This window comes from Gadus chalcogrammus, chromosome 7 (assembly GCF_026213295.1).
Source record: "Gadus chalcogrammus isolate NIFS_2021 chromosome 7, NIFS_Gcha_1.0, whole genome shotgun sequence".
Lineage (NCBI taxonomy): Eukaryota > Metazoa > Chordata > Actinopteri > Gadiformes > Gadidae > Gadus > Gadus chalcogrammus.
Window position 1 is genome coordinate 32953442 of NC_079418.1, and position 69782 is coordinate 33023223.

A 69782-nucleotide genomic window follows, 5' to 3' on the forward strand; every position below is an offset into this window, starting at 1 on the left:
CAAATGTCAGCCGTTAACCAAACGAATCCTCTGGTTTTCTTCTAGTCGTGACAATAATGACGATAACCTAGCCGTTTACAGATACATTAGCGTCGGGGTTGCCCGCTTAGCCAGTCGTAACTCCAGAAGTGTGAAGCTGCTGGCTAACCCGTAGCTAGATGAGAGGCTGTTAGCCGAGGTGTGGGCAGGTCGCTGTAGCCTCTCTAGAGCCGCTCTCCCCCAGCTGAAGAGCCGCCCTCCGCCCGCTGCAGAGCCGCTCTCCTCCCGCTGAAGAGCCGCCCTCCGCCCGCTGCAGAGCCGCTCTCCTCCCGCTGAAGAGCCGCTCTCCGCCCGTTGCAGAGCTGCTCTCCTTCCGGAGGAGTGGGCAGGTCGCGGTAGAGCCTCCTCCCGGAGGTGTGGGCAGGTCGCTGCAGAGCCTCTCTAGAGCCTCTCTCCTCCCGGAACCGGGTTCATGTCGGCCCGTCAGACACAGCCACACCTTGCGGGAGAGCAGACACCCTGCGTTTAATGTTTCGCCAGGACGTCAGTGTGCCGTCTTTTATTCCGTCTTGTTTGTATCTTTTCCAACACGAGAAGAGGAACATGTCCAGGTACAACGTGTACAGCCTTCTGGACTGGGTCTACGGCGGCGTGGACCCCAAGTTCGAGGGCAACGGGGGCCCCGAGTGCGCCGCGTTCCTGGCGCCCCAGCAGCGGCTGAGCGAGAGCCTGGTGGTCGTCCTCATCTCCCTCGTTGAGATTGCCCTGTCGCTGAGGAAGATCCGCCGCTCGAAGGAGCTTCAGGTCCCGGGAAGAGACTGGACCCGGACGCAGAATCAGGACAGTCTGGGGAAGAACCTGTTGCTGGTCTCCCTGTGCATGACTTTTGGGATTGAGGTCGGGTTCAAATTTGCCACCAAGACTGTGATCTACCTGTTGAACCCCTGCCACGTGATGACCATGGTGCAGGTGAGCATGCAGGGCAGTTCAGGGGCTCGAGGGTTGTTCTGAAGCTCTGGTCCTTACTATGTTATGCGCCAATGCTGGTATTTTTCAGACACTTGTAGGAAGCACTGGATCAGATAATAAGTATTATAGGACTATATCAGCGAAGGGATATTCATCCATCTATATTTACATCTATATCATGTATTTAGTTGTTAGTTATTGGCCTAGAAACCTGTTGTAACCTGATGTGTTTGACACGGAACTCCCATTACATTCAGAACACATGTCCGAGATCTCAGCCCAGGGTGTGTCGCGTTTCACTCTATTCAGGGCATCATCTGCAGAAAGTCTTCTATTGCTTTACTGACTACTAACTATATTCTTACTAGGAAGAGTTGCATTCTAATAGGAATGAGAATTTTAGATATATATGCTGTAATTTAAACTTGACAGAATTACGGTTAAATTCTGAATTCTTACGAGTAATATTGTAATTATAGTTTTCAAATTCGTATTCTTACAAGTAAGTATGACGTTTTTGCTCGTAAGAATAAAATTCTTAGAGTACCAATTTCAACATGGGTATCTCCATAGAATTGAGCTTTTACATTAACAGCTGAAAGCTCTTGACTTCCTCTGTAAACATCGGTGCCTGCATCACATCCGGCCTCTAAAGGTCACAGTGTAGCCTCCTCACATGCATCCCCGGGATTTGGACTCCAGGCAGTGTGTGTGAAATGAACTTTGACTCCTGCAGCGCGGTTTCGACCTCCCAGGAGAACGCCCAGAGAGCCTCCGAGAGGGGCAACCAAACAAACACTGATGGCTTCTGGAGCCGGTACTCCAACTCTCATGCTCCCACAAGGTCCCTCGAGTATCTGAGACATGATGAAGTAATGGAACGCGTTTAACCCCGTCCATTATCTCAGGATGCACCAGCGCGTTTTAACCCCGTCCATTATCTCAGGATGCACCAGCGCGTTCTAACCCCGTCCATTATCTCAGGATGGGCACCAGGGCGTTTTAACCCCGTCCATTATCTCAGGATGCACCAGCGCGTTCTAACCCCGTCCATTATCTCAGGATGGGCACCAGGGCGTTCTAACCCCGTCCATTATCTCAGGATGCACCAGCGCGTTCTAACCCCGTCCATTATCTCAGGATGGCTACAGGGGCGTTTTAACCCCGTCCATTATCTCAGGATGCACCAGCGCGTTCTAACCCCGTCCATTATCTCAGGATGCACCAGCGCGTTCTAACCCCGTCCATTATCTCAGGACGGACACCAGGGCGTTTTAACCCCGTCCATTATCTCAGGATGGGCACCAGGGCGTTTTAACCCCGTCCATTATCTCAGGATGGGCACCAGGGCGTTTTAACCCCGTCCATTATCTCAGGATGGGCACCAGGGCGTTCTAACCCCGTCCATTATCTCAGGACGGACACCAGGGCGTTTTAACCCCGTCCATTATCTCAGGATGCACCAGCGCGTTTTAACCCCGTCCATTATCTCAGGATGGGCACCAGGGCGTTTTAACCCCGTCCATTATCTCAGGACGGACACCAGGGCGTTTTAACCCCGTCCATTATCTCAGGATGGGCACCAGGGCGTTTTAACCCAGACCATTATCTCAGGATGGCTACCAGCGCGTTTTAACCCAGACCACTATCTCAGGATGGCTACCAGGGCGTTTTAACCCCGTCCATTATCTCAGGATGGGCACCAGGGCGTTTTAACCCAGTCCATTATCTCAGGATGGGCACCAGGGCGTTTTAACCCAGTCCATTATTGGGGTAGGGTAGAAATTAAATCATCTGTTTCTGTCTTCAACTTATCATTTTTTTTTTAAAACATTAACGGGAAAGGAAAACTAGTTTCAGTCTACGTTGTGGTTTCAACGTGCGTGTGCTTCCATTAGGCCAGTCAGAACTAGCCTGGCTATCCCCAGACCTAGCTCAATCGAGCTTGGTCTGGGGAAGCTGCCGTCATTTTCTTCAGCAAGAGGCGGGATCAACGGGCCCAGTTCAACTGACTCTGTACGCAATTGGCTGCCTGCCGCCGCTTCCCTGTCGTCATTGTGTTAAACCAGCCAATAGCGCGCCAAGGGGAAAAGCCAGCTTGGTGATTGGCTCCCGCAAAAACGAAAACTAGAAAGAAATGTATTGCTCTTCTGCAGCCCCTTCTGCAGGGCGAACTCAAACCGCCGGCAGAATGGCTCCTCAGCCCATGGGTGGGCTTGGGCAGGGGGGGGCATTGTATGTGTTTGAGGGAGTTTAACTCCCGGTCAGAAGGTTGTGGTGTCTGCAGTCTGTCTGTCTTCTTGAAGTCGTTCCTCTTGTAGTGAGGGCATCAGATCCTTAATGCATCGGAAACAAAGATCTAATGAGCGTATAGTAACTCTCCACGTGACGATGCGTCAGAGAGCAGTACGGAGCACAAGCCCTGCTGCCATGCCAAGGTCATCACTGGTTCAACCACATCTCCCCACGGTCATCACTGGTTCAACCACAGCTCCCCACGGTCATCACTGGTTCAACCACAACTCCCCACGGTCATCACTGGTTCAACCACATCTCCCCACGGTCATCACTGGTTCAACCACATCTCCCCACGGTCATCCCTGGTTCAACCACATCTCCCCACCGTCTTCTCTTTTGTTGTCGTTTTGAGGTGTACCAAAGAGGCCCTCAGGGTGGGGTTGACAATGCTAGCGTGATGGTGGGAAAATGGGCAAACTAGGGTTGGGAACACGAGACCTTTGTACTTCATTGGTTTACAGGAACCGTTGACCTAGTTGTAATCTAACCTGGTTTGTGACACTCATTGAAAGACGCTTAATGGTTTATAAAAGGCCCCCGATCCTAGCATCAAGCACTGCATGTATTGGAGCCAACCAAAGAGGAGGATATTATTATTATTATACTTCTGTAACTTCATTTATTTCAGCGAAATAACTCGGGCTGTCTATTTCTGGTCGATTCGTTGGTCGACCAAATTGTCACTGGTTGGACAATCGCTGGTGTTACTTTTGAGGGAAGAAGCCTTTATCGCTTGGTCGATTGTCAGTCAAACAGGAAGCTCTTGGCTTGACTACAATCCTACCAGTCCCCTAATTTCCCTAATCTAGCTCAACAGGTCTTCTACCGAGGATGCAAATTGAAGGTTCAAAGTTCATTCTAAATTAGTGAAGTAATATCTTCTTCCTGGGTTGAGTTTTGTTAATCAATCACCACATTTGTGTGTGTGTGTGTGTGTGTGTGTGTGTGTGTGTGTGTGTGTGTGTGTGTGTGTGTGTGTGTGTGTGTGTGTGTGTGTGTGTGTGTGTGTGTGTGTGTGTGTGTGTGTGTGTGTGTGTGTGTGTGTGTGTGACAGGATCTGGTAAAGTGAATCATTTGTGCTCCACAGATCTTCCTCCTGGCCTGTCCACCATGCAAAGCCTCCATGATCATCTTCAGGTGAGGGGGAGGTCCTTATCCTCGCGTAGGGCCCAACTCTGTTGTGTGACTTAAGGGCTGCTTATGGTCCCGCGCAACGCAAGGGGGCTACAGACCCCTTGCGTCCTTGTGGACCCTCCTTGCGTCCAGCGCTAGGGCCGGACGTGCACCTCCCATAAATGGTAACCTTCCGTCGAGGCGACGCATTAGCGAGGGCTGTGATTGGTCCGCTCACTAAAACCTGACGCAGAACCAAAACATGTTCACGACTGCGTCTAAGCCTCTGCCTGTTCCTAGCGCTGTGTGAACGTGGGACCATAACCAGCCCTTTACTGAGCTTCACCTGGAATAAGGGCCCGGATTACTCAATGACTCTGTTAACAAAATAATGTAAATCTTCTGTGTGAGAGGGAGGGCTCCCCAGGCCACTCATACACATGTTGTCTACGGACAGTGTTGTTTAGTGGCTTCACCCTCACTGCTGACGTCGTAGGCCTTGGAGCAGCGGTCACCGCGTATGGAATAGTGGAATACCCGCGACAGAATCCTGTTGCTGGGATACGAGATAACTCAAGAACACAACACGAGTGTGGCATGATAACAGAGCCAGGCCTGTCTGAGAACACTGCCAGCCACAGCAGCCACAACCGCTTCCTCAACCCGGTGATCGCTGGAACTCCAACCCTCCAATCAACGGGCTAATGCTGCAAGACTCCACTATCAGTGGCATGTTGGTGCCCTGTCTAGCTCTGCTGCTAGAGCAAGGCATTAACGCTGCCAGGGTGAGGGTTGGATTACCTGTCTACCTCTACTGGTAGAGCAAGGCTTCAACACTGCCAGGGTGAGGGGTGGATTCCCTCTCCGTCTACACAGCATTTCATAATGTTAGCAAACAATAGGCGGCAAGATACTCCCGGGTTGCAGATTATCTTGACCTCTGCCCTGGTCAAATGACATGGAAGGGTTTGTTTACCAGTGGTGCCTTCGGAGAACGCTTCGGCTTTCTCCACCCGGAAGAACGTGTATTATTGTTGTGACGTAAAGGTGAATCTTCCTGTGGAGGGATAGGATAGGATAAGAGCCCACAACAGACGTGTTGCTGTGTTCAGGTTGAGGAAGTGGCTGGTGGCGGTTGTCCCTCTGTAGTTTCCACAGAGCTTCCTGTTTGGAAAGCGTGTGGCCAGCCGGCCCGGTAGGTTGGTGGTTTCAACATCAACTGTGAGCCAAGAGGCCCTGGGTTTGATTCCCCAACCGGATGGCGTCTAGGAGTACAACAACACCAAAGCACTAGTGAAGCTTTACCGTGACCTTTCACTGGACACAGCGCCTTCTGTTCTTTAATGATGACAAGAACTCATTTCAAGGTTAATAACCAAAGAGATCATAAATCAGGAAATGACTTTTACACTAATATTACACAATACAAATAAAAGGAAATTAGTAATGAAATGCATCCTTATTCATAATGAATGCTGACTTTCGATTGTGTCGATTAGTGATCTGGAGGTTTTGTGTCGTTTAAAACTGTTCTGTTTTAACTGAGTGTTTGTTTTAATCTGTTCTGTGTGTTGTTTTAACTGTTTGTTTTAATCTGTCCTGTGTGTTGTTTTAACTGTGTGTTTGTTTTAATCTGTTCTGTGTGTTTTAACTGTGTGTGTTTGTTTTAATCTGTTCGCTGTGTTGTTTTAACTGTGTGTGTTTGTTTTAATCTCTCCGGTGTGTTGTTTTAACTGTTTGTTTTAATCTGTTCTGTGTGTTGTTTTAACTGTGTGTGTGCTTGTTTTAATCTAGTGTTTGTGTGTGTGTGTGTGTGTGTGTGTGTGTGTGTGTGTGTGTGTGTGTTTTAATCTGCTGTGTGTTAACTGTGTGTTGCAGGCTGCAGGTCCACATGCTGAACGGCGCTCTCCTGGCTCTGATCTTCCCCATCCTCAACACCAGATTGGTGAGTCTTCATCAAACCCCATCACAACCGGCCACACAAACCAAACTACCATCGGGCTGGGCGATATGGCCTAAAGAAAAAATCAGATTTCTATCGATTTACATAAAAAGGCATTACGGCAGGCCCTGCCATTGTAAGCAGTGTAACCTGTAATATAACACAAAATGTAAAATATATAAAATATAAAATAAAATATTTCTGTAAACATATATTACTAATGATAAGAGGTAGTTCTGATAAAGTGCCAACATAACATTCAAACTTTCAACCTGTGTTCATAAATATACAGTGTTTTGCAAACGGTACTTACCTTTAAAAAAGGGAATGGTAACGGGAGAAGAATGAGAAAATCACACACGCAGCTCTTTCCTTCACTCGTCTGTATTGAATGAGGAAGAGGAGCGCGATCCCCCTACTGGAGCCCCGAGGCATTACCAACAGATCGACGAATTATTAAACCACACAGATATATTTCAAATGAATTATGTTTACCTCAAAATACATTATACATATATGAATAGATTGTTGTATACAACTTGTAACACTCGCTGCCATGTTTGTGTATCACTTTGGTAAATGCGCGCTCTGTGCGGGGGGAGGGCTGAGCCCATTCCAAACTACGGGAGCTGAGAGGGAAGCGTTGGCGGATGTTGAAGAGAAAACCGATTTTCATTTAAACAAGTCGACGTGAGCTACACACTCGAGTTAATCCATAAAATCGGTTCATCGCCCAGCCCTACCAGCAATCATTACGATTAGTATTCATACTGTTATGAAGAGAAGGCCTACGAAGGCTCTATGGGGTGTATGACCCCCAACATATCAGACCCCCGTACTGAACCAGCCGTACTGTATACTACAGAGTGGAGGACTGATGGCCTTACTGTATACTAGAGAGTGGAGGACTGATAGCCTTACTGTATACTACAGAGGAGTGGAGAACTGATAGCCTTACTGTATACTACAGAGTGGAGGACTGATAGCCTTACTGTATACTACAGTGAAGGACTGATGGCCTTACTGTATACTACAGAGTGGAGGACTGATGGCCTTACTGTATACTACAGTGAAGGACTGGTGGCCTTACTGTATACTACAGAGTGGAGGACTGATGGCCTTACTGTATACTACAGAGTGGAGGACTGATAGCCTTACTGTATACTAGAGAGTGGAGGACTGATAGCCTTACTGTATACTACAGAGTGGAGGACTGATGGCCTTACTGTATACTACAGAGTGGAGGAGTGATAGCCTTACTGTATACTAGAGAGTGGAGGACTGATAGCCTTACTGTATACTACAGAGTGGAGGACTGATGGCCTTACTGTATACTACAGAGTGGAGGAGTGATAGCCTTACTGTATACTACAGAGTGGAGGACTGATGGCCTTACTGTATACTACAGAGTGGAGGAATGATAGCCTTACTGTATACTACAGAGTGGAGGACTGATGGCCTTACTGTATACTACAGAGTGGAGGACTGATGGCCTTACTGTATACTACAGAGTGGAGGACTGATGGCCTTACTGTATACTACAGAGTGGAGGACTGATGGCCTTACTGTATGCTACAGAGTGGAGGAGTGATAGCCTTACTGTATACTACAGAGTGGAGGACTGATGGCCTTACTGTATACTACAGAGTGGAGGGCTGATGGCCTTACTGTATACTACAGAGTGGAGGACTGATGGCCTTACTGTATACTACAGTGGAGGACTGATGGCCTTACTGTATGCTACAGAGTGGAGGAGTGATAGCCTTACTGTATACTAGAGAGTGGAGGACTGATGGCCTTACTGTATACTACAGAGTGGAGGACTGATAGCCTTACTGTATACTACAGAGTGGAGGACTGATGGCCTTACTGTATACTACAGAGTGGAGGACTGATGGCCTTACTGTATACTACAGAGTGGAGGAGTGATAGCCTTACTGTATACTACAGTGGAGGACTGATGGCCTTACTGTATACTACAGAGTGGAGGACTGATGGCCTTACTGTATACTACAGAGTGGAGGAGTGATAGCCTTACTGTATACTACAGACCATGCTTCAGTGAGACCCTCTGGGTTTCCCTCGGGTGGGAGGCGTCCTGTGACCTCACAGTTGTCGTGGCAACGTTAAAGTGCCTCTCACTCCCACGCTGTGGTGGAACTGGTCCCAGCCCTGGAGACGGTGTCAGCCTGGAGACCCCCCTGAAGACCCCTCACGGCCCCGGGGAGAGGGTCCTGGGGGGGACCCAAGTGTACTGGGGGGGCAGAGCCTGAGTGGAGCTGATGTGTACAACAGTCTGGTTCTGGTCCACTGGGATCACAACCAGCCCTGGTTCAACCACTCTCCCCTCCTCTCCCCGCCTCTCCCCTCCTCTCCCCTCCTCTCCCCGCCTCTCCCCTCCTCTCCTCTCTCCTTCTCTCTCCTCCTCTCCCCCCTTCCTCTCCTCCTCTCCCCCTCCCCTCCCCTCTCCACAGTGCAACTTCTGGAAGCTCTGAATTCTAAAGTGTCGTGAACAAACTGAAACTGGTTGCTGTCTTGATGCCGCTGACCTGACCTTTGACCTCTGACCTCGTTCCCTCCCCAGCTGCCATTTGAGAAGGAGATCTACTACATCCAGCACGTGATGCTCTACCTGGTGCCCGTCTACCTGCTGCGGAAAGGAGGTGAGCCCCGCCCCCTGGCCACCACTCTGACGCTAGGCTAACACCAGTATGGAGGGCTGCTCTGACGCTAGGCTAACACCAGTATGGAGGGCTGCTCTGACGCTAGGCTAACGCCAGCACGGAGGGCTGCTCTGACGTAGGGCTGCAGGATATATCGGCTATGTACGATATATCGATATAATTTCCAAGGGGATACAAGATTTGACAATATCGTTTATATCGATATGCGTTAAAATGGTCCGTTTCCCGCTCAAGCGTCTACAGCGCTTGCCTTGGAGACTGTGAGCGCGACCCCTCCCCCTCTCACTCTGTCTTTCCGAACGTGCCGTGTGCAAAGACGCCTCATTCCCGCCCCCGCCGCCCCCTCACAACACAACAAGCATGGATGATACCCGTAAAGAAAACGAGACGGCGGCGGGAGACGAAATTGTTTCAAAGAGGAGAAAGAACGGCTCCATAATGTGGAAATAGTTTGGGTTTAAAAAAAACAGATGAGCAGCAGCTGCAGGTCACCTGTAGAGTGTAGCAAAACCGTTGCGACTAAAAGTTGAAGCACGACAAATCTGTTCCACCATTTACAGCAGCGGCACAAAGTGCAGTATGAGGAATGCGTAAAACTCCGTGGCTGTGCTGCTGCATCACCGGCCGCGACAGTTTCTTCTGCCCCGAAACCAGGGCCGGCGATCGGCAAATGTGTTGGGGGCGCCCTCTGGTGACGCTCTTAATTAATTAATTAAAATATACGAAACAAGCGAAATGAAACCAAACATGTTCCCAAATGGAACGGAGAAGGGAGGGGGAGGGGGATTAAAGTTACGGCGCACTGAAACCCTCACCGTAGTACGCAGGACAATGCGACGAAGCCAATGCTCTTAATGGTAGCTAATGTGTGTAACCTACAGCTTTATATTGTTTTGCATAGGCGATTATTTTGTGAAGAAGGTGAAAAACGTCCCTTTTTTTTTAACATGTTCATTGAATTCTGTTGAAAATAACGATACAAAATCACATGTTGCAGTCATATGGACCTATGTTTTAATAAAAGTGCTTGCAACATCTCACATGTGGTTTTTGACTTGCATAAAAAACATCTAACCCACTCTATAGAAAATATCGAGATGTATATCGTATATCGCCATTCAGCCAAAAAATATCGGGATATCATATTTTGCCCATATCGTGCAGCCCTACTCTGACGCTAGGCTAACGCCAGCACGGAGGGCTGCTCTGACGCTAGGCTAACGCCAGCACGGAGGGCTGCTCTGACGCTAGGCTAACGCCAGCACGGAGGGCTGCTCTGACGCTAAGCTAACGCCAGCACGGAGGGCTGCTCTGACGCTAGGCTAACACCAGCACGGAGGGCTGCTCTGACGCTAGGCTAACGCCAGCACGGAGGGCTGCTCTGACGCTAGGCTAACGCCAGCACGGAGGGCTGCTCTGAGGCTAGGCTAACGCCAGCACGGAGGGCTGCTCTGATGCTAGGCTAACACCAGCGGGGAGGGCTGCTCTGACGCTAGGCTTACACCAGTGGGGAGGGCTGCTCTGACGCTAGGCTAACGCCAGCACGGAGGGCTGCTCTGAGGCTAGGCTAACGGTAGCAGGGTAGGGCCGCTCTGAGGCTAGGCTAACGGTAGCAGGGGAGGGCTGCTCTGACGCTAGGCTAACACCAGCACGGAGGTATGAAGATCTTGGGGCCCCTGATGGGCTTAAGGAGAGGGGGGCAGGACCCCCACTCTCTCTGGGCCCCTATTCGCTGTTAGAAGCCGTTTCCTAAATTGATCCCCTTGTGACATCACAAGTGGCAGCAGCCGGCCAGCCGTACGGTGGTTTGGACCACCAACCATTCAACACCTGAGGGCGGGACTAGAGCTGTTGAGGACCGACCAATGGGCTCCCAGGGAGGCCTGGGGCTCTCTGCTCGTATCCGGGCAGACGTTAAGACCGCGTTAAGGCACAGAGCTTCCCTGCTGAGTTGCCGTGGAAACCCGCCCGGCAACCCAGTGTTACAGGAGGCTTCCCTTCCCCTCGGTATTCAAATAGGCCGTCCAATGAGAGGACTGCGTCTCAGTGCACCATGGCAACCGTTGTGAAGACGCACAGAGCGCTCGGACTCATTAACCTAGAACAGCCACGGTACACCCTGTCCTGGAACCAACACGCATACCATGCACTCACACATTCCTCACTGTGTGTGTGTGTGTGTGTGTGTGTGTGTGTGTGTGTGTGTGTGTGTGTGTGTGTGTGTGTGTGTGTGTGTGTGTGTGTGTGTGTGTGTGTGTGTGTGAACAGGTGCCTACAAGCCGGAGCCCCTGGGGGACATGTGGTGGGCCCTCCTCTCCACGGGGATCCTGTTCCTCTATCACTTCATCTTCCTGCAGGGCCTGGGCATGGTGAGACCGCAGCGCCCCCCGCTGGCCGCACACCGCACTGCGCCTCTCAGGGCCATACACAGTGGACATGAAAACACAGGGCCCAAGCTATGGCGTCGCTGTAGCGTCAGTGTGACGTCGCTGTAGCGACAGTGTGACGTCGCTATAGCGACAGTGTGACGTCGCTATAGCGTCAGTGTGACGTCGCTATAGCGACAGTGTGACGTCGCTATAGCGACAGTGTGATGTAAGTCTGATGTCGCTAATCACCACTGGTGGTGAGACTAGGTCCCTTCTACGATGTCAGAGTCAAAGGGTACAGAGGGGGGGGTTAGGGTAATCATACAGCCTATTAGGCCCGGGGGTTAGGGTTAAAGAGGGGGGGGGGGGTTAGGGTAATCATACAGCCTATTAGGCCCGGGGGTTAGGGTTAGAGAGGGGGGGGGGGGGGTTAGGGTAATCATACAGCCTATTAGGCCCGGGGGTTAGGGTTAGAGAGGGGGGGGGGGGGGTTAGGGTAATCATACAGCCTATTAGGCCCGGGGGTTAGGGTTAGAGAGGGGGGGGGGGGTTAGGGTAATCATACAGCCTATTAGGCCCGGGGGTTAGGGTTAGAGAGGGGGGGGGGGGGTTAGGGTAATCATACAGCCTATTAGGCCCGGGGGTTAGGGTTAGAGAGGGGGGGGGGGGGGTTAGGGTAATCATACAGCCTATTAGGCCCGGGGGTTAGGGTTAAAGAGGGGGGGGGGGGGGGCGGTAGGCCCTTTGAGCTGGACCTGTGATTAAGGGCGATAGTAATGGTCTTGAGCCCGCCTCCCAGCCCGCGGTACAAGGTGCTGATTCCCCGTGGTGTGTCCAGGTGACGGAGGTGAACCTGAACAGCATGCTGTGCCCGGCCGTGTCGGACCCCTTCTACGGGCCCTGGTACCGCGTGTGGGCCACGGCGCACCAGACGCTGCTCACGCTGCTGCACGGCAAAGCGCTCACCTTCCTGTGCCAGCACGCCGCGCCCGCCTGCCACGCCCTGCTCGACTCCGCCCGCCTGCGCAGCAAGAAGATGGACTGACCTCCTCCTCCACCTCCTCCTCATCCTCCTCCACCTCCGTCTCCTCCTCCACCTCCGTCTCCTCCCAGTCCTCCTCCTCCTCCACTCCGTTCGACCACGTTCGCCTTTTCGTTCCAGTATGCCTGTTTTCGTTCTGTTCTCATTTTCTTTCTTTACTTTTGTAAAAGACTCTCTCTCTCTCGCTGTCTCTCTCTCGTTATGTGAGTATTCTCTGAGGTCCGTGAACGTCCTTCTTTCTAGTGATGAGCCCGGCTCTGCTCTCATGCTTAGAACAGGGGCCCCCTGGTGCCCTGAGACCCTCAGGGGTCCCTGGGGTCCAGAGACCACCTGGGGGTCCAGATACAGCTGGGGGGCCCCTGGGGTCTTGAGTCAGGTCCCAGCGCGGGTCGGAGAGGAGATCTCTAGAATCTACTCCAGGGAACTTCTCAGCAAAGGTTTTGGTTCTGTTGCCTTGTTTTAGTTCTTACGTCGTTTTGAACACGCCGAGTTGAAGTTGTCCTGAAGACCTTAATTGTTCACACGCGCCTGTGTGTGGGAAAATGTGTGTGTGTTGTGTGCGTGTATGAAGCATTATTTTCTTTGCATAATTCCTAACAGTAACATGTAAAATATTGTAGTCATTCATACGTTTCTTTCAAAGCATAAAAAAAAAAGACTGATCCTGTTTACTATTTATGATTACTCCATCAGCGTAGTCATGACTACGACCTGTCCTCCACGGGGGGGCTTCTTCACCCACCGTCTTGTTGTGGGCTTGAACGAACACGACAACAATCTGTGTTTCTATTGGTCAACCATTTCACAGCATTCCAATCGCCATGACGTCATGTCGAAGGTGTGTGTGTGTGTGTGTGTGTGTGTGTGTGTGTGTGTGTGTGTGTGTGTGTGTGTGTGTGTGTGTGTGTGTGTGTGTGTGTGTGTGTGTGTGTGTGTGTGTGTGTGTGTGTGTGTGTGTGTGTGTGTGTGCTACTCTGCCGGTAACAATAATATGTCTAACCAGAGTATTCTAGATTGTTCTAGAGCCGCCGTGGTTTCAGCTCTCGGCCATCGAGCGGAGACCTCGACCAACTCGCCACGTTAGACGAGATTCATCCATGATGTTAACTTTGCCTCAATTGATAATTGTAATGTTTAAAATGTTTCCCGTACTTGGAGTTTTGAGGGATTTTCACTCTGTATTACTGTAGCATACGTTTTAAAGGCAGCGGTGAGTTTTTTGTACCATGTTTGGCTCCACTGTGCTGTATTGACAATAAAAGCATTCGGTTCATCAGTCATTAAGGCCTCAAGGATTCATTCATACGTACTTATCAATTGGTGAAATGTTTTATACTATATCCTAGTTTCCATCTGTGGTTCTGTGCATCGTGTGGACTACACCTCTTATACCACTACTCCTTGCATCTAGCAGTTACCGACCTGTCTGTATTTGTAAAGGTTTAAGACATTTTTAATGGCTACATGTGTTCAATTAAATTGAGTCCATGTTCTCAAAGGAACGGTATAAGATTCCACCACACGCCATTGGTTAATGATCCCAGCCATGCAATGCAAGAGGATGGATCATGAATTAAGATTTACATTCATATTCAATTCCCTCTCAAAGCTGTTCCTGAAAACAAGATGGCGTCTCAATGCATCAGGCAGTGGTACCACATTTCCTATCATTCCAAAATAAATGTACTTAACGTAAATGTTCTATACATGTATTTTTATAGCGCTTTTCAAAATGCTCCCTTTAATAGATATAAAATCTTATTAAAACCATTCTAAAATGCCCTGGATATCCTTTAGAGTAAGATAATCGGGACAGAAAGGGGGTAGCAGGGGTCAGATAATGGAGATGAGCGGGTTCTGTGGTAAGGTTTGAAGAGGTTGTTTGACCGGGGAGAAGGGGTTTCAGGACACGGTCTCTTGGTCAGTCTTAAGCAGAACTGAGCCTAAGGTTCTGCGTTCCATCCCCTCGGTCTAACGCAGAACTGAGCCTAAGGTTCTGCGTTCCATCCCCTCGGTCTAATGCAGAACTGAGCAGAGAAATTGACGCGCCAAAGAAAGAACTCCAGTACACACGAATGTCTCTTTTCATTTGGTTTTTTATTGAATAAATGGTTTTAAAAGGTAATAACAATGTTTAAAACTACATTATCGTCTTCACAGCCATGGCTTACATACCGATAATAACCCATATATATACTGTATATATACACACATATATATACTGTATATATACATTTTATACCTTCCCCACACATTTTTTTGTTCTTCTTTTAAAACTTTTAAATATTTTTTTGGGAGTACTATAATGAATGCCCGTTTCAAGTCTGGTCACACTAATAGCGGTTTAGAGGGAGAAGAAATATCTATATAGCTCTACAAGGGGATGCCTTTAGAATACCCACCGCCACGGTATTCCAACAACGTTTCAAGTCATTAATGAAAAGAGAAAATGCATTTTAAACCCAAAACAAAAAATCAGAGGGACGTTACTCCAGGTAACGTCCCGGCCACTGCAAAGTAAAACCATTTTGTACAGTGAAGTCTTTCAGAACTGTGTCTCAATACCCAGAACATAGAAAACCACTAAAATAAGTTTGAAACTAGATCCAAAATATTATGAAAAGAATTTATTTTAATATACAAAAACAGTCATTTTCTCTTTTTTTATTTTTATTCCTTTTTTTTTAGATAAAAGTTCCAAACACAAGTTTATTGTATTTTCTTATTTCATTTGCTTGTATCAGTATTGATCCATGTCTTGTTTATGTTTTTTAATTATCATCTATCAGTGCGATTGTATACCAGTGCAGCTACTGGGTCCAAAGTAAAGAAAACAGGCTTTTCATCTTACATAGCATAAAAATAAGGAAAATCCATATTTTATATAAAGTATAACTGCTGGTCTTTAGGGAAAAAACAAACAAACATTTAAAACCCATAAGCTAGGAGGCACACCATGGGATTTTTCATTTTTGTAAATTAAACAAAAATAAGTAAGATACGATGTGCAACCCAGCATCTTGTCCCCCGCGCCCTTCAGGTGGGGGCCAGGGGGTCGGGGGCCAGGGGGTCGGAGGGCAGGACGCGGTGCGATGGGGTTGCTTCAGCTTCAAGGTACCACACAAACCAACGGACAGTGGAGATGGTTGGTCGCTTGCAGAACTGTTCTTGGAAGGGCAGGGAGCCACGCCCACTGCAGCATGTCGTTTGCACATGGCTGGTTTTTTTGCACCTTCGGTCAAAACGCACGCGAGGTCACAACACGAACAGTCTCCACGGCAACGAACGACCTCGCACGAACGCTACGGCCGAACTCTGACCCTCGGTTACGGCGCCAAATGTATGCTACGACAAGAAGAGTCTCACCGCCTCCACCAACAGTCTATGAGGTATCGGTACACAAAGTGTTGACAGAACACGACAGAAAAGGATTACATCTTCCATGGGTTGGTCACCAAACAACACCTCCAGTTACGTTCTATTGTAGAAGGATGAATAAATATACAAAATAAAGTCATGATTGTTTGTTGGTGGGTTTCGACCGACAGTAATTCACGATATCTGTGTTTAACAACATAAAAAGATGCTAGAAAATGTGTAAGACATGTAGATGAAGACCGTCCATGACTACATCAACCGACCATCCGACTGGACATGAAAGCGGACCACGTGGTGGTCGGGTTTCCTGTCCAGTGGAAAGTCTCTAGAGGAGGTTCCTCGTCCAGCTGCAGCATGTGGAGAGGAGATGCTGCAACTGGCGAAACCGACCTCCGCCCTGACAGACTTGTGTGTGCGTTGACCCACCGAGCACACGTCCTCTCCTAGGGTGGCTAAACCAGGGGGGGGAGGGGTGACTTCTTGCCCTTTCAAGCCTGCAGGGACGTTGACCAGCACGGCACGAGAAACACTTTGTTGAACAGATATCTGCATATATCAAGGATGTTAAAAAAGGGGGCCCACGTGAGGGGTGGTCTCTCGGTGTCTGGAGGGAATAGTCAGTCCTCCACATGGAGGTGTACCTTCCATGACTCTTGTGAGAGTTCAAGCGTGGTGCGTCCGTCTCACAGGCGAGCCGCTGGAGAGAGAACCCCACAGGTCGGGTTAGTGATATGGAGATGAGTCCTCATGACCGGTCAGCTGACCGCCCGACGCCCGGTCTGATAGCACCATATGTTTAGTCTTCTAAAATCTCTTTGTGGTTCCGAGTGTCTAAGCGATAGATCAAGCATATCATGGATTTAAAACCATAGGTTATACTCATACACGCATGCAACAGAGTACATTGCATGTCTATACAAAGACTTTAGGTGAGAGGAGCGTGGGCAATTTGGTTTTGCAGCAGAAGAAAAGAAAAACATGTGGTTGTGTAGTTTGTTGCCGTTTAAAGGACCAGAAGAGTTCTGGAGAAGCACGAGATGGGAGTTCAACACAGTCGATGGTGGGAGAGGAACAACTACAGCACCAAATACTGGTCCAGACATTATTAACACCAGTTAAGGCAACACAACTCAAGTCTGGTAGTTTGGGGTTACTGTGGATGGATCGCCTGAAGCCCTTGGCTGTTTGCATAAAGGAAATAACCGCCGGTTGGTCAAATTCAACAAAAAACAATGAAGGTGAAGGAGACATGGCAGCGATGCTGAACCAGAACCAGCCGTTGGAACGCAGCGCAGAGCGGACACCAGGACAGCTGAGATACTGCACACCCAAAGAGGTCCTGGATGCACGGGACTGTCTGTCGAGGGGAAATGGCTTCAATAAGTCCCTAGAACCCCCCCCCCCCACTGTTATTATCTGGAGTCTTCAACAATAACGGACCCCTCGCTGGGACGGTGTTCTCTTGACCTCCCGACCCCACAGCTGACACAACAGGACGCCGTTCTCTGCAGCTTGGGTCGAGACCCCGTAGGTGGGGGGATCTGGTCGGGAGGGGGGCCCAGCGATCAAGGGCCCTGTCCCATTACTCTCCCCTTAACGACAACGCTTGCTTGGAGGGCCCTTAGCGGCACATCAGCTCCCAGACTGGCTGGCGTTCAGGTGACCGTGGGTTGGGGCTCCAATCTAGGGGTGGGGGCAGCTTTGGGACAGGGTCCCGGTGCGGCTTTAAGACCGCAACCCCCAGCCAACGCAACGCTTCACTCACACGTTCACTGATCACATGTTCACTAATCACACCCACTCTGGGGTTTGGGAGCTAAAACAACTAACGACTTTGGTCATTAGACCGTGTCAATTAGTTAATTACACACCGGCACCCCCCAGAGGGGTCACCGCACCTCATGAGCCCCCTGGGACCGGGCCCAGAGGAGCAGGCTCCCTGGAACGGCTTTGGGGCTCCCATTTGAAGCTTTATTAACTCATCCAAGACAAGCGACGACATCCAGCCCACAACACTTATGAAGCATGCCTTGGGTTTATGGCTTTAGGGGGTTTGTTTGTCCCCGTCGCTTCCTGCTCCTAAACTCTATAAACACACCATGACGGTGGATCCACTCTGGATCTCCCTCTCCGACCGTGTGAATATATCCCACTGCTCACCTAACCTTCAGAACGCCGCGTTCAGGGGAGTCCCTCCAACTGGTTCATCTACTTTACAAAAGATGACCCGCAGACAATCCGGCTTTCAAGATGAACAGATGGCTTGCTCCTTATTAAATCGTACAATGTAGAAATCGTTGCAAAAAAGGAATAATAATAAAAAGATAAACGCTTTTATACCTAGCCAATCAAACGCTGTTCAAGTTTTAATAGGTTACCTCGCCCCACAAAACCCCGCCCCCTCGGGCGCCCGCGAGGGAAACACTTCACGCATCACAAACGATAGAATCTACTCATCTAGCCGGGCTCATCTCCTGGAGAAGATGAAACCACACAGAGGCACACACACTCCAGCCCCCGGCCCCCGGCCCCCGGCCGACCGGTCAGGCCCTCGCTATCTACAGCTGGGGGGTCCAGTGCTCAGAGACACCCGGCCAAGGCCATCGCACCTCTCCCTCTCACTTAATAGCATGAGACTTCTCCCAACCGCTGCTGCCTTGCTACAAATAGTACACACACACACACACACACACACAGGGATAAAAATGAGAAGCATGAGAAAGGTTCAGCTCTAGAATACCAGGTTAGTCCTGACCCACCATGAGAGACGCTCTCATCCACAGAACCAAAACCTCACTAGGTTTTTCTTTTTTTTTATTAAAGACTTAAGTTTGGAGAAAAAGAAAAATCGTAATTCAAATTCAAAAAAGGAAGGGATATACGTTTATATATGCTGCTGCAAAAGCGTCACGGCAGGAAATAAAAGGAAAGGAAGAGGGCGGGGAAATGCGGACTTCGCGCCGTAATAAATTTGTTTGCCGCCCGTTGCCATGCCAACGTCTAGGAGACGGCCACCATGGCAACGGAAACTATCATCATAAAATGGTACAGTAGTAGAAATAGCTAGACCAGGCGGGGGCGGGCTCTCCCGGGAACAGGTCCGAGGAGAGCTGCAGTGATTGGTCACGGGGCTCGCTGTCAGGAATAATGGTTGTAGGGGGGGAGGGGGTGGCCCACGCCGTTCTGGTAGTGGTGGTGCTGGCGGTGAGCGATGTACTCTGCGTAGGCCATGGTCATCTTCTCGCTACGGTACCTGGGACGGGGACACGGGACACTGGTCAACACACGGTAACTGGGACGGGGACACTGGTCAAGACACAGTAACTGGGACGGGAACACTGGTCAACACACTAACTGGGACGGGGACACAGGACACTGGTCAACACACGGTAACTGGGACGGGGACACTGGTCAACACACAGTAACTGGGACGGAGACACTGGTCCACACACGTTAACTGGGACGGGGACACTGGTCCACACACGGTAACTGGGACGGAGACACTGGTCCACACACGGTAACTGGGACGGGGACACTGGTCAACACACGGTAACTGGGACGGGGACACTGGTCAACACACGGTAACTGGGACGGGGACACTGGTCAACACACGGTAACTGGGACGGGGACACTGGTCCACACACAGGGCCGTTTGGACGGGCAGGACAGCGGTGTTTACAACGAGACAACACAGGAGCCGGGCCCGGATCACCAGCGGTGCCTGGCTCGGTCGGACAGGGTAAGACCCGGCTGCCTGGTACCAGGGACTTGAACCCTGGTACCAGGGACTTGAACCCTGGTACCAGGGACTTGAACCCTGGTACCAGGGACTTGAACCCTGGTACCAGGGACTTGAACCCTGGTACCAGGGACTTGAACCCTGGTACCAGGGACTTGAACCCTGGTACCAGGGACCTTTCCTGCAGACGGCGCGGACCAGGCGATACGGCTCGCTGCTGCCCACACACCGCTTTGAACAGCCTGTAGCCATCTGGGGTTTGATTTGAGATCGACTCTTAAATGCGACGCCTTGGATGTTTCCAAAAAAAACACCAGGCGGAAAGAATTTACCCTGAATGTAAATATAGTTAAGATATTTATGAATTGGCATTCGACACACAAGGCTGGTTGTATTTACAGACTACAGACCCCAGAATGCCTCTGGAATGTGCTGCAATGACAGTGGGAACAGTACAACAGGTTTTAGTGACACCGGCCTCACCTGGTTAACTTAATGGTCTTCCTGAAGTCATTGGTAATGGGAGCTTTATAACCTCCCTTCCTAAGTAAGGAATCGATGGTCTGAATGTGGTCCCAACCTGTGGAGAAATCACATTTCATTGAGAGGATCTTCTCATAACTTTTGTGGGTTAGAAGCCCTACATATAGAGCATCCATCCGCTTATAGACAACAGATACTCACCTTGTTCCTTTGCAACCTCTGGTAAATAGGTGGCAGTTCGTTTTGATCCTTTTTCATTGAAAAATTCTATCCTAATGCCATGAACGCCCACCTGGAGCCAGAGGGAGAAAGACGTCAGGAAACCCGCCCCTCTGGGGTACAGACCCCCCCCTCCCCGAGGGGTACAGACACCCCCCCCCCCCCCTCTGGGGTACAGACCACCCCCCTCCTCACCTCCCAGTCGAGGTAGTCCCCGACGTCCTCGAAGTTGGTCAGCAGGGACACGGAGCAGAAGAGGCGGGCCAGCTCGTCCCTCGTCATGGGCGGGAAGCGGCTGTCCTTAAGGGCACTGGGGCACACACGGGGTCACAGGGTCAAAGGTCGATCACCACTGAGGGTCCTGCTCTACCACCAGGTGCTCACGTTGATCAATCAGTCAAGCAAGTGGTTCAACCACGATCCGTCTCTGGCATCACAAGAGGGCATCGGCTGTGACATGGGGTCGCTGACCTGTGATGTCACTAACGGCTTCAAAGCGGCCAGTAACAGCCGCAGCACCTTGCCCCTCGGTAGGGGCCCTTATAAAGGCCGGCCAGCATCCAACAAGGGCCGAACATTATTCAATTCATGTTTTTTTAACTTGTCTCCAAGTCACTTCAATGATCAGTAATATCTTGAAGGATCCTATCCCAGCCCTTAGCAGCCGCTTCGACATGGAGCCGCTCCTGACATCACAAATGGTGTGATGTGTGATGGGTCGACCCGCCCAGTGGACTGTACCAACTGGCAGGCTGTACGGGGTTGGGGTGTAGGGGTGCTTACCTAGTAAGGGTGTATTCCCTGAGTCCTGAGTGCAGGTTCATGGCCGAGAACGTACCGATACAACCCCTCAGCCGCTTGTCTCGCCCTATTTTCCACGTGACGAACAGCGGGCTGCAAGAGAAGAAGACACGTATAACCCAGCGCCACTGAAACAGTAAAGGTCAAGGGTCATGGCCGAACCTTAATACTCTAACGTTGACTGAAAATGATTTGATTGCCTTTTGTTGATCTCGTTACCACACGCATGATAAGAGATGTCCCAGTTGTTGACATTGTCAAACAATGACAGTTAATGCTTTAATCGAATTGTTCCAGCTCAGCGCCCTCTTAAAGGAACAGGCTATGTTACTTGCAGTACCGTCTTTATACATCGTCATATTTCTCCTTGTCTCTACTGTGTAATTACTTTAAGGTAATCAAATTGTCTTGTATGTTCTCATTCAGATGAACCTTGTGCATTTAGCTATCAAACTGATATCCAGTTTCCCTCTGAGCTGAGCCATGACAGCTTATTTTTCTTATGGGCCAAATAAATTAATAACCTGTCAAACACTTCTTTACTTAGGGTAACGTATGAACTATAAGGTCCCCAATGTCCTCATCTCTTGGCTGTAAAACCTAAAGGCCAAACTGGCGTAGAGGTGTTCTTATCGTTTACCTCACATTACCATAAGACATTGATGTAATTTAAACCAATAGGTGCACTCCTGTCAATTTTATTGACTACAATGCAGCATTAAATAAGATGAAACACCACAGATCTTAGTAATTGATGGTGTACCTTACACTATATAAAACTAGTACTTCTATGCCATCAAGCGTCGGTTGTATCGGCCAATAGAGGGCGCCCAAACAGCTGCAATTATACACAAGAAGTTAAAATCCAATTGATTAACCGAATAAAACAATGAAAACTGACTTTTTAATGGTGTTGTCACAGGCATAAGTATTCATACATTTTTGTAAAGCAACTTGATTAATCAACTAACTGTTAAGTTAAACCTAAATGTCCCGACATGGGCAATGTGTGCAGTGTTTTCTTTGTTGTTTGAGTCCCGGTCCGGCTCTCTGAACGCAGATCCTTGACCCCCTAAACGACATCTGGTTCTGGTCGAACAGAACCCTAACGGGCATCTGATTCGGTTCAGACAGAACCGTTAGGACCGAGCGTCCGCGAGCCGTCCGGCGGCGGGTCGCGAGGAGCTGGCAGGCTGCCTTGTGGCTGTTAGCCGATACAGCTAACCGTCTTTAGCCCCCCCAAATAATAGGCAGTCGTGAGTTTTAACAACGATTTGGGTCTTAAACTATCAGAAACTACTTTAATTCACTACTTTTTGACTTGATATTCATTTTCGTACCCTTAATGGGTGATTTAGCAAACTACTTGGACAGTCGTTCGGTTCGAAACTCCGAGGCTAAAATCAATGCTAGCAACCAGGCTAACAGCGAACAGGCTTAACGCTAAATATAAAATATGACCGCACTTCAAATGGACACAAAGTTGTTTTCCGAAACACATTTAACACATGAAAACCTGATACCACTATGTGCAATAACTGTTTAGAGCTGTCATGGATACGAACGAATAATAATATGCCGAAAAACAAGAAGACAGGGCAGTCGGTGAGGAGCTGGGGACCAGGCCGCAGCCCGCCGGGTGATTATTAGTTCTAAATGTTAAATTAAAAGTTGTCAATGTGCATTAATTAATCCCAATACACTCTTCGACTAAAACCCGACCAAATGGCCCGAACGAACACACGAATGTCACCGTGACCAAAGCCCCCTGCGGTGGTGTTCGCCGGCCGGGTGTAACACAAAGGGACTCACTAGGGCTCGTTGGTGAAGCGGGGGGTCCTTGGCGGCTGGTATCCGTACAGATGACAGTAAAGCACGTCGAAACAGAAACAGCACATCTCCGCCGACACCACCATCTTCCTCACGCCGCTTCCCGAGCCGGATCCCGGGCTCAGATTAGGGGAGAGGCCGGACGAATTGTAGCCGGCCGGGGTTGGGGACAGCACGGCTGTACTGCTACTACTACTACCGCCACCGCCGCCACCACTACCACTACTACAGTTGTTCACGTTTCCCCCCGGTCCCCCCAGGCCGTTGACTCTGCCCACGGTCCCCGCTGCAACAGTGGTGGTGGCGGCGGTGGAGGAACCGATCCCCAGGTCTGTCCCACAGTGTCCGGTTCCCGTCACCCCACTCCCCGCCCCCACCCCGCCAGGACCCCCCGACCCGGGGGATCCCGACAGCTTCTGCTTCTTCACCCCGCAGCACCCGGCCGCCATCTTGGAACAATCTGCACCGACACACCGCTTCCGACCCATAACCGTCACCGCGGGATGGGTGGGGGGGAACGCCAGCCAGACGCTGAAATCCCGGAGCTTTAATGCGTGCGACGGACAATCCTCCACTTTCACTTTTTTTGTGTCTGGTCGCCGAATTAAAACGACAGTGGTGGAAAGAGAAAGCGAATGCAATGTCACCCTAACGTGGCCTTTAAAAAATGCACAAAATAATAATAGGGGAAGTCCCCGGCCGATGAGCTCGTACCTTGGATAACGTTTCTATAGTCACTGGTGCTATGGACGAGGGATTCAGAGCCGATGAAACCCGACCAATCGTGCCGATGTAATAACACCGGTTTCAATTACACAAAATCCTCTGGAAGCGATCACAGCGAGATGATCTTAAACTCCGAGGACCTCACGACCACCTAGGCCTCAGATGACTGAGGACGGACGATCCAGATGTGAGGCGGTCAGACCGTGCTGTGGACCCCCGCAGCACACCTTTTTGTGTGGGAGCCGGGAGCTTGAGTACGCAGGACCCATAAGCTTCAGCACGAAGAGTGCACAATGCATCTGACCATGTAGCTCCCCACCGCACCAGTCGTGTACTACTTTGAACAACTTCTAGTGAGATGACAGGCCCAATATATTGGGGTTTCCGACGCAGTAAAATGGCATCTGACACTGCAGGTTTGGCATGGCCCGCTGAAACACGTCAGCGTCCAAAAGGGTCTCAGTGAGACCGGCCTGTACACCGCCCCCTCCTACACCTGCACAATGTGAGTTGGTGATGGTGGAAGAGGGAAAAACGCAATAAAACGGCCGCGACAAATATTGAACTGAAAGTTAGCTGGATGTTAGTTAGAAGATTGTCTTCCAGCCAGAAGGACACACAGTAGAGAAGCGTCTTCTTCAATAGCCCCAAGTCCTCCGGGTCGGGGTGCCCTACGGTCCGCCCGTCGCTGCTACCATCAGGGCTGTTCGGTATCGGTACAGTAGTCCTGTGATCCGAGCGGGCATCACCCGAGTCTCCACGCTCAGACTCGATTCACCAACATTTCTTGCGCCCAAATGTTACACAATGTACGTAGGCCGTTTTGCAACGCAAGCGCGCACTCCAAAGCAGAAGGCATATTAAATACTAGAAAAGCCAATGTACTATAGACTGCATTATGATTAATATCCCATACAAACGGTCATACATTATTTTATTACAAATGGAGTCGGCCGAAGATTATTTGAAAAAAAAAGTCAATCGTTGGTAACACGGACTAATAACGGATATAGGCCTACGGATATAAAACAATTAACGAAATATAATGATAGATTATGACCAGCTTGTCGTCTAATACTTTTACCATCGGGGGTATAAATACAACTTATAAAGAAAACTTCTTATATTCACAGTATTTACAATAATTATTATACTAAACCAGTTTATTTTATCATCTGTTTTCTCAGTTGAAAAGACACCTCCGTAATGCACATGGGATGAACTGAATTTCCTGCTACGTAGGCCCTACATATTAATTGGGAACTTTAGGACTTCGAGCCTTGTCCCATTTCCAAGAGAGATACTGCTTAAGGATGGAATGAAAGATATATATTTTAAACAACCTCTTTTTTTAGACCAAAACTAGATTCTTAGAATTTAAATATTTTTCTTAGTTATCGTCTACAATGTTTCAGCAGTGTTTGCATAAACATTTTATTTTAAGAGGTTATAATGCAAGTCTACCATGCAATGATGGAATCTACAAATTAAAGCACAGAGGAAGGGCATATACAATTATAGGATTTAGCAGATGCTTTTATCCAAAGCGACTTACATCGGCTAATACACACATTAACACACTGACGGCAGAGTCACCCATGTAAGGCGACAGCCAGCCAACCTCTCGGTTACAAGACAACTGCTCTACCACCTGAGCTGATATACATTATACCTGTACCATGAGGATCTGGCAGTTGAATCTGTGTCTGGAATCCTTATGGTTTCATGAAATATCGACACACAGAATATCACTGCAAGTGAATGCGACTCTGACAGCCTAGTAGAGGCACGGAGTGCATGTCGTTGCCTCATTACTGCTTCCCCCTATACGGCTGGCCCTACTCCAGAGCTCTGTGCACGTTTTGCCAGAAGACGTCTGTGTTCTGGCCGGCCTGTGGCCAGCTCAGCTCCGTGCTCCTCTTCACCCTCTTTCTCATGCGGTAGTAAGGGGAGAGCTGGTGGTCCAGGGGGTCTTCCATGAAGAGCAGGATCAGCACATCCTTCTTCTCATCAAACAGGCGGAAGCTGGGGACACAATGCACTGGGCCAGGCTCTTTCAAATGACGCTTACCTGTTTCCAAGCTCCCACTAGTCGGATCAGTATGGCCAGAAAACAGTACTAAGCAGTTTGGTATTGGGTAAGCAAGTGATGGGTTGAAATAAAGCATGGAAGAAAGAAGTAAAAGAGACACATATTGTGGATACCATAGCCACCAGTCTCCCTCTCTGACCCTGGTCTTCTGTGAAGGGATACCGGTCAGGTCAGCCTGGTCGTTATCGGGTGGTGGAGTCGAGATCGACCAACTCCATCCACACTACAAAGGGCGGAATGAGACTGAATCAATGGGAAATCCCCTGACCGGCTTCAAACACATCCAATTTCATTCAACAAAACATACACTGCACAGTGTCCACTTCTTAGAATGAGGTACCAAATTTTAAATACAGCGAAAAGCTAAATATCTACCATTAAACATATGGATAACTCTGGTCTTTACTACAGTATAAAATTAAGATTAATTATTGCCATAACTTACCTTTGCAATAATATTTTTCTAATACGGTGGATGACGAATACAAATGGATAAAAGTGGATGAAAAACAAATAGTATATTACTGTGATATAGAATTGGTTTAGTATTGATAACAGGCATTATAGATTAACTGACTTATTATGTGTCTCTAAGAAATAATTATGTTTATCTAAAGACAGTAAAGACAATTGATGATAACACCTCAATTAATGATAATGACATGAAAAATCGGATAAAACAGTTCCCTTGCCATTCTTTTAATACGCACCACTTTCCAACGGCCTCTTCCGATCACACAATCATTCAGGACTCGTCTGACTCTGGAGCCTGCAGACTGAGATGAGGGTTTATTGTAACGCGTTTTGACTATGTTGTTCCTCTTATTTTAATGATCAGTTTTGTGTTACCATGCAGGGCCATTGCCTGAGTTACAGGTCACTGATCCATATGGAGTTCAGAGTGAAGTGGGCATGGTGGGAACGTCTTTAAAGGACTGTAATTCAGCGGACTGAAGCCAGAGGTCTGCCACAGGAACGCAGCCTAGCACCGTGGTTGCGGGCTCTGGAGGGTCCATGTCCACTCCTGTGTGTCCAGAGATCCTTGGCGAACACACCATGCAACAATGTTTTAAAGTTGTCGTTGTTGACTTCTAACCTACGTATGGTGTCATTACACCCGAGGTTCACTCACTAGAGGGGGATTTATCGACCAACTATACATCAAGTCGTTGCTGCATCGGAAATTGAAAAAGACAGCCCTTTTGCAAACAGCAACTGGTGAACACACCTTCTGTTTCGTACAATATTGGAATATTTACTAGGTGAGCTGAAGCCTGCAATAATCTTATGTACTGCAATCGGCTGGCAATGCAGAGGCCTTTTAGGGACATAAATGTTTATTTTTTCTCTGTTATTTTTCTTTTTAAACTAGTTAGTCTTTTATGTTGTATTTATCTTTTAATATGCATTGTAGCACTTTGAGGTCATTGAGTTGATGTGAAGTGTGTTCTAAAAATATATAGCCTATATATTATTATTATTTCACAACATGTGAACTTCACTTTCAATATTTTCAATATTTTGGTATCAGAAAGAGCGATACAGAGACACACGCACACGCACGCGCGAGCGCGCACACACACACACACACACACACACACGCACGCACGCACGCACGCACGCACGCACGCACGCACGCACACACACACACACACACACACACACACACACACACACACACACACACACACACACACACACACACACACACACACGCGTATACATTGATGGTCAAACAATCATACAGCTAAATAAGAGTTTTCTGAGACCATATACTACAAATCTACATCGTGCACTTTCCGAAGTTGTCAAACTAACAAGTTTCATTTTCCGTAGATGTAACAATTACAAGTTGTAAAGACGGTTTTCTTCCATCCTACCCCAAAACGCACCGTGAGGTCTGGTCTCTCCGCTAGGGAGCAGTACGCGAGGCGGAAAGACGTTAGGACGTTTTGAACGCACCGTGAGGTCTGGGCTCTCCGCTAGAGGGCAGTAACGCGAGGTGGAATACGTTAGGACGTTTTGAACGCACCTTGAGGTCTGGGCTCTCCGCTAGGGGCAGTAACGCGACGCGGAAGACGTTAGGGCGTTTTAAAATAACTACCAGAAGAAGAAGCAGGAGGCGGAGACGTCGTTTTAAAACTGGCGGGCGATATAGACGCGACGACTTCCCGACCAGAACCAGAGAGGACCGAGGCACAAAGCTCTGGCACAAGGCACAAAGCGTCGGCACTGGGCACAACATTGTTACCTTTTCAAAAGTTCAACGTTGCATTAAGTGTCTCATCGTGAAGTGGATTAATTCGGGAAACAGACTGTTTCTGGAGGCGGATCGTATGTTCGAGGCTTAGGGACGTCTTGTGAGTATCCGCCTCATGACAACCGTTTACTGGTGAGCAATCAGCTCCACTGAAAGAATATCAGTATCATCGATCCAAAGGTAATCGACCTGAAGCTTCATGATCCAGTCCAGTGAAAACAGCAAAGTTCTGGAAGTAGTGAGCGTGTCGCCTGGTTGGAGTGGTTAGGGCCCCCCTATATCTTTGGTTCTGAGGGGGACTGGACCAACCCAATACACGTAGTAGTGAACCTCGAAGCATATATGATTTCTGTTATAAACTTGAACGTATTGATAATAAATATTATTTAGAATTGAACCGTAGTGACTGTGATGCCATAGTGACAGGTGTTGATATACCTTCGTTATTGTCTTCCGAGCAGTGGAGCGTCATGACCAACAATGAGGCCAAGGTGATCCCGGTGCGGGTGGCCCTGCGGTGCCGCCCGCTGGTCCCCAAGGAGCTCAACGAGGGATGCGAGTGCTGCCTCACTTTCAGCCCTGGGGAGCCGCAGGTCCGTCCCCCGCACACTGACAACAAGCCGCTTCTATTGGCCATCATTTCAGTTTAAAAATAATGATTACATCCTCTGCTGGCCACAGCTGGCAGGTCTTTGGAAGCAACGGAATGGATTTCATGTTTTGGAAGGGATGCGTCACAGATCCTAGGACGGACTGGGATCACAAATGTCAATTTGGTGCCATTTCTTTTTGGGACTTGACATGTTTGGCGTTTCATGGTTTTCAGGTTATCGTGGGCACGGAGAAGGCGTTCACATATGACTATGTGTTCGACCCCATGGCCGAGCAAGAGGAGGTGTTCACTGTGGCGGTGTCCCCGCTGCTGTCCGGGCTCTTTAAGGGTAGGTGGGGATGTTTAACTGAATGTTCAGGTCCGGCACGTTCATGTCTCGTCGGAGAACAGAGAATGCAAAGATGCACACTTTAAGGATGAGGTGATAAATACTATAGCCAGCAGTGGCAGTTGAACATGAAATGAAAGCTCCGGAGGTTGATGCGAACGCATCTTCCTGTCGTTGGTAAACAGATCACCCACATGTCTTCACTATACATCGTGTTGAGAGTTGGACTCGTTAGCGTTGGTTCGTTTTCCTTGTGGCCGTTCATGTAATCAAGCGGTGCTACGTGTGCAGGTTATCACGCCACGGTGCTGGCGTACGGGCAGACGGGCTCTGGGAAGACCTTCTCCATGGGGGGCACGTACACCTCGGCCCAGGAGGACCAGCCCTGTGTGGGGGTCATTCCCCGGGTCATCCAGCGCATCTTCCAGGAGAAGGACAAGGGCAGCTGCGACTTCACCCTCACAGTGTCCTACCTGGAGGTCGGTGGTCCCCCCCCCCCCCCCGCTGTTGCCCTTGCGACGACAACCTACTGCAATCAAAGCTCTGCTCTTTGCACCTCTAAAGCTCATCTCAAGACCTTTCTGTTTCAAGAACACACTGCAAAGGCCCTCTGTATATATTATTTATTTTAATTTTATTCTTGTTGTGCTGTCTTCTTCTGTGTGGGTGTTCATGACGCTGTAAAGCGACCTTGAGTGTGAGAAAGGCGTTATATAAAATTAACTTAATATTATTCCCTCATCCGTCAATGCTTTGTAATAATAGATCTACAATGAGGATATTCTGGACCTGCTGTGCCCATCCAAAGATAAGCCCGCCATCAGCATCCGCGAGGACCCCAAAGAAGGCATCAAGGTAGTAATTCTTGGACGCCACCGTTGGACTCTGCAGTGCTGTGCAGCGCCACAGAGTCTCCCGCTCTGGGCCCTGTTGGGGTGGTCTGCAGTGCTGTGCAGCGCCACAGAGCCTCCCGCTCTGGGCCCTGTGGGGGTGGTCTGCAGTGCTGTGCAGCGCCGCAGAGTCTCCCGCTCTGGGCCCTGTGGGGGTGGTCTGCAGCGCCGCAGAGTCTCCCGCTCTGGGCCCTGTGGGGGTGGTCTGCAGTGCTGTGCAGCGCCGCAGAGTCTCCCGCTCTGGGCCCTGTGGGGGTGGTCTGCAGTGCTGTGCAGCGCCACAGAGTCTCCCGCTCTGGGCCCTGTGGGGGTGGTCTGCAGTGCTGTGCAGAGTCTCCCGCTCTGGGCCCTGTGGGGGTGGTCTGCAGTGCTGTGCAGCGCCACAGAGTCTCCCGCTCTGGGCCCTGTGGGGGTGGTCTGCAGTGCTGTGCAGCGCCGCAGAGTCTCCCGCTCTGGGCCCTGTGGGGGTGGTCTGCAGTGCTGTGAAGCGCCGCAGAGTCTCCCGCTCTGGGCCCTGTGGGGGTGGTCTGCAGTGCTGTGCAGCGCCGCAGAGTCTCCCGCTCTGGGCCCTGTGGGGGTGGTCTGCAGTGCTGTGAAGCGCCGCAGAGTCTCCCGCTCTGGGCCCTGTGGGGGTGGTCTGCTGGTGGAGGACATCCCTCGTCCATGTTACCGTCTATAGCCCCCCCCTGACCGCTGCCCCCCCCCAGATCGTGGGTCTGACGGAGAGGGTGGTGAGGTCGGCCCAGGAGATGGTGGCCTGCCTGGAGCTGGGGAACTCCTCCCGCACCGTGGGCTCCACCGCCATGAACGCAGAGTCGTCCCGCTCCCACGCCATCTTCACCATCACCCTGGAGCAGCGGCGCAGCAAAGACAAGTGAGTGGACCAATCGCAGCCCGCCAACCCCCCCGTTACCGAGGGAACCTTAGTGAGTGGACCAATCGCAGCCCGCCAGCGACCGTTACCGAGGGAACCTTAGTGAGTGGACCAATCGCAGCCCGCCAGCGACCGTTACCGAGGGAACCTTAGTGAGTGGACCAATCGCAGCCCGCCAGCGACGCCACCTCCTCGTTACCGAGGGAACCTTTGTGAGTGGACCAATCGCAGCCCGCCAACCCCCCCGTTACCGAGGGAACCTTAGTGAGTGGACCAATCGCAGCCCGCCAGCGACCGTTACCGAGGGAACCTTAGTGACTGGACCAATCTCAGCCCCTCGTTACCGAGGGAACCTTAGTGAGTGGACCAATCGCAGCCCGCCAGCGACCGTTACCGAGGGAACCTTAGTGAGTGGACCAATCGCAGCCCGCCAGCGACGTCACCTCCTCGTTACCGAGGGAACCTTTGTGAGTGGACCAATCGCAGCCCGTCAGCCCCTCGTTACCGAGGGAACCTTTGTGAGTGGACCAATCGCAGCCCGCCAGCGACCGTCCTCTTCTCGTTACCAAGGGAACCTTAGTAATGCCTGATATGATAGGCCCATCGTAATACTTCGTTTAATTTAAAAGCTGATTAGGCTAGAATAAGTAAATACATGCAACATGACTGAATTATCATATTAGGTGACGCATAGTTGACACACATCACATTGTTCTATTTTACGTTTCAAAATAAAATCTCTTTCTGCTAAATAGCAGTTAACTAGGAATAGTTAGGTGAGGGGCTGAAAGGAATGAGTATGGAGCTATGCCGAGATACAACCTCACATGTGGTGCCAAACTGTAGCCCAGATCAGATCGGTGTACCCCTAGATATAAACGGAGTGGATCAGGGCACCCCTAGCTATGAACAGGATCAGATCGGTGTACCCCTAGCTATGAACAGGATCAGATCGGTGTCCCCCTCGTTATAAACAGGATCAGGTCGGTGTACCCCTCGCTATAAACAGGATCAGATCGGTGTACCCCTAGCTATGAACAGGATCAGATCGGTGTCCCCCTCGCTATAAACAGGATCAGATCGGTGTCCCCCTCGTTATAAACAGGATCAGGTCGGTGTACCCCTCGCTATAAACGGAGGAGTGGATCGGTAAACGTAAATGGAAGAAGTAACCCTGCAGTCTAAGGTTGTTCATCTGAGTGTGTTCACCGTCTGACCCGTGGTCCGTGCCCTCAGATCGGACTCCATGGTCTCCAAGCTCCACCTGGTGGACCTGGCCGGTTCTGAGAGGCAGAAGAAGACCAAGGCGGAGGGCGACCGTCTGAAGGAAGGTCAGAGTCGGGCGGTGTGCGTGTGTGTGTGTGTGTGTGTGTGGTCCATGTGTCCGTCCACGGGGTCCAGGCTGTTCAGTGAACCGTCTCTCCGTGTCCCTCCAGGCATCAGCATCAACCGCGGGCTGCTGGCCCTGGGGAACGTCATCAGCGCCCTGGGGGAGGAGAGTAAGAAGGGCACCCACGTCCCCTACAGAGACTCCAAGGTCACCCGCCTGCTGCAAGGTACGGCGGCCCGCCCGCAGGCCGCTCTCGGCGTAGCCTCGGCCCTCTGGTTGGAGGGCCCTCTGAACGCGGGCCCTCCCTCTGGTGATGTGGTCCCATGGCATCGTGGGGCTCCGTGGTAGAGCTGTAGCACCACCCGGCAGGGGGGCTGGTTCTTGGCTCCTCCCCTGGTGGGCTAGCCTCTTGAAACCACGCAGATGTTGAAGTGTGTGCTCACAATGTGTGTCCGTCTGGCTCGGCTGGGCGGACTGACGGACAGATGGGCGTGGCCCTATGGTTCAAATACCTCCAGCCAATCAGTGACGCTGTAGCTCTCTGGGCTCTCGCTGAATCCGGTTGGAAGAAGTAAAGTAAAAACATCTTCTAATCTTACAAACCTGCCTGCCTTGAAGATTTCTGTTGCTTATACTCTTTTAACATTGTTATTCAGTCTTTCCCGGAAAATAGAACTTTAACTGTACCGTTGATTTCTTTCCTTGAGGAAGTTTTATATAAGACACTTAACCAACCTGAGTCTGCTTAAACCAGAGTGAAGCTGCTTAAACCAGAGTGAAGCTTCTTAAACCAGCCATCACCCACACTCCACAGTGACGTTAACCAGGCAATGGCAACGGCAGATACAGTGTCAGTAGTCCTGCACGGCCGTGTGGTTGCTGTTGTTGGTGTGGTTGGTGTGGTAGATGATGGCTTGATGTGTTGGATGGCTGGTTTAAAGAGCCTCTGGCTGCCATCAACCAGGCATATACACCACTACAGTGGCATGACCCTCCTCCTCCTCCTCCCCCTCTTCTTCCTCCTCCTCCTCCAGACTCGCTGGGCGGGAACAGCCACACGCTGATGATCGCGTGCGTCAGTCCGGCCGACTCCAACATCGAGGAGACCATCAACACGCTGCGCTACGCCGACCGCGCCCGCAAGATCAAGAACAAGCCCATCGTGAACATGGACCCGCGGACCGCCGAGACCCAGCGCCTCAAGCAGCAGGTAGGCCCCTGGGGTAAGGTTCAGGGGTACGGCCCCTGGGGTAAGGTTCAGGGGGACGGCCCCTGGGGTTAGGTTCGGGGGTACGGCCCCTGGGGTTAGGTTCGGGGGTACGGCCCCTGGGGTTAGGTTTGGGGGTACGGCCCCTGGGGTTAGGTTCAGAGGTACGGCCCCTGGGGTTAGGTTCAGAGGTACGGCCCCTGGGGTTAGGTTCAGAGGTACGGCCCCTGGGGTTAGGTTCAGAGGTACGGCCCCTGGGGTTAGGTTCAGAGGTACGGCCCCTGGGGTTAGGTTTGGAGGTACGGCCCCTGGGGTTAGGTTCAGAGTTAGGGCCCCGGGGGTTAGGTTTGGGGGTACGGCCTCTAATGGGGTTAGGTTCAGGGGTACGGAGCCTGGGGTTAGGTTCAGAGGTACGGCCCCTGGGGTTAGGTTCAGAGGTACGGCCCCTGGGGTTAGGTTTGGAGGTACGGCCCCTGGGGTTAGGTTTGGAGGTACGGCCCCTGGGGTTAGGTTTGGAGGTAGGGCCCCTGGGGTTAGGTTCAGAGGTACAGCCTCTAATGGGGTTAGGTTTGGGGGTACGGCCTCTAATGGGTTTAGGTTTGGGGGTACGGCCTCTAATGGGGTTAGGTTCAGAGGTACAGCCTCTAATGGGGTTAGGTTTGGAGGTACAGCCTCTAATGGGGTTAGGTTCGGGGGTACGGCCTCTAATGGGGTTAGGTTCAGAGGTACAGCCTCTAATGGGGTTAGGTTTGGAGGTACAGCCTCTAATGGGGTTAGGTTCAGAGGTACAGCCTCTAATGGGGTTAGGTTTGGGGGTACGGCCTCTAATGGGGTTAGGTTCAGAGGTACAGCCTCTAATGGGGTTAGGTTTGGGGGTACGGCCTCTAATGGGGTTAGGTTCAGAGGTACAGCCTCTAATGGGGTTAGGTTTGGAGGTACAGCCTCTAATGGGGTTAGGTTCAGAGGTACAGCCTCTAATGGGGTTAGGTTTGGGGGTACGGCCTCTAATGGGGTTAGGTTTGGGGGTACGGCCTCCATCGGTTTTGGTCTGGTCAATGACGTCGGTTATGTGAAGAAGGAATGCTATGCCTTGGAATTGTGAAGCAATCACCGAAATGGGATTTTGTTAAGCGTGAAATATGTTTGGGGAGTCTTCTGTGTTCTCTGATATTGGGTGTTAATTCTCTTACGTTTCTGGGGTGATTTTGTGGATATTTATAGCTTGTTTGCTGCGGCTAGGCCGAGAAGCCAGAGCAAAATAATCTTTTTTTTTTATACTCGTATAGGACATAAGCAAATAATGTCGATTAATGTTAATCTTGAGGCCATGAATATAGTGTGTATATAATATTGTAATGTCCTCGTAATAAGGCAGAAGAACCCAAACGGGTTGAGGTGTGTGAGTCTGACCCCCCCCCCCCGTGTGCCCAGGTCCAGGAGCTGCAGGTGATGCTGCTGCACGCCCGTGGCGGTGTGGCCCCAGTGCTTTCTGGGTAAGTGACCCTCACACGCTCCTCTCCGGGGCCAGCACGACCAAATATAGCTTTTCCTACTGCGTGTTCAGTTCCGTACTACTGGTCGTGACGCCGGCCCCACCATCGCACGCAGTGCTTTAATACAACCCTGCTGACTGTATGTCACTCAGCAAAAAGGACGTAAGATGAAGAAGAGAAGATGATACTTTATTGATCCCAGATGGGAAATCCCTGGAAAATAGAAGTTTGGGCATCTACGACATTCCAGGTTCCCCTCAGATAGGCTGCAGAGGGACCATTGGATCGAGCACACAACCGTTGTTGCTCCAGGGATCCTCACGCTATCCCCTCCTTCAGGACCGAGTCGTCGGAGAACGTGAACAACCTGGTGGAGAAGAACCGCAGCCTGCAGGACCAGAACAGCCGGCTCTGCAGGGAGCTGAGCGAGACCACCGGCCAGGCAGCGCTCATGTTCGAGAAGATCATCATGGTGAGTCCTGGGCTACAACCGTCCCATATGTTTCAGTATTGGTCGATACTGTGCTCCGTCTCGTAGACCCATGTCAGGAACAACAGATGGAGGTGGTTCTTAGGGGCGTAGGAGCTCCTCTCACACTGACCCCCTCTCTCCTCCTCCAGGCAGAGCAGGCCAACGAGAAGCTCCAGGGCAAAGTGGAACAACTGAAGGAGCACGAGGCGTGAGTAGAACCGCTACACCTCTTACCCACAGACCACCCTTCAAAGAAACCTCTTTGGGCAATATTGTACTGTTTTGCTACAGCTACAGTTTATTTTAAAGAGTTAACTTCCAGCTTTAGTTTGCTACAGTATGAACAGGTCTCAGCCGTAAGTCAACTTTCTCAAAACTTTCCCTGGCTACAAAGTAACACAATCCATCCACCTGGCAGGACATCTTTGTTCATTTAAAAAGGAAAACCTTGTAGTGCGGACAGAAGGACCAAAAGGAGCAGAGGTCTTCATGGTCACTGCATTAGAATGGATGAGGAAGCCCCTCTGGTTCTTCTAGGAGGTGTAAGGTGGACCTGGAGAAGGTCTTCATGGTCTCTGGTTCTTCTGGGAGGTGTAAGGTGGACCTGGAGAAGGTCTTCATGGTCTCTGGTTCTTCTGGGAGGTGTAAGGTGGACCTGGAGAAGGGCTTCATGGTCTCTGGTTCTTCTGGGAGGTGTAAGGTGGACCTGGAGAAGGTCTTCCTGGTCTCTGGTTCTTCTAGGAGGTGTAAGGTGGACCTGGAGAAGGTCTTCCTGGTCTCTGGTTCTTCTAGGAGGTGTACGTGGACCTGGAGAAGGTCTTCATGGTCTCCTCTTGTTCTTCCAGGTGTAAGCTGGACCTGCAGAACGTCCTGGTCACCCTGGAGGATCAGGAGCTGAAGGGGAAAGTGGAGCTGATGAAGAGCCTGCAGGATGTCATCCTGGAGCTCCAGGTGAGCATCGCGTCGTACCCCAGATGAACCCCAACACACCGGGGGAGGGGTGTCCCATTGTGGGGGCTGACTGAGGAGGCTGTTGTGTTGCTGTGGTTGGCTGGAGGTCTCTGACCTGTCGGCTGTTGTGTGCGCTCTGTTGTGCAGAACGAGAGCGCCGACATCGCAGCCTCCATCGACGCCATGGTAACGGGAGAAGATGGACCAGAAGGAGCTGGTGATGCGACGGGCGTCTCTCCGTCGGTAAGGGAAGACTTCTCCCGCACCCTCGTATCAAACCTCTGATACCGTAGAGAAGAGCACCCTCGTATCAAACCTCTGATACCGTAAAGCAGTGGTTTTCAAACTGTGGGGCGCGCCCCCCCTGGGGGGCGCCAGAGTTCTTCAGAGTTCGACGTGAGAAAAAAATAAACCCGAAGAAAACCCTGAAAGACGATGATTCAAATCATCAGTCGTACTTCAACTCTAGAAGTAGCATAACTAAATCAATTTTCAACCGTTTATCTTCGTGCAAACCATTTAACAAATCTACACACTTGTATCTTCAGCTGAATTTTTTTCTCTGAGGGGGGGCTCACTCTCTCACACTTTGAAAACCCCTGCCGTAAAGAGAAGATCATCCTCTATTCAAACCTCTGATACCATAAAGAGAAGGTCGTCCTTTATTCAAACCTCTGATACCGTAAAGAGAAGGTCGTCCTCTATTCAAACCTCTGATACCATAAAGAGAAGGTCATCCTCTATTCAAACCTCTGATACCGTAAAGAGAAGGTCATCCTCTATTCAAACCTCTGATACCATAAAGAGAAGGTCGTCCTCTATTCAAACCTCTGATACCGTAAAGAGAAGGTCCTCCTCTATTCAAACCTCTGATACCATAAAGAGAAGGTCGTCCTCTATTCAAACCTCTGATACCGTAAAGAGAAGGTCGTCCTTTATTCAAACCTCTGATACCGTAAAGAGAAGGTCGTCCTCTATTCAAACCTCTGATACCATAAAGAGAAGGTCATCCTCTATTCAAACCTCTGATACCGTAAAGAGGAGATCATCCTCTAGTCAAACCTCTGATACCGTAAAGAGAAGGTCCTCCTCTATTCAAACCTCTGATACGTAAAGAGAAGGTCCTCCTCTATTCAAACCTCTGATACCGTAAAGAGAAGGTCGTCCTTTATTCAAACCTCTGATACTGTAAAGAGAAGGTGGTCCTTTATTAATCCGATCCGGCCCTCTGACAGGAGGACGTCACGGGGGGGTTCACAGCGCACCACGCCCTGCGTCAGGCCGAGATGTCCAAGGAGCTGATGGAGCTGAACAAGGTGCTGGCCCTGAAGGAGGCCTTCGTCAAGAAGATGTGTCAGAACGACAGCCAGCTGGAGCCAATGCAGAGCGAGCACCAGGTCAGTCCTCTAGGGGTCCTCTCTAGCAGTGGCGATTTCTCTAAGACTGCAAGGGAAGCTCAGCTTCCCCTAAAATTTCGAACATTAAATTGTCAAATATGTATTGTTGTGTTAACATTTCATTAACTACAAATTCGTTAAAATACGTTCATGTCGAAGACGAGTTCGATAAGAATCTTATCCAAGACTGACTCGATTTTGTTAACTTCTCATACATTCCCGTAATGTCAATGCATTAGACCGTAGAAGCCGAGCGTCCATTCACTTCAATGAGACTGCATGGAACAGTTTTTTTCATTGCCTCGAAACTCGACGGTCATTGGATAAATGCCCAGATTTGTCCCGCCCCCGGACGCTCAGCGTCTCTGGGGGTGGATGGAGCAGTGGGCTGGCCTGTGCTAGCCTGGTCGCTGGGCTTCCGCGTTATGATTGGAGGATCAGTCGAAAGTCTGAATCACTTTTTGATTGACAGCTATTTTAGATATACACAGTCACTTCACTATCTGAGTTCAGTCCCATCGCGGATTTTGCAAGTAAAGTCTCATGACAAACTGCAACACATTTCTTGGTATTTGCTTGGCGAAATTGCTTCCATTATTAATTTCTTACACTGTGAATAAAACACATTTATTGTATTTCCTTGTTTCAGTTTAACATACTTTCCGCATTTCCTTGTTCCGAGATTAATATCGTTTCGTTAGTTCGTTCATTTATACTGTTGGCTAGGTCGGAGTGAACTAACCAGCTAGCATTTTCTTGAAAAGGAACGGAGGGCCGAATTGAGGTATAAATAAATTGACAACTATTTTGATGTAGGCCAAAAATGAGCTTCCCCTCTTTAAAAGACCAGCAGCCGCCACTGCTCTCTAGTGGTCTGATGCCCCTTTCACACCGCCGCAAAATCGGGGGCGGTTCCGGGCCAGTTCGGAGCTAGGGCCAGGGCTTTGGTTTCACACCGCCAAAGAACCGGCTCCGGCCCCTAAAAACCGGTTCAACACTGGCCCCACTTTAGAGCTGGGCTAGAACTAGAACCGCTTTTACGCCGGGGGCAGGGGGCGGAGTTATCCGTACCTTCATAAACAGGAAGACCAACGAAGACCGGCATTTTTTAAAAACACCGAAGTAAACAATGGACGTGAATCCGTGTATGGTTATTTTTTGTTTTTTCTGATTTTGTTTTAAATCTGAATATTCAAAGAACGAACCATACACGGATTGAATCGAAGACGAAATTGTTGTTGTTGTGTTTGAAACTGGCGCGAGGGTTCTTCTGCGCGCCTAACCTGACGCTTGATCATTGTGTGGTGGTTCAACGCGCCAACGCAGCTAGATGAGTCCGTGTCCATGCAAGTGAACGGAGCGTTCCCTCTTCGTCATAACTATCAAACCAAACATCCTTCACATTCACCGAGCGAACATTATGAAAGTAAAATGCACATTTCTCGCTAAAAATGTTTCCATAAACGCATTTAATGGCCTAACTATGTTACTATTTCCACCCAGAATAAAGAAAGATGTCGGCCGTATGCTTCTGTCCAAGCTCACTAGCGGAGACGTTTGTAGTGACGTCATGACGTTGCTCACGCCGGCTCTATGGCTGGCTCTGGCCGGTGTGAAACCAACCGGTTCTTAACTGGGGTAAGGCTGGAACCAGTTTGGAACTGGCCCTAGCACCAGCCCGGAACTGGCTCTCGGTTCTTTTTGGTGTGAAAGCGGCATAAGAGGACCACCAGAGAGAGAACCAGGCCCGTCCCTCCTCTAGGGGTCTAGTCCGTCACTGATAACTCACTGGGGGGATATGTACTAGTGGGTTCCTAAACCAGTGTTCTCCCACCCCTTGTGTCTGGAGTATCTGCCTGGCTCAAGTATCCCTAAGTAAAACAGCACGATGGTGGAGTAAAGCCAGCACAGAGCAGAGCCTGGCTCCATCCTGGTCTGCAGGTGGGATGGTTTAACGCCCTTCTCCCCGCAGCACAACATGCACAGCCTGCAGACGTCGGTGGACTCGCTGCTGAAGGAGAAGGAGGACCTGGTCCTGGCTCTGCAGTCGGCCAAGAAGGACACCCAGCACGCCAAGTAAGAGTTAGACTCCTCTGGTCCAGAGCTTCTACATCTGTCAGGACTAGACCCCTAGTCCTTCTACATCTGTCAGGACTAGACCCCCTAGTCCTTCTACATCTGTCAGGACTAGACCCCCTAGTCCTTCTACATCTGTCAGGACTAGACCCCCTAGTCCTTCTACATCTGTCAGGACTAGACCCCCCCTAGTCCTTCTACATCTGTCAGGACTAGACCCCCCCTAGTCCTTCTACATCTGTCAGGACTAGACCCCTAGTCCTTCTACATCTGTCAGGACTAGACCCCCTAGTCCTTCCCCATCTGTCAGGACTAGACCCCCTAGTCCTTCTACATCTGTCAGGACTAGACCCCCTAGTCCTTCTACATCTGTCAGGACTAGACCCCCTAGTCCTTCTACATCTGTCAGGACTAGACCCCCTAGTCCTTAGGGGTCTAGTCCTGACTAGCCAACCCTCCCCTCAGGCCTTCATCCAACGCCGGCCCCCAAAACTCCTGACTAGCTCGCTAGCTGTAGCCACAGGTCCGCTAGCCCTGCTCCTGACCCCTCCCCTTCCTCCTCCTGACCCCTCCCCTTCCTCCTCCTGGCCCCGTCCCCCAGGCTGAGCGAGCAGCGCAGGAAGAGACTGCAGGAGCTGGAGGGCCAGCTGGTGGAGATGAAGAAGAAGATGACGGAGCAGTCCAAGCTGCTGAAGCTCAAGGAGTCCTCCGTCCGCGGCGTCTCCAAACTCATGAGCGAGATACAGGTGAGCCACCGGCGTACCACTCCCAGCTGACGCCCCCCTTCTAGATGGTATGATCCATCCTCGTACCACTCCCATCTAACGCCCCCCTTCTAGATGGTATGGTCCATCCTCGTACCACTCCCAGCTGACGCCCCCCTTCTAGATGGTATGATCCATCCTCGTACCACTCCCAGCTGACGCCCCCCTTCTAGATGGTATGATCCATCCTCGTACCACTCCCATCTGAAGCCCCCCTTCTAGATGGTATGATCCATCCTCGTACCACTCCCATCTGAAGCCCCCCTTCTAGATGGTATGGTCCATCCTCGTACCACTCCCATCTGACGCCCCCCTTCTAGATGGTATGATCCATCCTCGTACCACTCCCATCTGATGCCCCCCTTCTAGATGGTATGGTCCATCATCGTACCACTCCCATCTGATGCCCCCCTTCTAGATGGTATGATCCATCCTCGTACCACTCCCATCTGACACCCCCCTACAGTCTGGTATGATCCATCCTCGTATCAATCCCATCTGATGCCCCCCTTCAGACTGGTATGAGCCATCCTCGTATCAATCCCATCTGACACCCCCCTACAGACTGGTATGGTCCATCCTCGTATCAATCCCATCTGATGCCCCCCTTCAGACTGGTATGAGCCATCCTCGTATCAATCCCATCTGACACCCCCCTACAGACTGGTATGGTCCATCCTCGTATCAATCCCATCTGACACCCCCCTACAGACTGGTATGGTCCATCCTCGTATCAATCCCAGGTTGATGCTTAGTCCCCTTCTAGATGGTATGATCCATCCTCGTATCAATCCCAGGTTGATGCTTAGTCCCCTTCTAGATGGTATGATCCATCCTCGTATCAATCCCAGGTTGATGCTTAGTCCCCTTCTAGATGGTATGATCCATCCTCGTATCAATCCCAGGTTGATGCTTAGTCCCCTTCTAGATGGTATGATCCATCCTCGTATCAATCCCAGGTTGATGCTTAGTCCCCTTCTAGTTGGTATGATCCATCCTCGTATCAATCCCAGGTTGATGCTTAGTCCCCTTCTAGATGGTATGATCCATCCTCGTATCAATCCCAGGTTACTGCTTAGTCCCCTTCTAGATGGTATGATCCATCCTCGTATCAATCCCAAGTTGATGCTTAGTCCCCTTCTAGATGGTATGATCCATCCTCGTATCAATCCCAGGTTGATGCTTAGTCCCCTTCTAGATGGTATGATCCATCCTCGTATCAATCCCAAGTTGATGCTTAGTCCCCTTCTAGATGGTATGATCCATCCTCGTATCAATCCCAGGTTGATGCTTAGTCCCCTTCTAGATGGTATGATCCATCCTCGTATCAATCCCAGGTTGATGCTTAGTCCCCTTCTAGATGGTATGATCCATCCTCGTATCAATCCCAGGTTGATGCTTAGTCCCCTTCTAGATGGTATGATCCATCCTCGTATCAATCCCAGGTTGATGCTTAGTCCCCTTCTAGATGGTATGATCCATTCAAGGTCTACCTTAAAGGTCCCATGGCAGGAAAATCTCACTTTATGAGGTTTTCTAACTCCCTGGGGCGGTAACTGCCCCCCCCCCTCCCCCCTGGGGCTGTAACTGCCCCCCCCTCCCCCCTGGGGCTGTAACGGGCCCCCCTGCCCCTGTCTCCCCCCTGGGGCGGTAACGGGCCCCCCTGCCCCTGTCTCCCCCCTGGGGCGGTAACGGGCCCCCCTGCCCCTGTCTCCCCCCTGGGGCTGTAACGGGCCCCCCTGCCCCTGTCTCCCCCCTGGGGCGGTAACGGGCCCCCCTGCCCCTGTCTCCCCCCTGGGGCGGTAACGGGCCCCCCCTCCCTCTGTCTCCCCCCTGGGGCGGTAACGGGCCCCCCCTGCCCCTGTCTCCCCCCTGGGGCCCCCCCTGCCCCCCCTCCCCCCCGGGCTCTAACGGGCCGCTGTGTCCTCTCCAGTCCATGAAGTCCCAGCGGGTGCAGCTCATGCGGCAGCTGAAGGAGGACACAGAGAAGTTCCGCGTCTGGAAGAGCCAGAAGGACAAGGAGGTGCTGCAGCTCAAGGAGAAGGTACGGCGTCATCTTCCTCTTCCTCCCCTTCTGCTCTTCATCAATCATATCTGTACACGATTTTGGATTTCAACATTTTGTATTTGACCGTTTTGTGTATTAAGCCGATATTTCAAAGTTCTCAGTTCCAAAGTGTTTTTGGGAGACGTGCTGAATAAGTGCTTCATGTTTCAAACTCAAAAACAATCGTTTGAATAATCGTGATTTCAATATTGACCAAAATAATCGTGATTATGATTAATTCAATAATTGAGCAACCTTACTATGTCCTCCTCACCCGCTCTCCTCCTCCCCCGCTCTCCTCCTCCCCCGCTCTCCTCCTCACCCGCTCTCCTCCTCCCCCGCTCTCCTCCTCCCCCGCTCTCCTCCTCACCCGCTCTCCTCCTCACCCGCTCTCCTCCTCCCCCGCTCTCCTCCTCCCCCGCTCTGCTCCTCACCCGCTCTGCTCCTCACCCGCTCTCCTCCTCACCCGCTCTCCTCCTCACCCGCTCTCCTCCTCCCCCTCTCCTCCTCACCCGCTCTGCTCCTCACCCGCTCTGCTCCTCACCCGCTCTCCTCCTCACCCGCTCTCCTCCTCTCCTCCCCCCTGCCCCCCCCCCTCCTCTCCTCCCCCCTGCCCCCCCGCTGTGTCCCCTCCAGGACCGTAAGCGGCAGTATGAGATCATGAAGCTGGAGAGAGACTTCCAGAAGCAGGCCAACGTCCTGCGGCGCAAAACGGAGGAGGTCGGTCCCTCGTCTGGGCTCCGCTCTGGGCTCCGCTCTGGGCTCCGCTCTGGGCCCAGGCTCCGTTAGACCTGCTCACCACAGGCAGTGTGTTCCCCGAGGCCTCATGGTGTTAGGCAGACGGGGCCCCCCTCAGGGCCCCCTCAGGGCGTCCCATGAGGACTAACGGAGTGTCTGTGCGTCCGCAGGCGGCGGCGGCCAACAAGCGGCTGAAGGACGCGCTGCAGAAGAGGAGCGAGGTGTCGGACAAGAGGAGGGACGGGCACGGCCGCGGCATGGAGACGGCCGCCAGCCGGGTGAAGGTACCGCCGCAGAGCGGAACCAGCCTTCAGTTCATCATTAGGATTATTCACCCCTAATGGGGAAGATGGCTCACATTCAGAGTGCTTTATTAAAGTGGTGGTGGTGGTGTTGTTGGTGGTGCTAATGGTGGTGGTGGTGGTGTGTCCAGTCATGGCTGCTGAACGAGGTGGAGCTGCTGGTGAGCACGGAGGAGGCCCGGCGCCACCTGAAGGACCTGCTGGAGGACCGGAAGATCCTGGCCCACGACATCAGCCAGCTCAAAGGGCAGCTGGAGGCGGGGGGGCGGTCTGCCGCCAAGATCAGGGTAAGACCCCCAGACGGCCCGTACCAACGACAGAGAGGACCCCCAGACGGCCCGTACCAACGACAGAGAGGACCCCCAGACGGCCCGTACCAACGACAGAGTAGGACCCCCAGACGGTCCGTACCAACGACAGAGTAGGACCCCCAGACGGCCCGTACCAACGACAGAGTAGGACCCCCAGACGGTACCAACGACAGAGTAGGACCCCCAGACGGCCCGTACCAACGACAGAGTAGGACCCCCAGACGGTCCGTACCAACGACAGAGTAGGACCCCCAGACGGCCCGTACCAACGACAGAGTAGGACCCCCAGACGGCCCGTACCAACGACAGAGTAGGACCCCCAGACGGCCCGTACCAACGAGAGTAGGACCCCCAGACGGCCCGTACCAACGACAGAGTAGGACCCCCAGACGGTCCGTACCAACGACAGAGTAGGACCCCCTCCTCAAAGATGATCAGTGGGAGCTTCCAGACCCAGATCAGAGTAGGACCAATCGGTGGACGGCGCTGTGACTCACCCGCCGCTTTGTCTTCCAGCGCCGGACGTTGATCATCTCGGAGCTGGAGAGCAAGGTGGGCCAGGAGACGCCCATCAGCAAGCAGGTGGAGAACCTGGAGACTGAGATGGGCCTCAGGTGGGTCTGCTGCCTGAACGCCCACCAGGAAGGTCCTCAACCTGGAGGAGGTCCTCAACCTGGAGGAGGTCCTCAACCTGGAGGAGGTCCTCTACCTGGAGGAGGTCCTCAACCTGGAGGGGTCCTCAACCTGGAGGAGGTCCTCAACCTGGAGGAGGTCCTCTACCTGGAGGAGGTCCTCTACCTGGAGGAGGTCCTCAACCTGGAGGAGGTCCTCAACCTGGAGGAGGTCCTCTACCTGGAGGAGGTCCTCAACCTGGAGGAGGTCCTCTACCTGGAGGAGGTCCTCTACCTGGAGGAGGTCCTCAACCTGGAGGGGTCCTCAACCTGGAGGAGGTCCTCAACCTGGAGGAGGTCCTCTACCAGGAGGAGGTCCTCAACCTGGAGGAGGTCCTCAACCTGGAGGGGGTCCTCAACCTGGAGGAGGTCCTCAACCTGGAGGAGGTCCTCTACCAGGAGGAGGTCCTCAACCTGGAGGAGGTCCTCAACCTGGAGGGGGTCCTCAACCTGGAGGAGGTCCTCTACCTGGAGGAGGTCCTCAACCTGGAGGAGGTCCTCTACCTGGAGGAGGTCCTCAACCTGGAGGAGGTCCTCTACCTGGAGGAGGTCCTCTACCTGGAGGAGGTCCTCAACCTGGAGGAGGTCCTCAACCTGGAGGGGTCCTCAACCTGGAGGAGGTCCTCAACCTGGAGGAGGTCCTCAACCTGGAGGAGGTCCTCTACCTGGAGGAGGTCCTCAACCTGGAGGAGGTCCTCAACCTGGAGGAGGTCCTCAACCTGGAGGAGGTCCTCAACCTGGAGGGGTCCTCAACCTGGAGGAGGTCCTCAACCTGGAGGAGGTCCTCAACCTGGAGGAGGAACTCTACCTGGAGGAGGTCCTCTACCTGGAGGAGGTCCTCTACCTGGAGGAGGTCCTCTACCTGGAGGAGGTCCTCTACCTGGAGGAGGTCCTCAACCTGGAGGAGGTCCTCAACCTGGAGGAGGTCCTCTACCTGGAGGAGGTCCTCTACCTGGAGGAGGTCCTCAACCTGGAGGAGGGACCTCCAGGGGGTGGAGGTCCTTCCCCAGGTGGAGGTCCCTCTCTAGGGGGTGGAGGTCCTTCTCTGGGGGGTGGAGGTCCCTCTCTAGGGGGTGGAGGTCCTCTCTAACGCCCTGCCCGTTCTGTCCTCAGGAGCGCCCAGATCGCTGACCTCCAGCAGAAGGTTCTGGCGGCGGACAACGACGGCCGGGCGAAGCACCGCTGGGACAACATCAACACGGTGGTGGAGGCCAAGTGCTCCCTGAAGATCCTCATGGCCGAGGTGGGCCCCGCGCCCCCCGTCCCTGTCCCCGCCCCCCGTCCCCGTCCCCCGCCCCCCGCCCTGTCTAACACTGGTGGTGGTTTAAGGGGACACTTCACCCATTCCCATTAAGCTTTGTATCGTTAGAAACCCACTCATATTTTTGAATAGTCGAGCATCATTCCCTTATGTTCTGGAGAGACTGGAGAGATCCGTATCGATCGCCAACACTTCCTGTTTAAGATGACGCAATATGACGATTTTTGCGTAGAAGTAAATAGGAAGTGTAAGAGGGGGGGATTCTCGTAAGACTACAAGCCCTAGTCCCACCCCCCTCTAGGGGGTGGGACCCACTGACGCTACAGACCTATTAGAGCAGTGCCAGTGGGTGGGACTTCACCAGCAGAAACTAACATCCACAGCGTCTGAAGCTAAGCTAACAGAGGCTGTTGATAAAACTGAAGTACAATGGCGGAGGGTACTGGAGCTGACACAGAAGATGGCTCCATGCAAAAGTTCACCATTTCAAAAGAAATACAAACAAGGACTAATTCACTGAGTTCACCAACTAATACTCTACACTAAAAATGTTGTGTGAAATGATTTTCAAGCAGTCTTGCGGTATCAGCTTGGTGGATGGAACAGAGAGGTGTCCGATAGGCGGAGATCTAGATCAGCGGGAGTGGCCAGCGAAGCTGTGCATCGTGGTGCATGGAGGGAGTTGTTGTCTTCAATCCACAAGCGCGAAAAAGTCACTTTCTGCCTTTTCTCGGTCAAGACGGCACCAAATTAGAATTTTCTTTTATTATTCGACTACATATAGGACCCAATTTCAATACATATTCATGCCTCCACCTGTAAAATGCTCCTTTAAGGGGAAGTGGATGGTTAGACAGCGCCCCCAGTGGACAGCTGGAGCACCTGCAGGAGGGCAGGCTGGTCACTAGACAGCGCCCCCAGTGGACAGCTGGAGCACCTGCAGGAGGGCAGGCTGGTCACTAGACAGCGCCCCCAGTGGACAGCTGGAGCACCTGCAGGAGGGCAGGCTGGTCACTAGACAGCGCCCCCAGTGGACAGCTGGAGCACCTGCAGGAGGGCAGGCTGGTCACTACACAGCGCCCCCAGTGGACAGCTGGAGCACCTGCAGGAGGGCAGGCTGGTCACTAGACAGCGCCCCCAGTGGACAGCTGATGCACCTGCAGGAGGGCAGGCTGGTCACTAGACAGCGCCCCCAGTGGACAGCTGGAGCACCTGCAGGAGGGCAGGCTGGTCATCTGACGCCATCAGGTGTCCTTGGTAATCCGACCAAATAGGAACGCCAATCAGGAAGTCAGGCTGGATTTACTGTTAAACTGTAACTGTTAATTATTGGACACTTATGAGCTGCAATTAGAGTGTGTGTGTGTGTGTGTGTGTGTGTGTGTGTGTGTGTGTGTGTGTGTGTGTGTGTGTGTGTGTGTGTGTGTGTGTGTGTGTGTGTGTGTGTGTGTGTGTGTGTGTGTGTGTGTGTGTGTTAGCTGGTGGCGGCTAAGTCGGCGGCGGCGCGTCTGGAGAGCTCTCTGAAGCAGGAGCAGGGGAACCTGCAGGACCTGAGCCGGACGCTGGCGGAGGAGCGCGGGGTCATGTCCACCATGGACGTGGAGCACCAGCAGCAGAGGGTGGAGCTGGAGCAGAACCACCAGGAGAAGGTGGGCCCCGCCCAGCACCACCCCCACACACCCCCAAAGCTAGCCGTTAGGGGCCTAGAACGGGCCCTAGACCAGGCCCTATCCCTAGACCGTAGACCGGGCCCTAGACCGTAGACCGGGCCCTAGACCGTAGACCGGGCCGTACACCAGGCCCTAGACCGTAGACCGGGCCCTAGACCGTAGACCGGGCCCTAGACCATAGACCGGGCCCTAGACCATAGACCGGGCCCTAGACCGTAGACCAGGCCATATCAGTCCATCGGAACAGTGAGAGCAGCTGTACAGAACATACAATATATACGAGTGTATACCAGTGTGTGCCAGTGTGTGCCAGTCTATACCAGTCTATACCAGTGTGTGCCAGTGTGTGCCAGTCTATACCAGTCTATACCAGTGTGTGCCAGTGTATACCAGTGTATACCAGTCTATACCAGTGTGTGCCAGTGTGTGCCAGTCTATACCAGTCTATACCAGTGTGTGTGCCAGTCTATACCGGTCTGTACCAGTCTGTACCAGTGTGTACCAGTGTATACCAGTGTATACCAGTCTATACCCGGGCTATACCAGTCTATACCAGTGTCTACCAGTGTATACCAGTGTATACCAGGTGTTGTCCTGTCATCATCAGGATGATGTTGACTGGTTTATGGGACATTTTTAGTTTTCCTTTTCTTAACACTGTGAGCCGCGGGCTGTGAGTGTGGGCTAACAGACCCCCCCCCCCCCCAGGTCCAGTACCTGCTGAACAAGCTCCAGAGCCGAGCGGGCCTGCAGCAGCCCGCCGGAGAGCCGTCGCAGAAGGAGCGGGAGCTGGTCCAGAGACAGAGCCAGCTGGTGGGTGGCCCTCTGACAGAACAGGAGCAGAGCGCACATGGAAGGGCCTCGCTCAGAACTGAGGTCCTACTGGTAGTCGGGGGGCAGGGCCGGATGCTGACCTGTGTTCTGATTGGTTGCCATGCTTTCAGGAGGAGGAGCTGGAGAAGATGAGCGGACTGAACCAGCAGCTGCTGAAGGAGAAGGAGCAGTACAAACAGGTACGGACCTGACGCTACGAGACCTGGGAGTACGAATAACTCCAGAGGTGGAGCTGATTTAGAAATACAAAACCTACCTCAGGGAGGTCGTTTACTACGACCGGTTAATCGCCGCGGACGTTGACAACGCGTGTATACGACCCATAAGTCTGTTGTACTTCTGATTGAGCTGTGCACTACAACCATCCCCTGCCCGACGCAGTGGGTCAGAACGCTCACTGGGCCATGAACGGCCCCTGTTGGCCCTCCAGCCCCTCAGCCAATCAGGGCACAGCGCTCCCTGTGGTGGCGGCCATGTTGTCTGAAGCTCGCTGCCCCTCCGTCCCCAGCAGCTGTCCCTGCCCCCGCCCACCGCCAGCGAGCAGACCAGCCAGGACGACTCCTTCGAGTACGTCCCCCCCAAGGTGAGACGGCTGCTCCTCTGACCTGGGGGTCCGGGTGGTGCATGTTGGGTACTTCAACAAATCAACAACGCATAACTAGAACAGAACATGAACATAGAATAGCGTCAGTGCCTTCCATTATGCAGGGTGAACGTGAACATGAAAGGGTGCAAATAATCAATTTAGTGAGAAGCACGGACCCAACGCTAGGGGAGGGTCAGAGCAGGTAGAGGGGACCCCCCCCCCCCCCCAGGGTCAGAGGGTAGAGGGGACCCCCCCCGCAGGGTCAGAGCAGGTAGAGGGGACCCCCCCCCCAGGGTCAGAGCAGGTAGAGGGGACCCCCCCCCCAGGGTCAGAGCAGGTAGAGGGGACCCCCGCAGGGTCAGAGCAGGTTAGAGGGGACCCCCCCCCCCCCAGGGTCAGAGGGTAGAGGGGACCCCCCCCAGGGTCAGCAGGTAGAGGGGACCCCCCCCAGGGTCAGCAGGTAGAGGGGACCCCCCCCAGGGTCAGCAGGTAGAGGGGACCCCCCCCAGGGTCAGCAGGTAGAGGGGACCCCCCCCAGGGTCAGAGCAGGTAGAGGGGACCCCCCCCAGGGTCAGAGCAGGTAGATGGGACCCCCCCCAGGGTCAGAGCAGGTAGAGGGGACCCCCCCCAGGGTCAGCAGGTAGAGGGAACCCCCCCAGGGTCACAGGAGGTAGAGGGGACCCCCCCAGGGTCAGCAGGTCGAGGGGACCCACCCAGGGTCAGCAGGTCGAGGGGACCCCCCCAGGGTCAGAGCAGTTGCATCCCATTCTTCCTGACCTAGGTGCGTCTCTTTCCCTCAGATCCGCCTCCCTCCTGATGTCAGATTAGCGTTCTTAAGATGAACCGTTCCCCTGACCCCTTCGGTCTAGCTTCATGTAGTCCGCTGTCTCGAGTGTCCCTGGAGAGGCCCCGTCCCCCTCTGGGCCCCCCCTCTGAGAACCTGCTCTGTGTCCTCAGAGGCCCCGTCCCCCTCGGGGCCCCCCCTCTGAGAACCTGCTCTGTGTCCTCAGCCCAAGGCCCGGCGCCCCACCACCGCCAAGGCGCCCCTCAGCCTGGCCATCAACATGGAGGACATCGTGTCTGCCTCCGACAGCGAGGACGAGATGGAGGACGAGGCCTGGCAGCCCGAGAAGCAGGAGCGCCGCCGCGCCTCCAGGAGGCCCAAGACCACGGGGGTGAGCCGCCACCACCGCCGCCGCCGCCGCACAAAGCTTTATTCACACCGCGCCACGACGACGCTGGAGGGCTTCAGGCCAGCGGTCATAGGATCTGAACCCCAACATGGCAGAGGGAGGGCTGGACTTAACTTATGCCGCTTTTCCACCGCACATGTAGCTCGATTCGACTCGACACGACTCGACACGCTAGCAGCACGGGTCGTTTTCCACCGCAAATAGTACCTCCTGGACGTGGGCGGGGTCTGTCCTTAAGATGAACTTAACTTAGTGACCGGTACCACTGTCCTTAAGATGGACTTAACTTGGTGACCGGTACCACTGTCCTTAACATGAACTTAACTTAGTGACCGGTACCACTGTCCTTAAGATGAACTTAATTTAGTGACCGGTACCACTGTCCTTAAAATGGACTTAACTTAGTGAACGGTACCACTGTCCTTAAGATGAACTTAACTTAGTGACCGGTACCACTGTCCTTAAGATGAACTTAACTTAGTGACCGGTACCACTGTCCTTAAGATGAACTTAACTTAGTGACCGGTACCGCTGTCCTTAAGATGACATGATGTTGATGTGGTGCAGAGTGAGTGTCTGCTGTTGGTATTAAAGTGTTGGTTTAGGGCAGGGGTGCCCAACCAGTCGATCGCGGTCTACCAGTAGATCGCTGACAGATCCCAAGTCGATCGCGAGGGTGAAGAAAAAAAAAAAAAAAAAGATATTTTTTTTTTTAATGAAATTAAATTTGCGCGGGACATATACGCGCGGTAGCGCATGTGCTGTTAACAGCAGTTGAAAGCCGTCAACAGTAGTTACACACTCCTAAACGTTGGCATGGCTGAGGGGAAACAAGCTAGGTTCACGATACAACCCCCCCCGTCAACAATTGTTCTCTTCCCCCCCCCCCCCCCCCCCGGCTTGAAGGTAGGTTTGCTGGTAGATCTCGGGAGGTTGGCTACTTGAAAAGTAGATCTTGGGTCAAAAAAGGTTGGGCACCCCTGGTTTAGGGTTAGTGACCGCGGTCTGCAGTGAGGGATGGAGTATCTTGTCTCCAGCGGGTGATGGTGTATCTAGTGATGGGGTCCCCTGATGGTGTATCTAGTGATGGGGTCCCCTGATGGTGTATCTAGTGATGGGGTTCCCTGATGGTGTATCTAGTGATGGGGTCCCCTGATGGTGTATCTAGTGATGGGGTCCCCTGATGGTGTATCTAGTGATGGGGTTCCCTGATGGTGTCTCCAGTGTGCGTGTGAGGGTCTAGTGAGTGACGCTGTGTCTTCTCTTGTCTCCAGTGTGCCTGTGAGGGTCTAGTGAGGGTCTAGTGAGTGACTGTGTCTTCTCTTGTCTCCAGTGGGCCTGTGAGGGTCTAGTGAGGGTCTAGTGAGGGTCTAGTGAGTGACGCTGTGTCTTCTTGTCTCCAGTGTGCCTGTGAGGGTCTAGTGAGGGTCTAGTGAGGGTCTAGTGAGTGACGCTGTGTCTTCTCTTGTCTCCAGTGTGCCTGTGAGGGTCTAGTGAGGGTCTAGTGAGTGACTGTGTCTTCTCTTGTCTCCAGTGGGGCTGTGAGGGTCTAGTGAGGGTCTAGTGAGTGACGCTGTGTCTTCTCTTGTCTCCAGTGTGCCTGTGAGGGTCTAGTGAGTGACGCTGTGTCTTCTCTTGTCTCCAGTGTGCCTTTGAGGGTCTAGTGAGGGTCTAGTGAGGGTCTAGTGAGTGACTCTGTGTCCTCTCTTGTCTCCAGTGTGCCTGTGAGGGTCTAGTGAGTGACTCTGGGTCTTCTCTTGTCTTCTCTCGTCTCCAGTGTGCGTGTGAGGGTCTAGTGAGTGACTCTGGGTCTTCTCTTGTCTCCACTTGTCTCCAGTGGGCCTGTGAGGGTCTAGTGAGTGACTGTGTCTTCTCTTGTCTCCAGTGTGCCTGTGAGGGTCTAGTGAGTGACGCTGGGTCTTCTCTTGTCTCCAGTGTGCCTGTGAGGGTCTAGTGAGGGTCTAGTGAGTGACTGTCTCTTCTTGTCTCCAGTGTGCGTGTGAGGGTCTAGTGAGGGTCTAGTGAGGGTCTAGTGAGGGTCTAGTGAGTGAATGTCTCTTCTTGTCTCCAGTGTGCCTGTGAGGGTCTAGTGAGGGTCTAGTGAGTGACGCTGGGTCTCTTCTTGTCTCCAGTGTGCGTGTAAGGGTCTAGTGAGTGACTCTGGGTCTTCTCTTGTCTCTTCTCGTCTCCAGTGTGCCTGTAAGGGTCTAGTGAGGGTCTAGTGAGGGTCTAGTGAGGGTCTAGTGAGGGTCTAGTGAGTGACTGTCTCTTCTTGTCTCCAGTGTGCCTGTAAGGGTCGCTGTAATAACAAGCAGTGTCGCTGCCGTAAAGGGAAGATGACGTGTGGAGAGAACTGCCAGTGTGACCACGCCCGCTGTCGCAACCTGGAGCCCCCCGGTGCTGAGGTACGGTCAATGGCTGTCTGTCTGCTGCTTTCTGTCTGCTAGTGTGTGTCCGTCTGTCTGTTGGTGGCTGTCTGTGTATTGTTGTATCTAGCATAAAGGTTTGATTACCAGTAATGCTGTGGGACGGTCCCACAGCATTACTGGTAATCAAACCTTTATGGTCCCGGACCGATGGTGGTCGATAATAAATAATGAAGTTAACCTGAGCCCCCCCTTCACCTCCATCACCTCCGTATGAGGTTAACCTGAGCCCCCCCTTCACCTCCATCACCTCCGTATGAGGTTAACCTGAGCCCCCCCTTCACCTCCATCACCTCCGTATGAAGTTAACCTGAGCCCCCCCTTCACCTCCATCACCTCCGTATGAAGTTAACCTGAGCCCCCCCTTCACCTCCATCACCTCCGTATGAAGTTAACCTGAGCCCCCCCTTCACCTCCTCCACCAGGACTCCCCCAGCCTGAAGGCGGGGGCCCCAGACGGCCTCTTGCTGCCCCAGGACCCCACTGCCATCAGCCCGGGCAACTTCTTCATACCCCCTTCCTGCCCGCCCGCCAAGAAGGTGAGCCTCCCGCCAGAGCCAATCAGAGAGCGGGCCGGGCGGCCGGTCAGAGAGCGGGCCGGGCGGCCGGTCAGAGAGCGGGCCGCCCGGCCGGTCAGAGAGCGGGCCGCCCGGCCGGTCAGAGAGCGGGCCGCCCGGCCGGTCAGAGAGCGGGCCGCCCGGCCGGTCAGAGGGCGGGCCGGGCGGCCGGTCAGAGGGCGGGCCGGGCGGCCGGTCAGAGGGCGGGCCGGGCGGCCGGTCAGAGGGCGGGCCGGGCGGCCGGTCAGAGGGCGGGCTGAGCCCTGGGGCGGGAGCGTTGCGTTGGAGCGCTGCTTGGGCAATGTTCTTGTAAACAGGATATGATGCGGTCCTTAGACAAACAGCTGATTGGTCCTTCAGGTAGAGAACGTGGAAGGGTCCAACGTCAGTTCATCCAGGAGTTCATCCATGAGTTCATCCATGAGTTCATAGAGCGAGTGAGAGCGGTTAGGGCGGGGGGGGGACCCCAGCTCCTCAGCGGTGGGGGGGACCCCAGCTCCTCAGCGGTGGGGGGGGCGCGGTCTAATGAAGCATGTGTCCCCTCAGGCCCCCCAGGAGAGCGGAGAGCTGGGCCACACCCCGGAGCAGACGACCTGGGACAGGAAGCCGCTCCTCAGCCCGGAGGAAGAGGAGGGCGAAGGTGAGGGAGACGAGGGCAACGTCAACAGCATCCTTAAGAAGAAGAAGAGGCTCCTGAGCAGCCTGCAGAGCAGCTTCTTCTCCGGCTGCACGCCCATCAAGGAGTGAACCGACCCCCCCCCCCCCCATCAAGGAGTGATCCTACACCCCCCCCCATCAAGGAGTGAACCTACACCCCCCCCCCCACATCAAGGAGTGAACCGACCCCCCCCCCCCACATCAAGGAGTGTTCCTACAACCCCCCCCCCCCCCCACATCAAGGAGTGATCCTACAACCCCCCCCCCCCACATCAAGGAGTGATCCTACACCCCCCACATCAAGGAGTGATCCTACACCCCCCCCACATCAAGGAGTGATCCTACCCCTCCTAGGGTCCCCCCCCCCCATAAAGGAGGAGTCATGGTTCCGCCTCCTGGGGGAGTGTCCTCTGTCTGTACTTTGTCTATTTCTGTTTCTAAATGTTTTTATCAATGTTTGTTTGTTTCTTGTTTGTCCTCCTAGAATAAACCCTAACCTTGTTTTGTTAATCTACTGAGGTAGAATCCGATCATTAGAAGTTAAGCGCTGGCAGATTTCACTGTTTAGTCATTTAACCTCACGATTGAGTAGTGGACAGAAGGTCTTTTAATGGATTTAAATTCTGTTACTCTCCTAGAAACGTCTTTGTGGAGTGGGCTGGTCAGGGTACTGTAGCTACCGTCGATTAATAAAGTCTTGCATCAGGATTGTAAGAAGAACTGGAGCGGGTTTGGTTCTTGAATGTTGGTATTTTATTTGTAGTGGGCGGCAAGTTGATTTAGAATGGAAATAAGTTGAGCTTGGTGCCTTTTTACTCTAGTGATCGTTTCATCAAATGTATGTACATTGAAGAATAAATGGTCAACTCTTTGTTATAAACAAGATTTATTTTTATTACAAAACGAAAGCAAACCGAACAAATTCACTGGAAACACCTTAGGAGAATGAACTGCAACTTACTGCAGCGCAAAGCACCTTAATGCACCTTAATGCACCTTACTGAACCTTAATGCACCTTACTGAACCTTAATGCACCTTACTGAACCTTAATGCACCTTACTGAACCTTAATGCACCTTACTGAACCTTACTGAACCTTAATGCACCTTACTGAACCTTAATGCACCTTACTGAACCTTAATGCACCTTACTGAACCTTAATGCACCTTAATGCACCTTAATGCACCTTACTGAACCTTAATGCACCTTACTGCACCTTACTGAACCTTAATGCACCTTAATGCACCTTAATGCACCTTACTGAACCTTACTGAACCTTAATGCACCTTAATGCACCTTACTGAACCTTAATGCACCTTACTGAACCTTAATGCACCTTACTGAACCTTACAGATCCTTATTGCACCTTACGGAACCTTAATTCACCTTAATGCACCTTACTGAACCTTAATGCACCTTACTGAACCTTAATGCACCTTAATGCACCTTACTGAACCTTAATGCACCTTAATGCACCTTACTGAACCTTAATGCACCTTACTGAACCTTAATGCACCTTACTGAACCTTAATGCACCTTACTGAACCTTAATGCACCTTACTGAACCTTAATGCATCTTACTGCACCTTACTGAACCTTAATGCACCTTACTGAACCTTAATGCACCTTACTGAACCTTAATGCACCTTACTGAACCTTAATGCACCTTACTGAATCGTAATGCACCTTACTGAACCTTAATGCACCTTACTGAACCTTAATGCACCTTACTGAACCTTTATGCACCTTACTGAACCTTAATGCACCTTACTGAACCTTAATGCATCTTACTGCACCTTACTGAACCTTAATGCACCTTACTGAACCTTAATGCACCTTACTGAACCTTAATGCACCTTACTGAACCTTTATGCACCTTAATGCACCTTACTGAACCTTAATGCACCTTACTGAACCTTAATGCACCTTACTGAACCTTTATGCACCTTACTGAACCTTAATGCACCTTAATGCACCTTACTGAACCTTAATGCACCTTACTGAACCTTTATGCACCTTAATGCACCTTACTGAACCTTAATGCATCTTAATGCACCTTACTGAACCTTAATGCACCTTACTGAACCTTAATGCACCTTACTGAACCTTAATGCACCTTACTGAACCTTAATGCACCTTACTGAACCTTAATGCACCTTACTGAACCTTAATGCACCTTACTGAACCTTAATGCACCTTACTGAACCTTAATGCACCTTAATGCACCTTACTGAACCTTACTGAACCTTAATGCACATAAATGCACCTAAATGTACTTTACTGAACCTTACTGGCCTCTACTGGACGAAGGTGTTTTATGCTCGTTACAGTTTATGGAATTGTTATGTTACGGCTGGCTGTACAACTAATAACCCTCAAGAATGCTAAAAATATCATGACATAGAAAAATAACCACAATGTTGGTGGTGGTAAAAGGTGGGATTTATTAAATCTACACTAGAACTGTCAGCAGTGTTTCCCAGCCAGAGGCCTGGCAGGAGGTTCTCTGCTTTCTCTTTCCTTCTGGAAGACGCTGGACTCTGGCCCGGCCGCGCCCTGTCTTAAGATAAGATAGTGTGTCGGTTCATCACGTTCAGGGACCAGGGTGCCGACTGACTAACTCACTAACTACCACTACTCAGGGCTGAACAGGGTGCACTTTACACATCGTAAAGGTTTTAGGAGTAGTTAGGCTTATCGTGTTTGTTGAAGTATATGAACTTCAGTTTACCTTGAAATCAATGTAATGTATTAAAAATGACCTCACTTTGAGAAATTTTCCGTCGCTGGGTTGACCAGCAAGATATAAACATCAGGGCCCAGTTTAAAGTAAAATGTAATCTGATCCGTATATGGAAAACCCATGTTCTGCTATCCAGGATCACCTGATCCATCTTGGTTTTAAGTCCGTTTTTAAAGGAGCATTGGATTGGATCACCGATCCAAATGCCACTTTCAGGATAAACAATCCACCCTTCCGATGGGATCAGTATAATCCGTTTTTTTTGGATCAAATTGATCCCAAACCGAGTTCAAAGTTTGAAAAACCCAAAGGGCAGGTTTTATCCAGATCAAATGTTAAATCAGATTACATGATCTGATCCCAGTTCTGAATCCCTCTTTTGCTTTGAAAAACCCATTTCCAGGATTTGATCCAATCCGTGATCTGAAATCCCACATGATTACTTTTGAAAACCCTTGCCCAGGTTCTTCGATATTTTGTTAGAATTCATGTGTAATATATGATATATACATCTATATAGATGTAAATATAGCTATTATTCCATAGCACTGAGCCCTAGAAAGTGAAAGAGGCTCCGAGGTCAACATGGATCATGGTCACGCTATTGTGATTTCTTGGCGTGTTTTCTTACTAGTCTTATCTCCCTTATTATTACACCACTACCATGATACATAAACTGGAGTCCTAAACATGTTTTGGATCGTTGTCGTTTCTAGTGAGATATGCTGCTGTCACTTCTTCCTCCTAACCGTATCACAGACAACGGGCTGCGGGTAAAACTGTTTATTGTTTCCATAGTGCAGAGTCTTATTGCACATATCTGTTTATATCCACCACTCTGTGCCCGTGTGTGTGAGAGAGAACGTGTGTGTGTTAGTGAGAGTGTGTGTATGAGACAGCAGTAGTATGTGTTTGTCTGTGTGTGAGACAGAGCATCTGGGTGCGTGTGTGTGTGTGTGGTTGAGAATGTGTCCGTGTTTGTTAGATAAATATATATTTAAAATATATGTATGTGTGTGTTAAGAAAGAGAGCGAGAGAGAGAATGAGTGGGCAGCAAAGTGACCTCATCCTAATGGCAGTGGACTGGTATAAAGTCATCATGTCATACTGTCATAATGTCATAATGTCATTCAGACAAGGCCACAAACATCACAAAGATTAATCAACCTCTGACTTCAACTGATTTTTCCTGATAGCGACTTAACAGCCGCTACGATAACACAATTAATGTTTAACAATTAAAGCTTTTGGGCTCCTGAGATACTGTAGAGGCGCGGTCGCACCCCCCGCTGTCCCCCGCTCCCCCGCCGCCGCCGCCGCTATCAGGAAGTGGCGGAGGGGCGGGCCGGTTAAACATTGACCCGCTGGCTAACCATTAACCGCCGGCCGCCGCGGGCTTCTTAACGCGCGGCGCGGCCGTCCTCGGCACACTGAGCCCGGGTCCCCCTGCCAGGAGCAGCTCAGCCCAGCGCGGGGGACGGGGGACTGGGGGGTCAGTCAGGTATCAGCTGCTGGGTGAGGGTGAGGGTGAGGGTGAGGGTGAGGGTTCCTGCCCTCGGAGGTTCCGGTCGGGAGTCGTCGACCGCCACACCCAGAGCCGACCTCCTGTGGAGCCAGCGGGCGCGCTACACCAGGTGAGTTAATGGCTTCTAGACCTCGTTAAGCCTGGGGCTCGACCTCAGAGTCCTTCGTTAAGACGTCCTAAAGACGCCTTCGTTAAGACTGGGGCTCGACCTCAGAGTCCTTCGTTAAGACGTCCTAAAGACGCCTTCGATAAGACTGGGGCTCGACCTCAGAGTCCTTCGTTAAGACTTCCTAAAGACGCCTTCTTCAAGGCGTTTTGACTCAGAGGCCTTCGTTAAGACTTCCTGAAGACACCTTCTTTAAGACGGTTTGACGTCAGACGTTCCTGGGACCCCAGAGAGCTCGCTCTCTGGGGTCCACGAGGCTGAGAACGAGTCAGCCTGTGTTCAGACCCTTTGGCAGAAAGAGAAAAACGTTTAACGCTATGTTGTTACCAATGATGGATGGATACGGAAGGGGAAATGTGTAAGTGAGTGTGTTACCACCACTGTGTGTTATCATTCATGACTCCTCTTCAAGGCTCAAGGCTCAAAGATTCTGGTTCACTACCCGGTCTAGGCTCCTAGTTAGGAGCCTAGACCGGGTAGTGAACTAGTAGGCTCCTAGTTAGGAGCCTAGGCTTAGTAGTGAACTAGTAGGCTCCTAGTTAGGAGCCTAGATCGGGTAGTGAACTAGTAGGCTCCTAGTTAGGAGCCTAGGCCTAGTAGTGAACTAGTAGGATCCTAGTGAGGAGCCAAGGCCGGGTAGTGAACTAGTAGGCTCCTAGTGAGGAGCCTAGGCCTAGTAGTGAACTAGTAGGCTCCTAGTGAGGAGCCAAGGCCGGGTAGTGAACTAGTAGGCTCCTAGTGAGGAGCCTAGGCCTAGTAGTGAACTAGTAGGCTCCTAGTGAGGAGCCTAGGCCTAGTAGTGAACTAGTAGGCTCCTAGTGAGGAGCCTAGGCCGGGTAGTGAACTAGTAGGCTCCTAGTGAGGAGCCTAGGCAGGGTAGTGAAGGCTCCTCTCTGGCAGCAGAGGGGGGCCCGAGGAGGACCCGGCCTCCTCGGGCCTCCCTCCCTTCAGCACAAAGGAGTCTGTGTCTCCTTAGGAGCAGGGAGCCTTAACACCCACATTAGGCTGCTTAATGTCCCCCACCACACCCTGTGTGTGTGCGTGTGTGTGCGTGTCCACACACACTGAAACCTCCTCGTGTTGACAGCGCCATAAAGCCTTATCTGCTGGCCTTTGGCCCCAGAGGCCCTCGTAAACCCAGAGCAGGAAACGGGTCAAAGTCAGGGCTGCTCTGACACTTATCTCAGGCTCAAAGTGCACCTTATTTATGCTTTTATTGAGTTTTGATTTCTCTTATCCCCCCCCCCCCCCTCTCTCTCTCTCTCTCTCTCTCTCTCTCTCTCTCTCTCTCTCTCTCTCTCTCTCTCTCTCTCTCTCTCTTCATTCATTCCAGAAGTCTCTGAAGCTGGAGCCCCCCCCCCCCAACCAGGACTGAGGGAGGAAGCCACGGTACCCAGTGTCTGTCTGTAACTTTCAGAGTAAATGTACTTAAATTATGTCATGTGAGTAGTGTCTGTAGTAACGTCAGAGTAGCTCGTATTTTCAAAGTAAAAGTCCCGGCGTGGCTCCATGTGGGGGGGGGGGATTGGAGGCCCATGGCGCTCACTGCCTGTAACAGCAACTCCATGTGGAAGCTCCTCCTTCCAGTGGAAGTGCTGCTACCTGCAGGGGGCGCCGCACTCACCTGGGGGCCCGGGGGCCCCTTCCTGTCGGCCCTCTGTGCTGATTGGTCCGTTATCTGCAGATGACCACATCTGGAGATGATCCTCTGTGGCGGGAAAGGAGTGAGTGACACAACAGTGAGTGTTTGAGTGACAGCGTGTTTGAGTGACAGTGTGTTTGAGTGACAACGTGTTTGAGTGACAGTGTGTTTGAGTGACAGTGTGTTTGAGTGACAGCGTGTTTGAGTGACAGCGTGTGTTTGAGTGACAGACAGCGTGTGTTTGAGTGACAGCGTGTTTGAGTGACATTGTGTGTTTGAGTGACAGTGCGTGTTTGAGTGACAGCATGTGTTTGAGTGACAGCTTGTCGGGGCGCAGGGTGATGACCTATGAATTGACAGCCAGTCGTCCTCAAGTTGCCTGTCAGTTTTATAGGCCACTGCTGTGTAGGACCCCACTAACGACCGGTCGCCACGGCGATCCCCAGGAGCCAATCACGACGGGCGTCCATCTTGATGCCGTCACGAGTAAAAACGGTTTGAACTGTTAATGATATTATACTGGTTCTACTGGAGTCTCTGTACAGTGTACTGATATTATACTGGTTCTACTGGAGTCTCTGTACAGTGTACTGATATTATACTGGTTCTACTGGAGTCTCTGTACAGTGTACTGATATTATACTGGTTCTACTGGAGTCTCTGTACAGTGTACTATATCTAATATTGTACTGGTTGTTATATTATTGTATGTTCTATTGTACTACGGTCTATGCTGCTGAAATAAAGTAAAACAAGGCGGTCTTGTGTGTGGATGTGGTTTAAAGTGGAACACATTAAATCAGAGAATAGTTATTATAAGTTACAACTAAGAGAGTAGCTAAAGTAATTAAGAAGTTAGTTACTACTAGTTATGTTATATTATCGTAGGTAGGCCTATTCCAATACCATGCTACAGTAACAAAGACAATTAACAGCTGTACAGATTACTTCCTCCAAAGATCTATAAACATGTAAAACATATCTTCATCAAGTAATAACACTTTTAACCATATCTATAACATATCAATAACACATCCCCATGTTCCACCATCCCCCCATCATGCTGTTCATGAGTCATTCCTCATTTGAAATGGTTAATAATATTATGAGGTGTAAAACCCTGCTTGGTTATGTATCGGTTATGTATATTATAATAGTATATATGCATATGATAATAGTATATATACTATATATGTATATTATAATGGTATATCTAATATATGTATATGATAGTAATAATGTCATTTCACTTAAGTTAAATGAGAGTCGACACCTCCCATTTCATGATAAAATTTGGCAATGTTATCAGAAAGTCCTGTCTATTATTTATATTTTATTTTCTATTGATTATGTAGTGGCGCTGACTTTGTGTTATACGCACTGTGGCTGAGACAGAAAACACGCTTACGTTACAGCTGCAAACTGCATTTTATAGACATATACTGTATAGATACTGTAAAGGTTTTTCACCAAAAGGTTAATAACAACTGACCTACACAACACTTCCTGATGATGTATGTTTGAAAGTGCTATGTGCACTTTAGCACATAGCACTTTAGCGCATGGAACTTTAGAACTAAGCACTTTAGTACACAGCACAATATCCATAAGTTCTAGTGCAATAAACACTTGCACTTTATCCATACTGTAGATTTCTATGTTATACAGCAAGGGGCAATCTAAGTCTACAAAGCTCCATGTTCTCGATGTTAAATTGTTGGTTTGTCTGTTTGTGTTTGTGTCTGTGGTTGTGTTTTTTGTTCTTTTGTACTCGGTATGTTAAGAAAGCAATGATGCACTGTGCCAAAGACAAATTTAATAAAGTTGAACCTTGACATTGACCTTGATTATATGATTTTGCATCTACATTTCTAATACTCTAATGATCTATATAATATGTATATAATTTTGTATACACATCTTACTACAGTATATATATCTATAAATATGTACACACATATTTGTAGTTTGAACATGTTTTTGTAGTCTGTATATTTGTATCTATTTTTTTTATTCTTATTCCCTTCGCCAGTCATCCAAAGCTGTAATCGCCCCCGTCCTGCCTCCTAGTGGCCGGGACCAGAACGGCACGTATAGCCCCTGGTGGCTGGGTCTAGAACTGCACGTATGCCCCCCATGCTGCCCCCTGATGGCCGGGACCAGAACTGCACTTCTCACCCCTGGTGGCCGTGACCAGAACTGCACTTCTCCCCCATGCTTCCCCTATGCTTCCCCCTGGTTGCCGGGTCCAGAACTGCACTTCTCCCCCGTGCTGTCCCCTGGTGGCCGGGTCCAGAACTGCAATTTCTCCCCCATGTTGCCCCCTAGTGGCCGCGAAGAGAACTGCACTTCCTCCGTCGCAGTGAAACGCGGTAAACTGATTCCCGGAGCAGAGCGCCTCCCCTAGTGCAGCATGGCGTCCAACAGCGCGATGTCTAACGGCAAAGAAGCAGCGAAGGTGAACGGCGAGCCGGTGCTGAAGCGGGCTCGGGACGGCCTCCACGAGCTGCTGCGCTCCCACAAGGAGCCGCGGAACAAAGTGACGGTGGTGCTGGGGGCGCAATGGGGCGACGAGGGCAAGGGGAAGGTGGTGGACCTGCTGGCCATGGACGCGGACATCGTGTGCCGGTGCCAGGTATGGAGACCCGACTCACATGTTAAGCCAAGAAAGGCTTTGGTCTTAATGCGTGTGTTTGTGTTGTGGAGTTGTGTGTCCAACGCGGTGTCCTCTACAGTCTTCGACATCTGCGGCTAGCGCTAGAAGCATAGTGTGTGTTTGTATATAAAAATGACCTTGCGGTCTCGCGAGAACAGGCGAGGGTACCCACGCGAGAGCTGTCCTTCACGCCATCCCAGAAATGTTTATACACACACACACACACACACACACACACACACACACACACACACACACACACACACACACACACACACTCTTGTCTTGAGCAGTGTGGCTCCAGGATGTGGAGTTGTGTAACTACGATGGGTGCGCCAGCGAGGCCAGTGTTGTTGTGCAGAAGGACGCACATTCCAGTCAAGTCCAGAACGGCCTGATGTGAAGACACCCCGCTCCTCTGCTGATGTAACTCAGACCAGAGCCGGAGCGGGACGGGGAGTAACTCGTAGTGAGTTAGTGGAGAACAACTAAAACCCAATAATTGAAAGGAAAGAATTATTTTGTCGTCTTTACATCACAGAGAAAAACGTTAAACAACAACAAAGTTTTTCCTGGCAAAAGGACTCAAATCCGAAGACGTCATAGAGGGGTCATGGCCTCAAGAGCCCTCTGGTACCGGACGGGGCCTGTCCTACAACGTGTGTGTGTGTGTGTGTGTGTGTGTGTGTGTGTGTGTGTGTGTGTGTGTGTGTGTGTGTGTGTGTGTGTGTGTGTGTGTGTGTGTGTGTGTGTGTGTGTGTGTGTGTGTGTGTGTGTGTGTGTTAAGGGGGGGAGCGGGGGTTGGTTCTGGGGCGGCCATCTCGTGGCCTCCACGCCGAGATAACGACGTCTTAACCAACGAGTAGTCTGCCCGGGGCGGCCCGGTGGTGCTCTGCAGCTGACTGGCCTCTGTCTGAGGTCTCTGTTATCTGGAGGTACCTTAGAGCCCCCCCCCCGGGCGGTGAGGGTTCCAGGCTCAGCTGGTTGAGGCGCCTGACGTCCATCTGTTCACCTTCAGGGTGACTCAATAAGTACATTTGTCAGAAGAAAGAGAAACAACAATATATCTCTGTCTGTACAGTAAGGAGGTTCATAGAACCAAGCGCTACCCATCACTAGGTTAACCCATTCCCCGTATACAACAGAGATAGGTAGGATAAGATGCTACATGACTAATTACTATAGCTAAATACGACATACGATAAGTGCGTAGATTAAGTGCCCCGGGCGTGTTGGCGTGTGACTGGCCGTGTTGGTCCTGGCCGTGGCGTTGGGCCCTGCAGCCTCTGCCCTCCAGGGCCTCCAGGCCCTGGAGCCTCCAGGCCCTGCAGCCTCTGCCCTCAAGGCCAACGTCTTGAGTCTCGTGATTCTCTGTATGGTTTGACTCCTGGCCCCCGCTCTGACGCTGCTCGCGTAGGAACCATGACACGCTTTAATCAAGAGGAAATGGATGCATGAAACATTATTCTAAACTTTTAAACTTTCTAAAGTTTAAAGTTTCTTCTGCAGGGCATCAAGAGGGCCCTGTGTGGAGGCTAAAGCTACGCTAACATGAAGCTAAGCTCAATGTGTTCTGAATGCATCAAGAGGGCCCTGTGTGGAGGCTAAAGCTACGCTAACATGAAGCTAAGCTCAATGTGTTCTGAATGCATCAAGAGGGCCGTGTGTGGAGGCTAAAGCTACGCTAACATGAAGCTAAGCTCAATGTGTTCTGAATGCATCAAGAGGGCCCTGTGTGGAGGCTAAAGCTGACATGACGCTAGTGCTAAGCTGCTGTGTTTGTGCGCAGGGCGGGAACAACGCGGGCCACACGGTGGTGGTGGACTCGGTGGAGTACGACTTCCACCTGCTGCCCAGCGGCGTCCTCAACAAGAAGGCCCTCTCCTTCATCGGTAGGCTCCTCCCACCGTCACCACGCGCCAACACATCCAACAGGTCCGTCCGTTGAGCCGTCTGATTGAAGCGTGTTTTTCTGTAACCTAGGTAACGGCGTGGTGATCCACCTACCAGGGCTGTTTGATGAGGCGGAGAAGAACCTGCAGAAAGGCAAAGGTACGAGACGTTCAGACCGGCCTGGAGGTCTGCTGAAGAGCCTTCTTAGAGGCTGGCTCAGAGCCTAGAGGCTGGCTCAGAGTCGGAGTCTGGTTCGGAGTCTGGTTCGGAGTCTGGTTCAGAGTCTGGTTCAGAGTCTGGTTCAGAGTCTGGTTCAGAGTCTGGTTCAGAGTCTGGTTCAGAGTCTGGTTCAGAGTCTGGGTCAGAGTCTGGGTCAGAGTCTGGGTCAGAGTCTGGGTCAGAGGCTGGGTCAGAGGCTGGGTCAGAGGCTGGGTCAGAGTCTGGGTCAGAGTCTGGGTCAGAGGCTGGGTCAGAGGCTGGGTCAGAGGCTGGGTCAGAGGCTGGTTCTGAGTCTGCCTCTCTTAGCATGCATTGAGGAAATGGCATCGTATCTGCTCCAGCTTGTATCTACGGTGTATCTAGTGTGTATCTACTGTGTATCTACTCGAGCTTGTATCTAGTATGTATCTAGCTCTCTGATCCGTGCTGTGGACTCCAGTATCTAGTGTGTATCTAGTGTGTATCTAGTGTGTATCTAGTGTGTATCCAGCGTGTATCCAGCGTGTATCTAGCGTGTATCTAGTGTGTATCCAGCGTGTATCTAGTGTGTATCCAGCGTGTATCCAGCGTGTATCCAGCGTGTATCTAGTGTGTATCTAGTCCTCTGATGGTGTTGTGGTCCTCAGGTCTCCAGGGTTGGGAGGAGAGGCTGAAGATCTCCGACCGCGCTCACATCGGTGAGTCCAGGGTCGTCTGATGGATCAATACTTAATAATATATTGATTATTCAGAGGTGTTGTGTTCCATTTTGAAAGTGATTGATAATCTAGAGCAGGGGTTCTCAAACTTTTGACCGCTGAGGGCCAATTTAGGAACCCGATATTTGACTGAGGGCCGTCAAAGGAGGGGGGAAACTCCGTCAGCATCCCAGTGGTGGACAGAAGCATTGCACCCCAGTGGTGGACAGAAGCATTGCACCCCAGTGGTGGACAGAAGCATTGCACCCCAGTGGTGGACAGAAGCATTGCACCGTGGACCAGGGGAGGGAGGTGGACAGAAGCATTGCACCGTGGACCAGGGGAGGGTGGTGGAACAGAAGCCTTGCACCCTGGACCGGGGGAGGGTGGTGGACAGAAGCATTGCACCCTGGACCGGGGGAGGGTGGTGGACAGAAGCATTGCACCGTGGACCAGGGGAGGGTGGTGGACAGAAGCATTGCACCGTGGACCAGGGGAGGGTGGTGGACAGAAGCATTGCACCCTGGACCTCCGGGAGGGAGGCCAGGGGAGGGTGGTGGACAGAAGCATTGCACCGTGGACCAGGGGAGGGTGGTGGACAGAAGCATTGCACCGTGGACCAGGGGAGGGTGGTGGACAGAAGCATTGCATCGTGGACCAGGGGAGGGTGGTGGACAGAAGCATTGCACCCCAGTGTGGGACAGAAGCATTGCACCCCAGTGGTGGACAGAAGCATTGCACCGTGGACCAGGGGAGGGTGGTGGACAGAAGCATTGCACCGTGGACCAGGGGAGGGTGGTGGACAGAAGCATTGCACCGTGGACCAGGGGGGGTGGTGGACAGAAGCATTGCACCCTGGACCAGGGGAGGGAGGCCAGGGGAGGGTGGTGGACAGAAGCATTGCACCCTGACCAGGGGAGGGTGGTGGACAGAAGCATTGCAACCGTGGACCAGGGGAGGGTGGTGGACAGAAGCATTGCCCCTGGACCTCCGGGAGGGGAGGCCAGGGGAGGTCTAAAATCACAAAACTGAGGTTCATCCTTTCAAAGTAATGTACAGTCGGATTAAAATAACAAATAACAGGATTTAATAGAAGCTAGAGATAGTCGACTTTTCTCTTTATATATATTTATATTTTTGTTTAAATTAATATTGATATAATAATAAAAAAAATGTTACTGGCAATGATGGTAAAGTATACAAAATGGGGACGACTTCAAGTGACAAAATGAAGAAGGAGGGAAACAGAAATGGTTTGCTTTGCAAATCAAAACATTATCTTACACATGTGGGGAACCACCATCAACCAGTTCTTAAAATTCATATTATTGCGCAAGGGCTGTCATAAGTGCGCCATAAGCTAAATTACCATTTTGTTATCTTATTAAGCAATAGATGGTAATTTAACTGATTCTAATTTATTTATTTAAATGGAGGGCACTCTGGGTTAGATGTCGGGCTGACAACCTGCCTGGAGTTTTGGTTTGGATTGTGGAGATTCACCATGCTCTCAATCGTGATGAGGTTCAATATTAGGGTGACCAGACGTCCTCTTTTTCCCGGACATGTCCTCTTTTCGAGACCTAAAAAATGCGTCCGGCAGGGATTCCAAAAACGTCCGGTATTTTGCCTCCCGTCGCAAAAAAAAATATATATATATTATTGTTATTATTATCTTTTTTTTTTTTTAAACCTACTAGTTATTACCATTGTATATGTCTATGGTTATTACGGCCTTCCAAGTTCTGGAAATGGTATCTCCCTTACGTTCCACCTCTCTTGCGCGAGCTGACTGTAGAGAGAGTCTGTCATTGGGCAGAGACCGATCTCATGTGCTCGTTGAGAAAGGTGCCGTGTATAGGACGGAATGAAACCCACACTGAAGTACGTAGGCTCACGATACATAACCCCCCTCCCCGCCCCACCCCCCACCCCCCCCCCCCACCACCACCCCCCCCACCCCCCCCCCACCCCCCCGTCAACATCTTGGCCCGGGGCGCAATTGGGACCTAGGACTCGCCACTGTCGGCAGACATGCCTAAACGCTAAAGGTAAGTTCACGGGCACGAACTCACAAGAAAAAATACCCATGTTTAGCCCCCCCCCCCCCCCTCCCCGCCCCCCCCCCCCGCGACGAAGTGTCCTCTTTTTCACAAACTCAAATCTGGTCACCCTATTCAATATGGACCATCCTTCCTAGACGGATATACCCCGAGTACAAACACAGCCTACGAATTTGCAGGGTGCTTTTATCATGGTAGTGAACATTGCTACAACACGGGCCATCAATGGCGATTCTACACAGGGGCCTACAGGGGCCAGTGCCCCTTTAGACATGTCCCTGGCCCCCCTTGTGGCCCCCCGTGATGACCAAATAAAATAACTGATTTTACTGATTTTACGGAACTAATAACGTTCTACACGGGTAACTTAGAGCGGCTAACCCGAACACTGTGCTGCTGCTTCTCGGTAAATGGGAGCTCAGCGACTACTCTTGGAGAAAGAGCCACGATTTCTCCTGTTGCAAGAGTCGAAGCTAAGTAAAACGATTTCATTTCTTCAGTGACTTGCTGTTCTTATAGCAGCTGTCATGAAATGAGGATAAAACAGTAGAACAGGGAAGTTTCCTTTGCGCTCTTTAGACTGTGCAAGATTGCTGTAACCCTTCCTGTAAGCTCAGCCTCTTGGGAACACAGTTTCTCCACACTGAAACTGATCAAATAAATAGGAAATGGCACATCGTTTTGCACTTGGTTGTCACTCTGGAGTACAAAACAAATGTTTATAAGACTGATGATTTAGTATCCCCAAGAGGGGTTCTCAATGTTTTGACAGCTGAGGGCCAATTTAGGAACCCAAAATTGAGGGTCGGCAAACGTTCTTTTCTCTTTATATTTATTTATTTAATTAATGTTTAAATTAATTTTGTTATTAAAAAAAGAAAAAAATATATTTTTTTATTTTACTTCGCGTTGTGGCGGCGAAATGCACATTTCTTGTCGCGTTGTGCCGGCGAAATGCACACTTCTTGGACCCCTGCATAACTGCTTGCAGTTCTAGTTTTACTTACATCTATGGTCAATGCGGGCCGCCAGGAATGTTTCCGCGGGCCACCATTGGCCCGCGGCCCGAACTCTTTGAAAACCAATGATCTAGAGGTTTAAGGTGTAATTTAATAATGTATTGAATATTGCTATTTATTAATGAGAGGTGTTTTATCATTTTATTTATTACTGATGGATGTTGGGTGTTATCATATACAGTATTGATTGTGTTGTTATGATATGCAGTATTGATTATTGAGGGGTTATTGACTGTGCTCGTCCTGCAGTGTTCAACTTCCACCAGGCAGTGGACGGGATCCAGGAGCAGCAGAGACAGCAGCAGGGCGGCAAGAAGTGAGGCCCCGCCCCCAGCGATCAGACACACCCACTACCACGTCAGGCTCCTCCCCCAGCAGTCAGACACACCCACTACCACGTCAGGCTCCTCCCCCAGCGATCAGACACACCCACTACCACGTCAGGCTCCTCTCCCAGAAGTCAGACACACCCACTACCACGTCAGGCTCCTTCCCTAGTGATCAGACACACCCACTACCACGTCAGGCTCCTTCCCTAGAAATCAGACACACCCACTACCACGTCAGGCTCCTTCCCTAGTGATCAGACACACCCACTACCACGTCAGGCTCCTCCCCCAGAAGTCAGACACACCCACTACCACGTCAGGCTCCTTCCCTAGTGATCAGACACACCCACTACCACGTCAGGCTCCTCTCCCAGAAGTCAGACACACCCACTACCAAGTCAGGCTCCTCCCCTAGCGATCAGACACACCCACATCAGGACCTGTTTTCACTGTTAACATCCTTATTAATGTGTGTGTGTGTGTGTGTGTGTGTGTGTGTGTGTGTGTGTGTGTGTGTGTGTGTGTGTGTCTCTCTCTTCAGTCTGGGGACGACCAAGAAGGGCATAGGCCCCGCCTACTCCTCCAAGGCGGCCCGTAACGGCCTCCGAATCTGCGACCTGGTGTCAGACTTCCCCGTGTTCGAGGAGAAGTGAGCGGCTCTTCATCACCTGCATTGTGGGCGACGGGGGGGAGCGTTGCATTGTGGGGGACGGGGGGGAGCGTTGCATTGTGGGGGACGGGGGGGAGCGTTGCATTGTGGGGGACGGGGCGCAGCTTTGCATTGTGGGGGACATACTGCTGGTGATGTCAGCCACAGGTCTCCGGTTCTGGTTCCGACCGGTCGTCCGTCAGTCTGGGTTCTATCAGCGGGTTCCAGAGGTGAAACTAGTTTCCACGGTGATCCGGTAGCGGCCATGTCCTCGCCAACGGCGTTCCCACGGGAACGGGATCTATTGTGTTGAGCCGGGTTGCCATGGAGACGCAGCGCTGGGCTGACCCCTGGGCTAACCCCTGGGCTGACCCCTGGTTGACCTCGGGGCTGACCTCTAGACTTCATACTGACTGTCGATACAAACCGGTTCTGATTGGCTGCCCGGCCTCAGGCGTGATTAGTTGCTCTATTTCCTGCTGTAGCTCCTAATGGCCGCCTGTCGTAGTCTCTGTTGGTGACGACCTTCACCCCCTAACTCCCCCCCCCCCCCCTCCAGGTTCCGCGTGCTGGCAGACCACTTCCTCACGATGTACCCCACCCTGAACCTGGACGTGGAGGGGGAGCT

General features: G+C 51.4%; 4 protein-coding genes across 6 annotated transcripts in view; 3 read left to right on the plus strand and 1 right to left on the minus strand.

Annotated features, from left to right (window-relative positions):
- The window catches only part of LOC130385493 (transmembrane protein 164), a 14286-nt gene extending 117 nt beyond the window's left edge, over positions 1–14169 (plus strand). Inside the window, exons 1-6 of the mRNA XM_056594001.1 lie at positions 1–948; positions 4334–4383; positions 6238–6304; positions 8886–8964; positions 11254–11354; positions 12193–14169. The exon at positions 1–948 is cut by the window's left edge and continues 117 nt beyond it. Coding sequence (XP_056449976.1) covers positions 508–948; positions 4334–4383; positions 6238–6304; positions 8886–8964; positions 11254–11354; positions 12193–12399 — 945 coding nt within the window. The 5' untranslated portion in view covers positions 1–507 and the 3' untranslated portion in view covers positions 12400–14169. The remainder of the gene's footprint in view (positions 949–4333; positions 4384–6237; positions 6305–8885; positions 8965–11253; positions 11355–12192) is intronic.
- A 160-nt stretch (positions 14170–14329) lies between these two features.
- ammecr1 (AMMECR nuclear protein 1) lies at positions 14330–24315 on the minus strand. The gene is made up of 6 exons (XM_056594000.1): positions 22829–24315; positions 20999–21109; positions 20411–20525; positions 20198–20288; positions 19997–20093; positions 14330–19027 (listed from the first exon to the last, which is right to left on the minus strand). The coding sequence occupies exons 1-6, from the start codon at positions 23332–23334 to the stop codon at positions 18913–18915; spliced, it is 1035 nt and encodes a 344-aa protein (XP_056449975.1). The 5' UTR covers positions 23335–24315; the 3' UTR covers positions 14330–18912.
- A 3485-nt stretch (positions 24316–27800) lies between these two features.
- kif4 (kinesin family member 4) lies at positions 27801–53671 on the plus strand. 3 transcript variants are annotated; one of them, XM_056595443.1, is made up of 31 exons: positions 27801–28024; positions 28386–28517; positions 28751–28865; positions 29157–29344; positions 29631–29720; positions 30463–30629; positions 31866–31960; positions 32066–32185; positions 32994–33169; positions 34598–34659; positions 34999–35131; positions 35281–35339; positions 35977–36082; positions 36230–36325; positions 37318–37479; positions 39452–39555; positions 40157–40301; positions 42253–42363; positions 43003–43086; positions 43275–43388; positions 43538–43693; positions 44234–44331; positions 45502–45631; positions 47128–47298; positions 48028–48132; positions 48264–48332; positions 48662–48736; positions 49750–49914; positions 52215–52337; positions 52784–52897; positions 53462–53671. In XM_056595443.1, the coding sequence occupies exons 2-31, from the start codon at positions 28395–28397 to the stop codon at positions 53660–53662; spliced, it is 3657 nt and encodes a 1218-aa protein (XP_056451418.1). In that variant the 5' UTR covers positions 27801–28024; positions 28386–28394; the 3' UTR covers positions 53663–53671. The 3 variants fall into 3 exon arrangements, with proteins under 3 accessions (XP_056451418.1, XP_056451419.1, XP_056451420.1); XM_056595444.1 differs by having other exon boundaries at positions 48665–48736; XM_056595445.1 differs by lacking the exon at positions 48662–48736.
- An 8307-nt stretch (positions 53672–61978) lies between these two features.
- adssl (adenylosuccinate synthase, like) overlaps positions 61979–69782 on the plus strand; it is a 16775-nt gene continuing 8971 nt past the window's right edge. The window contains exons 1-7 of the mRNA XM_056595008.1: positions 61979–62284; positions 64095–64197; positions 64289–64357; positions 65044–65094; positions 68426–68492; positions 69047–69154; positions 69714–69782. The exon at positions 69714–69782 is cut by the window's right edge and continues 13 nt beyond it. Coding sequence (XP_056450983.1) covers positions 62063–62284; positions 64095–64197; positions 64289–64357; positions 65044–65094; positions 68426–68492; positions 69047–69154; positions 69714–69782 — 689 coding nt within the window. The 5' untranslated portion in view covers positions 61979–62062. The remainder of the gene's footprint in view (positions 62285–64094; positions 64198–64288; positions 64358–65043; positions 65095–68425; positions 68493–69046; positions 69155–69713) is intronic.

What these genes read in the sequence shown, in the direction of transcription:
- ammecr1 (XM_056594000.1), bottom strand. Translation starts at nt 23,334, where the DNA reads ATGGGTCGGAAGCGGTGTGTCGGTGCAGATTGTTCCAAGATGGCGGCC. An exon ending in CGCTTCACCAACGAGCCCTA is followed by an intron (nt 21,110 to 22,828) that starts GTGAGTCCCTTT and finishes CTTCTCTTGCAG; the next exon opens with CCCGCTGTTCGTCACGTGGA. An exon ending in AGAGGTTGCAAAGGAACAAG is followed by an intron (nt 20,094 to 20,197) that starts GTGAGTATCTGT and finishes ATTTCTCCACAG; the next exon opens with GTTGGGACCACATTCAGACC.
- kif4 (XM_056595443.1), top strand. Translation starts at nt 28,395, where the DNA reads ATGACCAACAATGAGGCCAAGGTGATCCCGGTGCGGGTGGCCCTGCGG. An exon ending in TGTTCGAGAAGATCATCATG is followed by an intron (nt 35,132 to 35,280) that starts GTGAGTCCTGGG and finishes CTCCTCCTCCAG; the next exon opens with GCAGAGCAGGCCAACGAGAA. An exon ending in TCCAGAGACAGAGCCAGCTG is followed by an intron (nt 48,133 to 48,263) that starts GTGGGTGGCCCT and finishes CCATGCTTTCAG; the next exon opens with GAGGAGGAGCTGGAGAAGAT.